General features: G+C 38.1%; 1 protein-coding gene across 1 annotated transcript; it reads left to right on the forward strand.

Annotated features, from left to right (window-relative positions):
• Positions 1 to 10,904: 10,904 nt before the first annotated feature.
• Positions 10,905 to 50,412, forward strand: LOC128221019 (testis-expressed protein 9-like). The gene is made up of 13 exons (XM_052929416.1): positions 10,905 to 11,059; positions 16,532 to 16,623; positions 21,004 to 21,067; positions 21,979 to 22,046; positions 26,059 to 26,125; positions 27,221 to 27,306; positions 31,606 to 31,681; positions 32,772 to 32,871; positions 42,107 to 42,189; positions 42,666 to 42,839; positions 42,998 to 43,132; positions 49,326 to 49,460; positions 49,937 to 50,412. The coding sequence occupies exons 1-13, from the start codon at positions 11,033 to 11,035 to the stop codon at positions 50,009 to 50,011; spliced, it is 1,182 nt and encodes a 393-aa protein (XP_052785376.1). The 5' UTR covers positions 10,905 to 11,032; the 3' UTR covers positions 50,012 to 50,412.
• Positions 50,413 to 60,948: the final 10,536 nt, after the last annotated feature.

A 60,948-nucleotide genomic window follows, 5' to 3' on the forward strand; every position in this document is an offset into this window, starting at 1 on the left:
TTTTACTAACACGCCTTACAATGTAGAAGGGCTGCGTGGGTTATCTGACGAGGTGGATGCAAATATTTTCAATATAGTATGTGACTGGAGCGATGTCGAAAACATACTTAATTGATAAGTGACACGTGCAAGAATAAATCAACAACTCAGTGGAGAACGATACAATTTATGCTAAATTTGGTTTAACATATTGCATCTGATGAGCATAACAATGCGTGCTAAATATACCTTGTGTGATTTACTAACTAAAATAATAGCTTAAGATATAAACATATGTGACATGTAGTTTTACCAAAGCACAGGTCAACACCCTGGGACGTTTTGTTGGATTCGCCTCTATATTCCATACAGTTTTAAATAAAAAGTCCTTTCGTTTATGAAATTGTCCTTATTATATACCGAACAACACTCCCGAACCACGGATATATAGGATCTCACATGAGTTGTCATATGATATAAGATTTTATTAAACGAGCTCAAGAAAATGTTACATAGCGAGCCTCGGGCGAGCTTTATAACATTTTCTTGAACGAGTTTAATAAAATATTATATTTTTTGACAACGAATGTGAGATTCGTTTTATCACATGACTTAAAACATAAAAATAAAACATATAAAATAAACCCTTTTTAACGCTATGAGTACGCACGCTTTTCACGCCTTTTTTCTATATGGAATGTATTGGCGGAAATGAGTCACGTCAAAGTTATATTACACGTGTTAAATATAAAGAAATTCGTAATGATTATATTACATGAAAAACAAGCGATGTCATGTGATAAAATCAGATCTAGCAAATTCAACGATAATGCTACCAAGACCCGTATCTATATTCACACAAAAGTAAAAACACTCTAGAGGCCACATTTTTATATGAATCTTTATAAAATTTGGTCAGAATGCTAGTTAATTCGAGTGAGTTTAAAACTGAGTCATATTAGGTCAAAATTAGAAGTATGTCCGTCCGTCTGTCCGTTTGTCCGTCCGTCCGTCTGTCTGTCTGTCTTCCGGTAATGTCAAACACCCCCGGGGACGTAGACATGGTTGCGCGTCAAAATCGCAAGAAGGTTTAAAGAGTAGTTTAAAAAGATTTAAAAGAATGTTTAAAAGGGTTAACTAGAAATACATTCTGCATGCCCACGGGCAGATGTCGAGCCCGCTTTGTAGGTTTAAATTTTCACAGAAAGATTCATAATGGACATTTGTGAAGATGAAAGAATGATAATGACCTTGACCTTTGATATTGTGACCCCAAAAACAATAGGGGTCATTTACTCAATATGGGTGATCATCCTATCAGGTTTGGCAGCTGAAGGTTGAACAATAATTAAGTTATTGAGCGGAAACCGTTTTCAGTTTTAAGGTCTATGTAACCTTGAACTTGTTATTTGACATTTGACCTCTAAGTGTGACCTTGACCTTTGCCACAGAGACATAATTTTTTCGCGCGACACACCGCCTTGCCATGGAGAACATTTATGCCAAATTATATTAAAATCCCTCCATCCATATAGAAGTTATGCTCCGGACACGGATTTTGCGCCGACTCCAAGTGTGACCTTGACCTTTGACGAGCGGATCTGGGTGGTGTGCGCGACACGTCTTCTAATTAAGGTTAAAATATATCTCAAGTTAATGTTAAATTCCTTCAAAAAATGAGCGAGATATTTCGTCACGCAATCTGATTGGCACATACGAAATAAACAAGTCTCCGTGACGTCATATGGGCTGGCCACCGCTCTTCCGAATAACGGACGCGATCGTCGTGTTAATAAGATGCAATCGATTTTCTTAGAAGATAATCCAATAAATCGACTATTATTCTTTTGATATAAGTAGAAATAATATAAATGATAATATAAATATAAGAAATGAACGCCTTCTCGCTATAGTTCAACGGGTATATGAATACAACAAGTAGCGTGCATAGTTAACGTAAACCCCTTCGGGGTTTACGAACTATGCACGAGACTTGTTGTATTCATATAATCGTGAACCGACGCGAGAAGGCGTTCATTTCTTAAATATAGCTGCACTGAACTGCTCAGGGGTAGGGAGGAGGGCAACAGTAAGTGGTAGGTTGTTCCAATGGTACACAGTCCTGGGGAAGAAAGAACATTTATGATAATAAGAGGTTGCTGTAATTAACCTGTAACTCAGATCTTTTGCATGAATTGCTTATCCTTTTTGTGCTAAATGATTTCTAAAACCACTTTTCGAATGGTCATGAAAAGAAAAAAGGGATAATATTTTTAAGTCATTCATCATTGCTAGTTCCATTAATCTGTGTGGGACGTTTAATCACTATACAACTTTGATGACTACGAAAATGATTCAAATCACTAACAAACACTTGTCACTTACAGTGCACTTACAGTGATTCTGCTTGTATAATTAATAATTATTTAATTTCAATCGCAGAGAGGTTTATATAGTTGACTCCTAATCCAGTTGCACAGATTCGATTCTTAGGCGAGGAAGCTATCGAAGTATGTTACATCAGATCAGGATTAGACGAGTTCTGGTAAGAAGTCCAACGATACTAGATTGAAATCCAGCCACCCTCGCCCCCTGAAAACTAGCTAGTTCTGTGATTATAAATATTTTTGATTGTTGATATTCAAACAGGCCGTAAATTACAACAAGTAGTTGCGTATTTTGTTGATGGAACGTTCCTATGCAGTCCATCGCCTATGTTTTAAATGATAAACTGAGCAGCGCACAGTTTGTATGCCTGTCACCCATACACGACCCTGGTAGGCGTCGAACTCACAACGGTGAGGGGCAAGTGATTCTCGGTCGGAGACTTTAACCATTTTTTCTTTCCACACAAATAGGCATCGGTAGTGGTAATCCCTGAAGCTTGGATCAATTCCATCTAACTGCGGTCAAAAAAAAACGTGCAGTATGGACGCATGCACGGACGGGTGCCATCTCTCCTCCGATGTCTATGGATGAAGATAATTATGTTGTGCAAGTGTACCTTAGATAGGTTAGGTCAAGGTTTGGATTGGGGGGGGGGGGGTCCTTATTCTATAGGGGGTCACATTTCTACGTGAGGGGTCATTTTTCTACGTGTGAGGAGTCATAATATAATGACCCCCCAGTCATAATATAATGACCCCCCGGTCAATATTTTATATAAAATAATGACCGGGGGTCATTATTTTATATAAAATAATGACCGGGGGGTCATTATTCTATGGGGGTCACTTTACAACGTTACACCGGCATTGACAGAGAACGAGATATACCCGTATATCGTAATAAATGGTGTACACACTGCAGAATGCAGAACCACAGTACTAGCGAGTGTGGACAAAGGAGGCATGCTGGAAATACACATTTTAGTTCTAGCTCTTACCAGAAATACTAGGAATCCGCCGACAAACACAATCAAAGTAATGAAACTGTTTTTCATATTATTCCACGTAATACGTTTATACTGATACCATTACAATTATTGTATATATATATATATATATATATATATATATATATATATATATATATATATATATATATATATATATATATATATATATAGTAAATTCTGTAATATTATAGACAAGTATAATGAAGGAATTTCAATCAGGAATCGCAATCAAAAATGTGCTAATCCAAATGCATGTAACTCTGACTATTTGTTACAACCTACGGGTCAGCCCCAAAATGTATATCCATTTACGTCATGTACTGTGAATACCAAAACTGATTTGATAAGAAATACAGGTTTTTATAATAATATTTCGACATCATAAAGGCTTACACATAGTCAGTTTAAATATTCAACACATTTTAAACAAGCGAGATGAGTTGAAATTTCATTTATTTCAGTCATTTAACATTGATATAATTGGTTTATGCGAAACGTTTTTGACACCCAGTGTACATGATAATGAATTAGTTATTCCTGGATATAGCTTCGTGCGCAAAGATCGCCTCGACAAAGGGGGCGGGGGTATAATTGTCTACATTTCAAATAAACTCTCATATGTTAGGCGATATGATTTAGAGTCCGACACTTTAGAATCCGTCTGGGTTCAAATCGCTTTACCCAGAAGTAAATCGTTTTTAGTAAACTTTGTATATAGACCTCCTGATTCTTCACAAAACTGGATAGATCTATTTGAAACTCATACACCAAATTAGGAAGCAATGAGATTGAAGTATATGCTCTAGGGGACTTTAACATCAATTATTTTCCAGACAAAACAAATGTTTCAATAATGTAAAATGGGAAAATTTTCTTTCTAAGTTTGGACTTCTATTATAGACCATATATATATACAACAAGAAAAGATCTCATCTCAGATATTGCTGTATATAATTATGCCATAAGCGACCACTTGCCTATCGCTTTCACGAGATCAGTAAAACAGAAACAAGTGAAAAACAGTCACGATTCAACATATCGATGTTATAAAAGCTTCGATGAAGATCTTTTTAAAGCAGATTTAGTTTACTCGAATCTGATCTTTATCGAATCAATAGCAGATCCAAACTTTGCTTTGGACATTTTATACGATACAACTCATAGTGCTCTTTCTAACCATACGACAATCAAACAAAAGAGAATTAAACATGCGAGTCAACCGTTTTGGTTCTCGGATCAAATAAAACAAACTATTTTTTGAGGGATTATTATTTTTTTAACAAAGATTTTGAGAATTACAAAAAAATACGAAACAAAATTTCATCTATAATACGCAAAAGCAAGAAATTCTTCAAAAACGATGCTATCAAAAATAATAAATCTTCAAAGTTTATTTGGCAAAACCTGAATGATATCACAAATAACAACAAAGCACACGAATTCCGTATTCCAAATAAACTTATAATTAATAAAAAAGATATTGAGGGTACCTTAAATTCTCACTTCACCAATATATCTAATATAATTAAGAGAAAACCATTTGCTAAGGAACATTTTTATAGTCTGCAGAAATATCTGGATGAAAAATTGCGACATCATCAATTTAATGTGGAAAATATAACAGCCCTTGATGTAATAGCTTCTATCGTCAATAACAGTATAGAAAGTGGTATATTTCATGACAAATTGAAAGAAGCTTCTGTTGTCCCGATTCACAAATCAGGAAATAAGTACGAACCGGGAAACTATCGTCCTATATCCATTCTCAATACTTTATCAAAGATATTTGAACGACATATTGCGTCTCAGTTGCAAATGTTTTTTTGAGAGAACGGATATCATACACAAAAATCAATCGGGTTTCCGTCCAAATCACTCATGTCAGACTGCATTAACCCATCTTATAGATACATGGTTGAAGGGTATAGACAGTGGTGATTATGTAAGGGCCATTTATCTCGATCTCCGAAAAGCATTTGACTTAGTTGACCATGAAATACTCTTACACAAACTTAAACTTTATCACTTCACAGAAAGGTCTATGAAATTATTTAGGGTCCTCTCTGACTAACAGGATGCAGTTTGTGATAGGGAACAACATTAATTCTTAGAAAATGAAAACTATGTCGGGTGTCCCTCAAGGATTAATACTCGGGCCCTTACTTTTTCTAATATACATCAATGATATGCCTTTAATTTCTTCCAATTCATGTATTGACTTATATGCAGATGAGTCCACGTTATACAAAATAGCTCCAAGTATACTGAGCATTCAATCAGACCTACAAAAAAGTCTTAATAGTGTGAACTGTTGGTGTAAGACAAATAAAAAAAAATTTATGTCAATCCATCCATCAAAAACCAAATGTATGATTCTATGTACTAATTATAAGGCAACACATGCAATGCAACTTGAACTATCAATAGATGGATTGTCAGTAGAAAACGTGAAATGTCAAAAGGTCCTCGGGGTGCATGTTGATCAGACATTGTCATGACATACACATGTTAATACTGTAGTGAATAAGCTTAATTCAAAATTGGCACTTCTAAGAAGAATAGCATATTATCTAACAGACGAGATGAAATTATTGTATTATAATGCATATATCATGTCAAACATGGAGTACTGTTGTAGTGTCTGGGGGCTTACACATTACTCAGGTACCACAAAAATCACTAATATTCAGAAAAGGGCGATTAAACTAATAATGAAGTCGGGAACTAAGCCATGGTGGAAACATATTCAAACAGTCAGGGTTGCTATCTTTTGATAACAGATGCTATTATCATCTTCCATTACTTGTTTTCAAAAGCATGAAATGTTTGACTCCTTCGTACTTCACAGAATTGTTAACAATTGCCAAAAATGAGCACTATAGCTTGCGTTCTTCAGAAAACAAGGATCTTTTTGTTATAAAATCTAGAACAAATTATATCAAAATACATTTGCCTATAAAGCAATGGCAATTTGGAATTATCTTCCTACATACATTAAATGATAATAATAATAATATAATAATAATAATAATAATAATAATAATAATAAGCTACCAGCCTTTAAACGTTCATTTAAAGGCTACTTATTGGCAGAATAATATTATCACTTATTGAAAAAAAATAATCTTGACACTTTTAATTATTGCAACAACTTGTAATGGAAATGTGTAAATGTTGAAAATATATTGATTGAATGTGGTTTTACTGAATATATCTACATTATTTACAGGATGAAATTATTGTAGTTTATAATCATCATATTAAACTGAGTTGTGTTTGTCGAAGAAATGTTGAATAATTGTATAATTATGTTGAATTACATGAGAAAAGTATGATAGTGATAGTGTGATTGTATTTGCTTAATATGTAAGTTAGTATATATGTTTTTTTGTAATACTTTTTGTGTGAAGGCCATGCTGGAAATAAGTAGTATGTCTGTAATGATTGTAGACTTAGTATGTAACTTTCGTTAAATAAAGTTGTTATTATAATTATTATTTCATCAAGATGCATGCTCACTGACAAGACTTGAAAAAGTTGCCTGTCTGCTTACATAATCAACCCCAGTAATCGAATCAGTCCGGTTTATTTATTACACTTGTGGGCGATTTATCTTGTTCACTTCAGGTTTTAATTTAAAGGCTTTTTTTGTTTCTGAGATGTGAATTACGATTAATACTGTTGATAATTTCACCAGTGTTTAACCGGGTTGAAGGCCGTGAAATCTAACAGAAACGTTTAAAGTTGTACGTTGAAAGTTGTACGTTTAAAGTTGTTCGTTGAGAGTTGTACGTTGAAAGTTGTACGTTGAAAGTTGTGCGTTATATGACGTTGTTTGTTGAACGTTGTTTGATGTTTGAACGTTGTATGAGCGTTGTTTGAGAGTGTCTACAGTTTGTTACTATATTTTTTATTCTTCTATTTTATGTAGTAAACATTAAACGATATTATTGCCATTTGATTCAATACATGTACAATTGACTCAAGTTTGCACAGATATTATACAGCATGAACACATTTGCTACGGGGCACTACACATTTAATTATGCTTCACAAATAATCTAAACAAAATGTACCTCCTTGGGAAAGAAAACTCGTAGAAATGTTTCCATTTTGCTGCTAAAATGTTTATTTATCAGCTTTGTCAACTGTTTGAAGATTATCTTTGAACTTGTCAAGATGAGGAGGTTCAAGGGCGTTTGATATTTTGAAACTGGCCACTTTGTAAACATCGTTCGGATATATTCAGTATTAATCGACGATTCATTCATGACTGAACAATAAGGGAATTTTTTTAAGTAGTTTTAGCTTAACTAAACGGTAAACGAGGCTCTTTTAGATTTTATTGTCTCACATATTCAAAATGGGCGGCCATTCACCCCACTTACCCTTCAGTTTTTATTGCATTTTTGGCCCCAACTATTTTCTGACTTGTGCGACGAATTGTACTCACGGGCGTATTGTGCGTAACGGCAGCTACGCCACTGACATAGCAGTTGTTTTTCACTCCCAGCGTCCCTGCCTTATTCCTGTATCGAACCTGGGGGTTCATGTTTGTGGCCGCACGTGCACAAACAAGCGCTTGATAAATACGAGTTTGGTTTCAAATGTAAAGCCTAATAATTACACAGTAAGCCATCCATATAAACCAAGGTTGTTGTGGGTGGAAAATGGCCAATACTGACGGCGATTTGTATATGTTTTATACGTACAACCTTTTTATATTTTTACGAATGATTTACCTGAACTCGACATTTATTAGGCTCTTTTATAGCTTCAATATTGCTTCCTTTTCCAGGTCTCATTCTATTCAGTTTTGCAATGCACCTAGTTCAAGGCTGTGTTGAATTATCGTTCGTATCAACAATCTTTCAAGCTGATATGGGGGTAACAGGGTTGAGTTTTTTTAGTAACTTCTAAAAAAAGCTGTTTATACTACAAAAAATAATTTAAAACGCATTATAATGTAATTATATATAAATTTATTGTTTGAATATATGAGTATATGCAGTTTGTATTTGTTTAATGTGACAATAAGCTGTTTACACTCAAGTAACAAAAAATAATTGTTCTGTTCTGTTTGAAAATTTTTGATAATTTTTGATAATTCAAGGTGATTCGATCGGTGCTAACTTTGAACACTTCTACGTACTTCTACGGCTCTTAAAGGCCTAGTTGAAGGAATGTTTGGCATGATAATCCCCTGCAGTGCATCTTCTGCTAATTGCACTGGTGTCACAGTAGCGGGGCCAATTTCCTGTGTATTTGTTTATTGGCTCAGGGCAATTTAGGCTCCATTTCTAATAAAACCTCCCAAACTGCACAGCAGGATAATCAGATCGGAGATCTGATAAGAGGGATCAGGGCAGGCTGATTAAGAATAAATACACAGATGTTGTATACTTTTCACAGATTTTTTTAAAAAAAAAATTTATTTTTTTTTTTTTGGGGGGGGGGGGGGTCACTTACAGAAGGCTTAAACTAGGCCTTTAATAACCCGTAACAACACAATACCAATTAAAATACGCATTGTTATGTTTCATAGATATTTTATTTATTAAAATTGTTTTTATTTTTGTCTGTCTGTGCGCCTGTTTGTGCGCCTGTACGTTCATCTGTATGTGAGTCTGTATGTATGTCTGTCTGTATATATGGCTGTCTGTATGTATGTCTGTCTGTGCGGCTGTCTGTGCGTCTGTATGAATGTCTGTATGTATTTATTTACGTCTGTCTGTTTGTGCGTGTGTATGTCTGTATGTCTGTGTGTCTGTATGTACGGCTGTAATTATTATTATTGTAACCTGACATAATAAAATATATTAATTAATAAATAAAATATCTATGAAACATAGCAATGCGTATATAAATTTGGTCCGGAAATTAGGCAAACTTCCGAACGATTTCCGTAACAGTTCGGAGATTTCAGTTGGTCCGGATTTGGTCCGGTCCGGCGGCTACCAGACAAATCGGCCCCTTACCAAATCGGCCCCTAGCTCAAACGGTTACCTTTTCGGCCCCTTACCAAATCGTCCCCATCCCGTAGACGTTTCGGCCCCTGATTACCGAGACGTTTCGGCCCTTATTTTTATTTTATTTTTTATATCTAAATACATTGTTTAAGTAAAAAACATGTAATTTCATTTTATTTTTTTTAATAGACAAAGCTATATACAAGCATACAAAGGTATAGATAAAAATAGATTTAAAGAAAATATCTGTACACTTGAAAATATACTTTTATTTTAATTCTAAATATAAGTAAAAAAACATGTAATTTCATTTTTTTTATTTTAAGAGACAAAGCTATATACATGCATACAAAGATATAGATAAAAACAGATTTAAAGAAAATATCTGTACACTTGAAAACATGTAAAGATTTATTCACGAGATATTTTTATAAGACGAAATAGAGTTGAAGAAGAAATGTTTAAACTTTTTTTAAAATAATCTTAAAATATTATACATAACTATGTTGCTAATACTATGTATAATGACATGTCCATTGTCTAACATCAGTCTTGACCAAACACCTATCGCCCGCCGTAGATGGCACCAACATTTTTCAGGAACTCCTCGCAGGTGACCTTATGCGAATCGCATGAGTCCCACTCATCCATGATCCTGGCGTTGATGTCCCTGTATGCTCTCGATATAAGTTATAAATTTTATGAAATCCAGTTATTTATATTCAAATCAGGTATATATAAGGATGAAAAAAATCTATTATTAATCTTATATTGAATACGTATGCAAAACCAAACTGGCTTAAACAGTGATTTTAGACAGACGGTCTTATGGCGAATTGTCACATTCCACAGAGGTATCAGGCGTTGAAATTGTGACACTTTGTGACAATTAAAGACAATTATTCATTCACACGTCTTTGAATGTCTTTTTCACACCCACAACACTAACAGTTTGCCTTGCAAAAAAGAACGCATGGTTCAAAGACAAATTTTCTTTGAAGTCTTTAATGATCAATTAATAATTAACAGTTACAACAAATAAATTTTCTTAGATTTTCTAACATTTTATATTAAAAATCAGGGTTAATAGTTATTTAGATTTTAATTATATTTTTATATCAGTCATATCAATGTTTTTCATGCATATCTGTCTATTTTTAAATTTAAAGATTTTATTTACAACTTATTTACAGATCTCATTGACATTTATAAGACGACCTACTATGTTTTTCTTTATACTCAAGATAAAAAATAAAATAAAATTAAGGGGCCGAAATGTCTCTATTGAAAATCACTAAGGGGCCGAAACGTCTCGAGTCATCAAGGGGACGAAATGGCAGAGCCGAAACGTCTTAGGGGCCGATTTGGTAGTAGGCCGATTTGGTAAGGGGCCGATTTGTCTTGCTCCCGGTCCGGCCAGTATTTTATATTCAACCGAATTCGAAAGGGCTGATAAAGTAATTGGGCCGAGTTGACCCGACACCGACCTACCAAGCGAATATCAACTAGTCACGTCTGACCTAGAAATTGTCAAAAAAAATTGTTTACATGTTTGCACATATAAACACATCTGGAAGTTTTGATTTTGTAAAAAAAAAAATGATTAAGTTTCATTGCACTAGTTTAATTAAATTTAACGACATCACTGTTTACTTGCCGTATTCAGTCACAACAACAGACACGGAAAATGAGTGACACAAAGCGTGTAAATTCTGTAAGTTTTGCTTGATTTAAGTAAATGTTTGCATATAAATCAGTTTCTGTACACTACTGGCTAAGGTCACAAATCCGAACTCTTTTGTAGTTGTTTTTTTTTCAATTATTTTGGAGAGATTTTGTTGATGTAAGTTAAAATTTCGTATGTAACATCTTTGGCTAATGTGACAATAGCGATGCCAAGTCAATTGTAGTAATCTCCCCTTATGAATCTCATGAATATTAATTTTTCACGGAAGGCGACCCAATACTGGTACCGATTTTATACACCCTTAAAAACACATATATCAACATTTGCGGAGAACCATGTGGCTATTTATAGTTAATTAGATGATGAAATATTCTGGAAACCAGTCAGAGTTCACTGAAAACGTGGTTTTTCTAAAAGAAAAACGAAAGTGAAAATTTGATTAAACGTTTTTTTCATGTTTTCAGGCAAGTACAAAGGATTATTTGGTTTGTTTTTAAGCATGGGATGAATCTCTCATAGATTTTTATCACTTTTGATACGAAAACAACTGGACTATGAACGTTCTTAGACCATTTATAGACTTCGCCAAAATGTAAACAAAATTCCAAAATGGCTGCCGCAAAGTGAAACGACAGTTTTCACTTAGTCAGATGCTTGATGATAAATGCATGAAACAGTTGCTGACAGCTTCAAACTGCAAGTACACCCTGTGTAATTAGGTGTTAACATTCAGAATGAATACATTTTATGTCTATTCATTAAATAATTGTAAAATAAACAATGTTTTTTCACAAAGTTTGTGTTTGTCCCCAGTTTCATACCGTTTCCTTCTCAAATATGTTTACAGTATGTAATAAAGAAGTGTTTATATAGAATAAAGCCCTAGAAAAATGCCAGATTTAGGTTACATTAGTAGTTTTCTAACTGAAACGTTGTTTTTGTGTAATAAGAAAAGATAAGATAAATTTTATTCCAATCATGGGTCATGTTATTTGAAATATAAATCACAGATTACATAATGTAGAAAATAAATTGATACAGTAAGGCAACACATTTAGTAAATGCAAATAAGGCTTCATTTTGATTTTTTTAAACACAAAAAACATAAGCTTATTTGGAAAATTAATAAGCATGTTTCCCATTTCCTTTTTATGCCTTAAAGTAATGTAAATGTACTATTTAAATCCAGAGTTGATGTTTATATGTGATTATAACTTACACATGGGAATCATGTTTATAATCAACCACAAATTAGTATTTATAAAACATTTAACAGGAGACAACAGCAAAAAGAAGGAATTCACTCATAAATTGACAATCATTATTATATATATTATAATATTAATATAATAATTGGTTTGATCAATATACCATTATTAAATAGCAGTGTAATAAATAAAAAACTGTAATTGCAATTAATGTACAACTCGTTTCAGTTTGTAACGAAACTGTTTATTTATTTTAGTTTGTTTATTTGCTGTGTTTTATTCAGTTTATATGTTTGCATGTAGTAAAAAAAGCCTTTTGGGCAGTTCTACATGCCTTACAATGAAAATAAAAACTTGGGTCAGGATTTCGTGACTTTTCAGTTAGTGCATTTTAATGGCGGTGAAGGGTGGGTGCATACAAATTGCTATATCTTCACTTTGAAATGAGATATTAGAATAATTCTTGCATTTTTATTCTCACAAAATATGTATATTCACAGAAATGTAAGGTTTTTGCATGTCAAATTATTTAAAAAAAGTCATGTTGCAATGCTAGTGACAACATCTGTCAAAGTTTAGTGGGTTGTCCGGTTAGTGCACTCGCTCCTCACCAAGGCGACCCAGGTTCGATTCACGGCCTGGGTGTATGTGAGCTTGGTTGGTAGTTTCCAAGCTGGACAAATGTGTTTTTTCCGGTCACTCCAGTTCCCTAGCTACAATATTAATTAGTTCAAATAATTGTACGTTGACGGATTTTTTTTAGATTTTTGATATGGCAAATCCTTCACGTACAAATTGTTTAGTATCAAAAGTGGGTTGTTGTTCCGATCAGGATTCCGGGTTAAAGCATATAGCGTCTATAAAATATCATAAAAACAAGAAATATTACCAGATAATGTTATTTTATATTAGTTTCGTACACAAAAAAATAAATATCCAACTTATAATTATGAGTTTGACGGCTTTTTTTCATTTCATTCTGTCAAAACATAACGATATATACATGAAGGGCACCTGCAAGGCTTTAGGGCACAGTTTTAAATCGCTCGGAACATTTCGGCCATGGCCGAGTTGTTACGATTGTATAACAAGGTCTATCTCGAAGCTTTGTCGGAGGAGGCCGAGCTATTACGATTGTATCGAGTTGTTCCCCTTCGCATAATTGTTGTCTGTGTCAGTCAACTTTCGTTTTATTGGAAAGGTAAACAACTTGTTTTAATGCACTAAATGCTTGTTTAGTGCAAAATAACATTTCACTTACATGGTAAAATATGAATATAACTCTTTATGATCAATTTCAACCATAAAATACTTCACTTAAAACAATTTCAATATTTTTAAAACACCCCCGTTTTTTGCACATTCCCATTTAGACGTTAGGGATTGGAAGAATCCCGTATAACACGTCTATTATTTTAGACTACAATATTAATGAGCAATCAGGGATACTTTTTTCTATTATTTTGACATTTCTTATGTACTGGTTGAAAAGCAGTTTCAGACAGTTTTTATTGAATTATTCATACGTGTTTAAATACCTACTGAAATTGTTCACATTTTAGATAACTACAGCTCAAGCTGCTAGCCTATTGTCGATATATTTTTCACATGTGTGACGTCACATATAGTGTATTTAATAGGGGCGCAAAGAGGGTACTTACACTGTTCTGATTAGCTTGTGATGAGAAGCAGTTTCCAAAAAATCGAATGCGGGGCATATTTAAGGTGCTTATTGTGTGTCTATATTATCCGTTTATTTAATATACTAAATAAAAGACTGCAATAAGAGAAATATTTTTTAATTTTTCAGCATTTTACGAAATATTTCAACCTTAAAATTTATGACAGTCAATTCATACTCGAAATCAGGCAAACACTGAATATTGAGGATATTTTGATTCATTTCTGATAGAAACTTGTGTTTGCATACATTTAAGTGAATGTGGGTGCGAAACAAGCGTGACACCAGTGTTCACAAATATGTACACAATGATCATCGTTTGTATAAGTCAATTTAAGAAAACCTTGTAGCTATTCATAGATATGCAAATTAGGTTCACAAGCATGCACAATACGCTGCGCGTGCTGATCCCCCACGTGCAAGTTTGTGTACAATGTGAAATATAAACATTAAACATTAAATAATAATAAAAGTTACTTACGTGTCTCGGTAAGAATTTCAACTTTTGATTGCCTAGTTACAATATAGTTGAATTGCAGTACCTTCTTTATGAAGATCTTAAGAAAGTACCCGAAAAAGCGATTTGTCGGAAACTGCTTTCAGTCGGAAACTGCTTCTCAGCCAGTATCCCTGTAACGCTACAACTCTCTACTATTTCACACTGGGCGAAATAATATTTAGTAATATTATGCATCAATGTTGAATAATAAAGACAAAATTGTTCAATGTATACCCACCCGACAGTGATCTTAACTGGAATGATTTTGTCATTAGAGTCATTATTTTCAAATAGATATATTCTGGGTCATGAATACCATTTTAAACATGTACACAACCTGTCAGATTTGTCCCAGATTTACAGATATTGGGATACTTGATCTTCAATCTACACATGTAAGTGTGTTATGATATCTGAACATGTTTTTTTGGCATAATGACATAAATAAATAGGTGTTAATAGGAGGCAATAATATTTTCATAGAAATTTGAATTTATATCCGAGATAATTTCAAAATTGTGCCCGTGAGGATTCTCTGCGCAAGGACCGTTAGCTACTTTTTGCTGGGATGGTGGACGTCACGAGTCTGCCATAGTGTAGCGTAACCGTATATTTGCACGATTACCGCCCTTTGTGATAAATTGGGCATTTGCATCAACAAAGTTAAATGTCTGGCGGTGTTTTTCAAAGGTTAGTTTTATATTTTGGACTTATTTATTCCGTACAAATACTTTATTAACGACAATAATAATATAAGGAATCATGTTAAACATTATTTATTAACCTGAAGTTGTTTTCATAAAGAATATTAGTAAAAATAAAGCTGTCTCCCTTCAAGTTTTCACAAAGTAGAATATATCCGTTTTACACATGTTAATAATGAACTCGTCTGCCCAGGGAGTATATGAGCGTGTCACTCAGCAGAAAGATTCATTCTGTGTTTAACCGCCATCGAGATAACATCAAGCAGTAAACCGGAAATCGTCTTTTGAAGGCAAAAAATTAGATTCTTAACCATCTGGCTGTTTAGTATTGAACACAGAGCATTGCGATCTGTGAGATAAAAAGGCACCAGGAACTTGACATCTATAGGGTTATCTAGCATTCCAGTACAAGATGCCAGATACATAGAGCATTGCGATCTAGTCTGGTGAACGGAGCTGGTGGCTAGAAACTCTAGTAAGCTTCATATCTCACATCTGCGTTGGCCACAGGACATTGTGATCTGTGCGCTGAAAAAGGTTCAGCGATCCATATAAGCTCTACAACACCGATTGAACATACAGCTGGCATGTTACAAAGTAACAAAATCGTCGAAAGTCTTGTTGACGGCCATTAAGGTGCACTATCTGGTTCCCCCCACAACACAAGACCACTCTCTCGCGAAACATCATGCCAACAAAAATGACCTAGTATAAGTTATCATAACTTTCTTCACAATTGTTGTAAAATATATAATGTTTAAACTAAAGTAGAGCATCATGATCTTATCAATTTTATGTCAAAATCTTTCATTTTATGGACAGTAATTCACCCTTAAATCTAAACTATTGAGGGTTCAAATGTTGAACACTTGAAAAAGGAAATGCATGGTCATAATTAGTATAGATACTATATTAAAAAAACACTTAACTGCCCCCTCTGTTGTCATTCTCCAATGTGCTACATTTTGATCTTTAAGCGTATTAAAACATTGAATGGCATTTTTAGAAAAATACTCAATGGGACAAAATGATGGAGGAATAATGTCCGCCTTGACAAATTGATGGGAGGATTTTGTCAACCTATACAAAAATGAGTGGGAGGGATTTTGTACGGGGGAGGGGGGATTTTGTCCTACACTCATACTCAACAGAACAGGATGAAAGTTTGCAAGTGTGACTTAAATAATTAATAATAATAATAATAATTAAATACTGATATCATACCCCTTTTTCAACTGAAAAACAGTAGACAAGAGTTAATGTGTGTTCAGTGGCATTCTTGCAGTTTACTTTGCCAGCTTGCTGAAATTTTTCTCACTCAGCATGGCAACATATTTTAGAACATACAGTGTATTATCTAAGTAAGAAGCAAAACTTTGCTGATTACAAGATGTTTGTGGTTTCCAGGGCCGATCAAGGGCAGGGCCAGTGAGTCAGAGGTCAGATAGGGGAGACAAACAGGATAACAGAAACCTGGCTAGTCGCGAGGAGGAGTACAAGTAATGATTAAAGGGAGTCACATGATCAGGGTTTTTATAAGGTTCTACCTGATCTTGTATTCCAGTTACAATTCCCTGTTCTCTTACCATACATTAAAACCACTTTTAGTTTGCCTGTTTTTCTAAGAAAAAGTTGTATTGATGTTGTTGTCATCATCTGTATTGTAGTTGAGGTAGCGTCATAGCTTTGGTGTTGTCGTCATCATCTGTGGTGTAGTTGAGGAAGCATCATAGCCTTGGTGTTGTTGTCATCATCTGTGGTGTAGTTGAGGAAGCATCATAGCCTTGGTGTTGTTGTCATCATTTGTGGTGCAGCTGAGGTAGCATCATAGCCTTGGTGTTGTTGTCATCATCTGTATTGTAGTTGAGGAAGCATCAAAGCCTTGGTGTTGTTGTCATCATCTGTATTGTAGTTGAGGTAGCGTCATAGCCTTGGTGTTGTTGTCATCATCTGTGGTGTAGTTGAGGAAGCATTATAGCCTTGGTGTTGTTGTCATCATCTGTGGTGTAGTTGAGAAAGCATCATAGCCTTACTGTTGTTGTCATCATCTGTATTGTAGTTGAGGTAGTGTCATAGCTTTGGTGTTGTTGTCATCATCTGTGGTGTAGTTGAGGAAGCATCATAGCCTTGGTGTTGTTGTCATCATCTGTGAGGTAGTTGAGGTAGTGTCATAGCCTTGTTGTTGTTATCATCTGTGGTGTAGTTGACGTAGCATCATAGCCTTGGTGTTGTTGTCATCATCTGTGGTGTAGTTGAGGTAGCATCATAGCCTTGGTGTTGTTGTCATCATCTGTGGTGTAGCTGAGATAGTGTCATAGCCTTGGTGTTGTTGTCATCATCTGTGGTGTAGTTGACGTAGCGTCATAGCCTTGGTGGTGTTGTCATCATCTGTGGTGTAGTTCAGGTAGCGTCATAGCCTTGGTGTTGTTGTCATCATATGTGGTGTAGTTGAGGTAGCCTCATAGCCTTGGTGTTGTTGTCATCATCTGTGGTGTAGCTGAGGTAGCGTCATAGCCTTGGTGTTGTTGTCATCATCTGTGGTGTAGTTGAGGTAGCGTCATAGCCTTGGTGTTGTTGTCATCATCTGTGGTGTAGTTGAGGTAGCGTTATAACCTTGGTGTTGTTGTCATCATCTGTGGTGTAGTTGGTGTTGTTGTCATCATCTGTGGTGTAGCTGGTGTAGCGTCATAGCCTTGGTGGTGTTGTCATCATCTGTGGTGTAGTTGGGGTAGCGTCATAGCCTTGGTGTTGTTGTCATCATCTGTGGTGTAGCTGGGGTAGCGTTATAGCCTTGGTGTTGTTGTCATCATCTGTAGTGTAGCTGGGGTTGCGCCATAGCTTTGGTGGTGTTGTCATCATCTGTGGTGTAGCTGGGGTAGCGTTATAGCCTTGGTGTTGTTGTTATCATCTGTAGTGTAGCTGAGGTTACGCCATAGCTTTTGTGGTTTTGTCATCATCTGTGGTGTAGTTGAGGTAGCGTCATAGCTTTGGTGGTGTTGTCAACATCTGTGGTGTAGTTGAGGTAGCGTCATAGCTTTGGTTGTGTTGTCATCATCTGTGGTGTAGTTGAGGTAGCGTCATAGCCTTGGTGTTGTTGTCATCATCTGTGGTGTAGTTCAGTTAGCATCATAGCCTTGGTGGTGTTGTCATTATCTGTGGTGTAGTTGAGGTAGTATAAGCCTTAGTGTTGTTGTCATCATCTGTGGTGTAGTTGAGGTAGCATCATAGCCTTGGTGTTGTTGTTATCATCTGTGGTGTAGTTGGTGTTGTTGTCATCATCTGTGGTGTAGTTGAGGTAGCGTCATAGCCTTGGTGTTGTTGTCATCATCTGCGGTGCTATTGAGGTAGTGTCGTAGCCTTGGTGGTGTTGTCATCATCTGTGGTGTAGTTGAGGTAGCATCATAGCCTTGGTGGTGTTGTCATCATCTGTGGTGTAGTTGAGGTAGCATCATAGCCTTGGTGTTGTTGTCATCATCTGTTGAGTAGTTGGGGTAGCATCATAGCCTTGGTGTTGTTGTCATCATCTGTTGAGTAGTTGGGGTAACATCATAGCCTTGGTGTTGTTGTCATCATCTGTGGTGCAGTTGATGTAGCGTCATAGCCTTGGTGTTGTTGTCATCATCTGTGGTGAAGTTGAGATAGCGTCATAGCCTTGGTGTCGTTGTCATCATCTGTGGTGTAGTTGAGATAGCGTCATAGCCTTTGTGTCGTTGTCATCATCTGTGGTGAAGTTGAGATAGCGTCATAGCCTTGGTGTTCTTGTCATCATCTGTGGTGTAGTTGAGGTAGCGTCATAGCCTTGGTGTTGTTGTCATCATCTGTGGTGAAGTTGAGATAGCGTCATAGCCTTGGTGTTGTTGTCATCATCTGTGTTGAAATTGAGGTAGCGTCATAGCCTTGGTGTTGTTGTCATCATCTGTGGTGTAGTTGAGGTAGCGTCATAGCCTTGGTGTTGTTGTCACCATCTGTGGTGAAATTGAGGTAGCGTCATAGCCTTGGTGTTGGTGTTGTTGTCACCATCTGTGGTGTAGTTGAGGTAGCTGATAGCTTTGGTGGTGTTTTCATCATCTGTGGTGTAGTTGAGGTAGCGTCATAGCCTTGGTGGTGTTGTCATCATCTGTGGTGTAGTTGACGTAGCGTCATAGCCTTAGTGGTGTTGTCATCATCTGTGGTGTAGTTGAGGTAGCGTCATAGCCTTGGTGTTTTTGTCATCATCTGTGGTGCAGTTGAGGTAGCGTCATAGCCTTGGTGTTGTTGTCATCATCTGTGGTGTAGTTGAGGTAGCGTCATAGCCGTGGTGTTGTTGTCATCTGTGTTGAAGTTGAGGTAGTGTCATAGCCTTTGTGGTGTTCTCATCATCTGTGGTGTAGTTGAGGTAGCGTCATAGCCTTGGTGTTGTTGTCACCATCTGTGGTGCAGTTGAGGTAGCGTCATAGCCGTGGTGTTGTTGTCATCTGTGTTGAAGTTGAGGTTACGCCATAGCTTTTGTGGTTTTGTCATCATCTGTGGTGTAGTTGAGGTAGCGTCATAGCTTTGGTGGTGTTGTCAACATCTGTGGTGTAGTTGAGGTAGCGTCATAGCTTTGGTTGTGTTCTCATCATCTGTGGTGTAGTTGAGGTAGCGTCATAGCCTTTGTGGTGTTGTCATCATCTGTGGTGTAGATGAGGTAGCGTCATAGCCTTGGTGTTGTTGTCATCATCTGTGGTGTAGTTGAGGTAGTGTCATAGCCTTGGTGTTGTTGTCATCATCTGTGGTGTAGTTGGGGTAGTGTCATAGCCTTGGTGTTGTTGTCATCATCTGTGATGTAGTTGACGTAGCATCATAGCCTTGGTGTAGTTGTAAGAATAATTAAATCTTGGCTCTAGTTTACAGAAGATTTTTAAATGAATCTTGTTACACATACGCTAATTGTTTGAGTACTATAGATACATTATGCACATATCATTATGCAAGACCCATATCTCTTGCATTAATAATTATGCCCTTTGTTTGACTGGAGGAATACTTGTATAAAATATATTCCCATTCACTGGTTATTAGATTGTTTAACAATTGTTAGACAATTTTTTAAAAGCAGTGTTTTTATTCCCCTTTTGTTAACTTTTATATTTTTTTACTTTTTTTTAGCTTGACTATTCGAAGAATAAGGAGAGCTATCCTAGTCGGCATAACCAATTATGTTATTAAGTTTTCGTACCACCTCAAATATTGCACTCAACCTGTACACAGGAGGAGGTAACTCTATCAAGCATTTTGACAAAATTATGCCCCTTTTTCGACTTAAAATTTACGTTAAAGTTTGCGTACCACCTCAAATATTTTCAAAATCCATAGACATCTGGCTTTGAAACTTTGCACGCTTCTTCACCATCATGTCCCCAACCAATACACAGGAGGAGGTCACTGTATCAAGCATTTTGACAGAATTATGCCCCTTTTTCGACTTAGAATTCAGTTAAATTTTGCATACCACCTTAAATATTTTCCAATTCAATTTATGTAAATATCTCAGCACATCATGTATTGCATTGAAATCTAATCTAACAATGATCCATGCATGTTTCGACAAAACTTTTCAATCCATACACTGAAAAGCGGCGGAATAGTCGAGCGCGCTGTCTCTGTGACAGCTCTTGTTTTATTGTTTTTATCATAATTGTATTCATTTCTAAGACAAAGCAGCGTAAAGCCAAGCCTATTGTCTTACCACAGATCTATGTTGTTATAATTATATCTTTAGAATGACCACAACGTAATCTGTATATACATGTACATTAAATCTTAATAATGTACCGTTTTAGTATTTTGAGAATATTGGTGTCTTAAAAGATAGAAAATGCCTTATTTCAGTTCTTATGTAGAGTGTAAACTGTTTACAGGAAGTTGAATGCGGAGCTGGAAGCAAAGACAGCCAACCTGGTGAAGGAGGCAGAGGATGTCCTGGTGAGTGATGGTTCACTAGCTGTAATGGTGTGTGTGGGGAGGTGATGTCCTGGTGAATGATGGTTCACTAGCTGTAATGGTGTTTGTGGGGAGGTGATGTCCTGGTGAGTGATGGTTCACTAGCTGTAATGGTGTGTGTGGGGAGGTGATGTCCTGGTGAGTGATGTTCACTAGCTGTAATGGTGTGTGTGGGGAGGTGATGTCCTGGTGAGTGATGTTCACTAGCTGTAATGGTGTGTGTGGGGAGGTGATGTCCTGGTGAGTGATGTTCACTAGCTGTAATGGTGTGTGTGGGGAGGTGATGTCCTGGTGAATGATGGTTCACTAACTGTAATGGTGTGTGTGGGGAGGTGATGTCCTGGTGAGTGATGGTTCACTAGCTGTAATGGTGTGTGTGGGGAGGTGATGTCCTGGTGAGTGATGTTCACTAGCTGTAATGGTGTGTGTGGGGAGGTGATGTCCTGGTGAGTGATGGTTCACTAGCTGTATTGTTGTGTGGGGGATGCCCTGGTTTGGGGTGGTGGAGGCAGAGAGATGTGATGTCATCATGAGTCAGAGTTTTTAGCTGCATTGGTCTGAGGGAGTAGGGATGTGCCTTCTTGAATGATGGATGGTTCACTACCTGTATTGATGTGAGGACATAGGTAGATGATGTCTTTGTGTATGGTGGTGAGCTGTAAGGATGGAAAAAGCCCATTGCCTGATATAGTATAACCAGGCTTTCATTTATTGTTATGTAAAAGACACACAAAAAACACATTTAACACAGAGTATTCACTTCTAAAATGGTAATATTTGCCCTTTAACTCTTTCTGTGTACAGGCCACAAAAATGTATAAAAGATATTGGACATATTAGCAAATGTGAACACTGCTGTTGTCCCAAATATGGTGATATTGTTTATCTTGTAGAAAGGCCAGGAGTCCGTCCTCAATGAACCAAGACTTCTGGAGAAAATCAACACTGATGAATTCCTTAAGTAAGAACTTATAACTCTATACACCGGTCATTTGTAACCACGGCCCCCCTAGGTCTTGGGAATAGCTGGGACTTTGACTTTCGGTCAAGCCAATCCCGGGTAAAATCCTCGTCCTGCGGGGATGAACTGATGGTAAAATCCCCGCAAAAGGCCCCTGCACCCCAGGGACCCTAGGTTAGGCCCATTCCCAGCTATATTTTGCGCGAAGATAAACCCACCGCATTCACCTGGCACTGTGGGGACACCAGAAAGGTAAAAACACGGCCCATTTCCCCGGCTATCCCCAGTATACCCCCTGACCAGGGGGGGGGGGGGGGGGGAGTGGTTACAATTGACTGGTGCATTTATATACATTATTTCAAATATGCAAAGGGATTTGTTTGAGTTCTAAATACCCCACTATTTTCCTCTGCTATATTGACTGTTGGCTAATTGTATCTTTTGTGAGGATAAAACAAAGGATTCACAATTATGTTTCTGTAATAAAAATCACACGCATTACATTATTGTATCATCAATTTCTCTCTTTTTGTAGCGTTTGACACTCTGTATAATTGTGTTCATACATTAGAAATTGTTTGGCTGAGATTGTTCTACAGTTCATATTGATATTTAAGGGTGCTATAAAGGGTGGCTCAGATTGTACTACAGTTCAGTCCGCCCGTTTAGCTCAATTGGTAGAGCGTTGGACTGAGAATCGGACAACCCAGGTTCTATTCCCGGGCGGACCAGGTCACTTCTGTTGTGATTGGTTATGAAATCCTTTCTACGACCATTCACACTGTACGACTGCCCCTGGCATGTACGAAAGTTGTCAGTTCCTTGCAGAGGTGAAGGCACCTAGTACTGGTTAACCGCCTGATAGTCTGCCCAGGATAGGTGTGCAGTGGTTGAATTGTCACTCTGGGACCCTTCAATGTGCTCACGCCATCACCCGTAGTATAAACTACTAATACCACCACTATAGTTCATGTTGTCATTTAAGGTGCTATAAAGGGTGACTCTGATTGTACTACAGTTCATATTGACCTTTCAGGGTGCTATAAAGGGTGGCTCTGATCGTACTACAGTTCATATTGGCCTTTCAGGGTGCTATAAAGGGTGGCTCTGATCGTACTACAGTTCATATTGGCCTTTCAGGGTGCTATAAAGGGTGGCTCTGATCATACTACAGTTCATATTGGCCTTTCAGGGTGCTATAAAGGGTGGCTCTTATCGTACTACAGTTCATATTGGCCTTTCAGGGTGCTATAAAGGGTGGCTCTTATCGTACTACATTTCATATTGGCCTTTCAGGGTGCTATAAAGGGTGGCTCTGATCGTACTACAGTTCATATTGGCCTTTCAGGATTCTATAAAGGGTGGCTCTGATCGTACTACAGTTCATATTGGCCTTTCAGGGTGCTATAAAGGGTGGCTCTGATCGTACTACAGTTCATATTGGCCTTTCAGGGTGCTATAAAGGGTGGCTCAGATTGTACAACAGTTCATATTGGCCTTTCAGGGTGCCATAAAGGGTGGCTCAGATTGTACTACAGTTCATATTGGCCTTTCAGGGTGCTATAAAGGGTGGCTCAGATTGTAATTCAGTTTATGTTGATGTTTTAGGTGCTATAAAGGGTGGCTCAGATTGTACTACAGTTCATATTGGCCTTTCAGGGTGCTATAAAGGGTGGCTCTGATCGTACTACAGTTTATGTTGATGTTTTAGGTGCTATAAAGGGTGACTCTGATTGTACTACGGTTCATATTGATGTTTTAGGTGCTATAAAGGGTGGCTCTGATCGTACTACGGTTCATATTGATGTTTTAGGTGCTATAAAGGGTGGCTCTGATCGTACTACGGTTCATATTGATGTTTTAGGTGCTATAAAGGGTGGCTCTGATTGTACTACAGTTCATATTGATGTTTTAGGTGCTATAAAGGGTGGCTCTGATCGTACTACGGTTCATATTGATGTTTTAGGTGCTATAAAGGGTGGTTCTGATCGTACTACAGTTCATATTGATGTTTTAGGTGCTATAAAGGGTGGCTCTGATCGTTCTACGGTTCATATTGATGTTTTAGGTGCTATAAAGGGTGGCTCTGATTGTACTTACGGTTCATATTGATGTTTTAGGTGCTATAAAGGGTGGCTCTGATCGTACTACAGTTTATGTTGATGTTTTAGGTGCTATAAAGGGTGACTCTGATTGTACAACAGTTCATATTGACCTTTCAGGGTGCTATAAAGGGTGGCTCAGATTGTACTACAGTTCATGTTGTCATTTCAGTGTGCTATAAAGGGTGGCTCAGATTGTACTACAGTTCATGTTGTCATTTCAGTGTGCTATAAAGGGTGGCTCTGATCGTACTACAGTTCATATTGACCTTTCAGTGTGCTATAAAGGGTGACTCTGATTGTACTTCAGTTCATATTGATGTTTTAGGTGCTATAAAGGGTGGCTCTGATTGTACTACAGTTCATATTGATGTTTTAGGTGCTATAAAGGGTGGCTCTGATTGTACTACAAGTTATGTTGATGTTTTAGGTGCTATAAAGGGTGACTCTGATTGTACTACAGTTCATATTGATGTTTTAGGTGCTATAAAGGGTGGCTCTGATTGTACTACGGTTCATATTGATGTTTAAGGTGCTATAAAGGGTGGCTCTGATTGTACTACGGTTCATATTGATGTTTTAGGTGCTATAAAGGGTGACTCTGATTGTACTACAGTTTATGTTGATGTTTTAGGTGCTATAAAGGGTGGCTCTGATTGTACTACGGTTCATATTGATGTTTTAGGTGCTATAAAGGGTGACTCTGATTGTACTACAGTTTATGTTGATGTTTTAGGTGCTATAAAGGTTGGCTCTGATTGTACCACAGTTCATATTGATGTTTTAGGTGCTATAGAGGGTGGCTTTGATTGTACTACGGTTCAAATTGATGTTTTAGGTGCTATAAAGGGTGGCTCTGATTGTACTACAGTTTATGTTGATGTTTTAGGTGCTATAAAGGGTGACTCTGATTGTACTACCGTTCATATTGGTGTTTTAGGTGCTATAAAGGGTGGCTCTGATTGTACTACAGTTTATGTTGATGTTTTAGGTGCTATAAAGGGTGACTCTGATTGTACTACAGTTTATGTTGACATTTCGGGGTGCTATAAAGGGTGACTCTGATTGTACTACAGTTTATGTTGACATTTCGGGGTGCTATAAAGGGTGGCTCAGATTGTTCTACAGTTAATGTTGATGTTTTAGGTGCATAAAGGGTGGCTCTGATTGTACTACAGTTCATATTGATGTTTTAGGTGCTATAAAGGGTGACTCTGATTGTACTACAGTTCATATTGATGTTTTAGGTGCTATAAAGGGTGGCTCTGATTGTACTACAGTTCATATTGATGTTTAAGGTGCATAAAGGGTGACTCTGATTGTACTACAGTTTATGTTGATGTTTTAGGTGCTATAAAGGGTGACTCTGATTGTACTACAGTTCATATTGATGTTTTAGGTGCATAAAGGGTGACTCTGATTGTACTACAGTTTATGTTGATGTTTTAGGTGCTATAAAGGGTGACTCTGATTGTACTACAGTTCATATTGATGTTTGAGGTGCTATAAAGGGTGACTCTGATTGTACTGCGGTTCATATTGATGTTTTAAGTGCTATAAAGAGTGGCTCTGATCGTACTACAGTTTATGTTGATGTTTTAGGTGCTATAAAGGGTGGCTCTGATCGTACTACAGTTCATATTGATGTTTTAGGTGCTATAAAGGGTGACTCTGATTGTACTACAGTTCATGTTGACATTTCGGGGTGCTATAAAGGGTGACTCTGATTGTACTACAGTTTATGTTGACATTTCGGGGTGCTTTAAAGGGTGGCTCAGATTGTTCTACAGTTTATGATGATGTTTTAGGTGCTATTAAGGGTGGCTCTGATTGTATCACAGTTCATATTGATGTTTAATGTGCTATAAAGGGTGGCTCTGATTGTATCACAATTCATGTTGACATTTCAGGGTGTTTGATGATGACTATGCAGCAGCCAATGAAAACTGGACAGACAGAACAAGTCCTGAAAACAAGGTACAAAACAACATTCCATCATAAAAACCAAACTATAACTATGTGAACAAATGGAGGAAAATGTTTGCTTCAATGTAAGATTATTATATATTTAACCGAGTAAGCAGTAAATGTTATTTTTCATGAGTGGCATAGGCATGAGTGAAATACTCACTTATGGTGATCATGATGTTAAACAGTTTGCTATCTTACACTGAAACAAACAAATATTCTTTTTATTCTAATCCTTAAATTTGTATTAAAACACATTTAATACCATTATATTAGAAAAACGGGTCAAATTGTACGCGCATGTATTGTTACTTCAGAAATGATGTCGTGATCTTGTGTCCTAGCCCTGAACATAGGGGCTGAACATAGGGACTGAACATAGGGACTGAACATAGGGACTGAATGTTGACTTGAATGATAGAACATAGGGACTGAATGTTGACTTGAATGATAGAACATAGGGACTGAATGTTGACTTGAATGATAGAACATAGGGACTGAATGTTGACTTGAATGATAGAACATAATTAAATTTCAAAACAATGAAAATATCAAAATGATATGTGCACTGTTTGAAAGAGTGAAATAACATTTTTATTTTACTGATAAATCTCTATAACCACAGGGAAGCATATATTATAAATTGAGGATATTTGTTGATTTCAGTGTAAGATCATATTATGTTTCAGGAGTGTCAAAAACAACAACATATTTTCAGTGAAAATATAGTTTTTCTATGGTCAGGAGTGAAATTTAATACGATCTTACACTGAGATCAGTTATGAGATGATAACTTAGGACAGGTACAATGGATTTAAATACTCGACCATTCTTCTGTCCAGGCAGCACTTGGTGTAATTCGTTACACCTCTGAGAGCTCTAGTTATGAAACATTTGTTGGCTCACAACAGAAAATACCCTTCTTAACAACTTCACACTTTAACCATTTCATGAATACTTCTGCAACTGCATAACCGGGGTAAGTGTTGCAGGCCTCCCCTATATTGGAGTGTTTGAACTGTTTGGTACTTCGACTGTGAACATTTTGGAGGGGATATAAATCCTTGAATGTGCTTGTTATTACAGTCATGTTCTTGCCTGCAGGTGTTGTCCAGTCGGCCTCAGTCAGGAGCCCAGTCTGTCAATCAGTCAAGGCCTCAATCCAGAACCAAGAAATCATCCTCAACCAAGTAAGCTATGTATAATACTTATGTGAACTTTTCAAGACTTGTTACCCTTTATTATTTTGGCATCATTTAGGTCACACCAAATTAATAATTAGTTCCTCTGATTTTTGCCAAAAAAAATTGGAGCGAGCGAGGGAAAAAAACAACAAAAACCGAAGCGAGCGAAGAGCGAAAAATATATTTTTCCTAAATTCAATATAAATAAGAAAGATTGTTCAAAATAATTGCCCTTAAACCCATTTTGAACTGAACCTCTAATGGACATTGGGAAAATGTCGGAAAACATACTATTTATTCATCGGTGTTTAGTACATACATTATATGTATAAATCTAATTTCTGATATAATTAAAACATACTTTAATATGACGATCATTCATAATAATAAATAACCCTGCTTTTAGTAAAAAGTTTGAAATGACTTATATAAATCTACCTGAATCAGTTTAACATCATATGCAGCTGTATTTAGACATAAATTAGGATTGATTTTGTAAAAAATGATCACTTACACAGGCATCATCAAATACCAGACTCCATATAACACAGACTAAATTTTGTTTTTATTATCACAGGAAATGCAACATGTGCTTATTAAAACAAAAAGAACAAGGGTATTTTTCAGAGTACTTTTTGTACTTTTTTTTGGTTATTTAGATGTTTTTATGCACCAGCCAATTGTATATGCCCCCCCCCCACCCAAGCCCGGAATAGCGGGGACTTTGACTTCCGGTCTCTCAAAACCCGGGTAAAATACCCGACCTGCAGGGACACACACTGCTGGTAAAATCCCTGCCAAATGGCCTCGCAACCCCGAATACCTATGTGAGGCCCATTCCCGACTATTTTCAATATGAAGACAAAACCACATTCACCAGGCACTGCGGGGCCACCTGAAAGGTAAAAACACAGCCCATTGCCTCTGCTGTCCCCGGTATACCCCTGGAACAAGGGTGAGGGGTGGGCGGGGCAGTGGTTACAATTGACAAGTGCATTACAATCCCGGATTATGCTTCAAATAAAAACAAAATATAAGGTGATAAACATAGGCTTACTTATGTTGAGGTATATCCAGACCAGTGTTTATATCGCTATTTGTGAAAAGATATTTGTTCAAAACTGTTGTTTTGTCAGAATTTGATCAAAAATGAGCTTGATACATCAATTTGGACCAAACAATGACTCATGTTCCAGTTAAGATGACCTGTCATCTTCAGCATTGTCGTAACGAGGTAAAATTTTGGTCCCTTGTGTTATGACTTGAATAAAATAGTACTAAGTTGATCATTCCGATTTTCATTCAAAACAAGTCACTAATTACGCAATATAATCGCTACCAGTCTCAGATACACATGCTTTATTGCATAATGATTGCTTTAAATAATGATCCTTTAGTGCATGAGACGATCAACAATGACTTCAAGCATGCTCAAAACATATTTATTGTCAAAAATAAGATTTAATTCTAAATTTCGAGCCACATTGTTTATACCGGAAGCCGCCATTTTGATTGAATTTATTGAAACTAATGCTAAACCGATCGAGATACAGTATAAAAACACTACGCATCGGTAACATCCCTTTAAAAAAACACAAAAACTAGTGTAGAAAAATTATACTTGATTATTTTTAGCCTTTAAATAAATTATTACCTGAAAGAAATTTGTTTGGTGATCAAAATGGAGGTGCGGGCGCACAAAAAAAAATATATATTTTTTTTACATTTTCAAAAAAATAGGAGCGGTAAATCCGAGGAACGAAATATCAATTAGGTGTGGCCTTAAAAGTGTTTGATGAGAAAAATAAATATGTCAAAACCATGCTTTTTTTTTATTGCAAACAAATTTGTTTGGCCTTGAAAGATTGCAAATAGCTCATTTCAGTTCAAATTCACTTTGAATAAAGAAGAAAAACACAAACTGCAGCAATTGTATTAGGACCTCTTTTGAAAGCAAAGGGCATTTAAGAAAGCAAAGGGTGGTTGGACCATAGACCAGGTCCTTGTCTGCTCAATAACTTCACCTAGGACCACAAAACTGGTAGGTTGTTTTTGACAAGTAGATGGCCCAAATTGTATTTAAGGTCAAAGGTTAAGGTCACAGTCAATACTGTTAGGAAAGCTTTTTCTGCACTATAACTCTAAACGATATGATTGAGGACCATGAAACTTCATAGGTGGGTTGCCCTTGACTAGTAGATGACCCCTATTATTTTTTAGGTCAGTAGGAAACTTTTGTTCTGTACAATAACTAGAGATTGTCTTCAGCCTAAGACTAGAGCATTCTTGCAATTCCTGGTGTGTCTTCAGTTTAAGTCTAAACTCAAGTTTGATTGCATTACCTGGTATGTCATCAGCTTTAGTCAATAGTAATCTTCCATTACCTGTTCGGTGTTCAGCAATAGACTAGAACATTCTTGCATTACCTGGAAGGTGTTCACCTATAGACTAGAACATTCTTGCATTACCTGGAAGGTGTTCACCTATTGACTAGAACATTCTTGCATTACCTGGAAGGTGTTCACCTATAGACTAGAACATTCTTGCATTACCTGGTAGGTGTTCACCTATAGACTAGAACATTCTTGCATTACCTGGTATGTCATCAGCTTTACTCAAGAGTAATCTTCCATTACCTGGTAGGTGTTCAGCTATAGACTAGAACATTCTTGCATTACCTGGTATGTCATCAGCTTTACTCAAGAGTAATCTTCCATTACCTGGAAGGTGTTCACCTATAGACTAGAACATTCTTGCATTACCTGGTATGTCATCAGCTTTACTCAAGAGTAATCTTCCATTACCTGGAAGGTGTTCACCTATAGACTAGAACATTCTTGCATTACCTGGTAGGTGTTCACCTATAGACTAGAACATTCTTGCATTACCTGGTATGTCATCAGCTTTACTCAAGAGTAATCTTCCATTACCTGGAAGGTGTTCAGCTATAGACTAGAGCATTCTTGCATTACCTGGAAGGTGTTCACCTATAGACTAGATCATTCTTGCATTACCTGGTATGTCATCAGCTTTACTCAAGAGTAATCTTCCATTACCTGGAAGGTGTTCAGCTATAGACTAGAGCATTCTTGCATTACCTGGAAGGTGTTCAGCTATAGACTAGATCATTCTTGCATTACCTGGTATGTCATCAGCTTTAGTTAAGAGCATTCTTGCATTACCTGGTAGGTGTTCAGCTTTAGACTAGACCATTCTTGCATTACCTGGTATGTTTTCAGCTTTAGACTAGATCATTCTTGCATTACCTGGTAGGCATTCAGCTTTAGACTAGACCATTCTTGCATTACCTGGTATGTTTTCAGCTTTAGACTAGATCATTCTTGCATTACCTGGTAGGCATTCAGCTATAGACTAGATCATTCTTGCATTACCTGGTATGTTTTCAGCCTTAGACTAGATCATTCTTGCATTACCTGGTAGGTATCCAGCTATAGACTAGATCATTCTTGCATTACCTGGAATGTGTTCAGCTATAGACTAGATCATTCTTGCATTACCTGGTATGTTTTCAGCTATAGACTAGATCATTCTTGCATTACCTGGTAGATCATTCTTGCATTACCTGGTATGTTTTCAGCTATAGACTAGATCATTCTTGCATTACCTGATATGTCATCAGCTTCAGTTAAGAGTATTCTTGCATTACCTGGTAGGTGTTCAGCTATAGACTAGATCATTTTTGCATTACCTGGTATGTCTTCAGCTTTAGTTAAGAGCATTCTTGCGTTACCTGGTAGGCATTCAGATATAGACCAGATCATTCTTGCATTACCTGGTATGTCATCAGCTTTAGACAAGAGAATTCTTGCATTACCTGGTAGGTGTTCAGATATAGACTAGACCATTCTTGCATTACCTGATATGTCATCAGCTTCAGTTAAGAGTATTCTTGCATTACCTGGTAGGTGTTCAGCTATAGACTAGATCATTTTTGCATTACCTGGTATGTCTTCAGCTTTAGACAAGAGAATTCTTGCATTACCTGGTAGGTGTTCAGATATAGACTACATCATTCTTGCATTACCTGGTATGTCTTCAGTTTTAGTCTAGAGCATTTTTCCAGTACCTGTTATGTTTTCAGCTCTAGACAAGAGCAATTTTGCATGACCTGGTATGTCTTCAGCTTTAGTCTAGAGAATTCTTGCATTGTGTCCTCAGCTTAAGAGCATTATTTCAACCTTTTATAAAGATTCTATCCATTTACCTTGGAAACAGAATTACACAGGATTCATTTCAACTACTTTGTTGTGGTGTGTTGACAGTTTTTAACATATATTGTGTCAGGTCCCGTGTAAAGTCTGGGAAGACAAAAGTAGAAGATGTGGCCACAGTGGACGATGCCTTCATCACCGAGTACAAGGTCAGTCTACCACACACCCTTACAGTGGTAACAATTTTGAGTGATTTAATGGCTAAGCAGAGATAAAACAATGATCAAGTATTGTCGAAATTTTATATTTTGATAATTGATTTAATTTTCAAAATTGATTATCACTCGTTGTAAAATAATATCATGTAAGAACTTTAATTTAAATTTCCTCAATAAAATTGTGAATTTTGTCAAAATCAAGTAACCTGTTTCTCCAGATGGATTCGACTACCAATTAGTTTTATATAGAATGTGTCTCTGCTTACATATTTTAATCTAATGATAAATGGCTTCCAGTTATAAGCTCAGTTGAAACTGTCCACAGCTGTAGTTTCTTCTTGTGGATATAGTTCCATTCCATCAAGAATCCTAGGTTCAGTTGCGTACATTTTTTAAAAAAATAACAAAGAAGTTTTACTATTGAAAATTTCTCTAAGGTACAAAATTGCTCCCAGGATTCTTCCTGCTACTGATACAATGTTACTATGAGATAATAATGAGCAAATCAACAATGCTATTTAGGGCCTGGCGAATCAATTAGCGCCCAATAATACCAAATCGCCTCCCTTGATATGATAATTTTTTTATCAAAAGGTGAATTAAAATTGAAGGATTGAAATGGCAATAGTGTCTTGTGCTCAATTTAAACCAGAACTGTTCTTTTGTTCCAAATTACCTGCATCGACAAACCAGTATGTTTTATAAAAATATTTAACAGAATGGGAAACTGAAATTAGTTGATGGCATAATACTTGTACCCAACTTTTTAAACATACTATTAAACATACATGTTCTTTATAATATTTCAAATCTAATCCCCTTGATTAAACTTCACTCATTACTAAACTCAATATAAGAACTTTGTATTGTGACACTAAGTGACAATTAAATTATCTCAAAGAAATTGTTTATGGTGTAATAATGTAATTATCTATGAACATGACCAGTACTGGCATAGTTATGCCAATTGACTTATTATGTGCCTTCAACCCCCCAACAAATTTGGTAGCATTTGGGGCCCTTATCACATCCTGTGGTGGCTCTGGATTTAAATCAGTTGGAAATAAATCTCTGTTTTCAGGACTTTTCTCTACAAAATGTGGTGGAGAATCTCGAGGGAATGGACTTGGGGGATCCACAGGATGATGTGCTTCCACAGGCTGCACATGACATAGGGGCAGGTATACAGTGTAACAATATTACTCATATACAGGTCATATGGACATGCTTCCACAGGCTGCACATGACATAGGGGCAGGTATACAGTTCAACAATATTACTCATATACAGGTCATATGGACATGCTTCCACAGGCTGCACATGGCATAGGGGCAGGTATACAGTGTAACAATATTACTAATATACAGGTCATATGGACATGCTTCCACAGGCTGCACATGACATAGGGACAGATATACAGTGTAACAATATTACTCATATACAGGTCATATGGACATGCTTCCACAGGCTGCACATGACATAGGGACAGGTATACAGTGTAACAATATTACTCATATACAGGTCATATGGACATGCTTCCACAGGCTGCACATGACATAGGGGCAGGTATACAGTGTAACAATATTACTCATATACAGGTCATATGGACATGCTTCCACAGGCTGCACATGACATAGGGGCAGGTATACAGTGTAACAATATAACCCATATACAGGTCATATGGACATGCTTCCACAGGCTGCACATGACATAGGGACAGGTATACAGTGTAACAATATTACTCATATACAGGTCATATGGACATGCTTCCACAGGCTGCACATGACATAGAGACAGGTATACAGTGTAACAATATTACCCATATACAGGTCATATGGACATGCTTCCACAGGCTGCACATGACATAGGGACAGGTATACAGTGTAACAATATTACCCATATACAGGTCATATGGACATGCTTCCACAGGCTGCACATGACATAGGGGCAGGTATACAGTGTAACAATATTACCCATATACAGGTCATATGGACATGCTTCCACAGGCTGCACATGACATAGGGGCAGGTATACAGTGTAACAATATTACCCATATACAGGTCATATGGACATGCTTCCACAGGCTGCACATGACATAGGGGCAGGTATACAGTGTAACAATATTACCCATATACAGGTCATATGGACATGCTTCCACAGGCTGCACATGACATAGGGGCAGGTATACAGTGTAACAATATTACTCATATACAGGTCATATGGACATGTTTCCACAGGCTGCACATGACACAGGGGCAGATATACAGTGTAAAAATATTACCCATATACAGGCCATATGGACATGTTTCCACAGGCTGCACATGACATAGGGGCAGGTATACAGTGGAACAATATTACTCATATACAGGTCATATGGACATGCTTCCACGGGCTGCACATGACATAGGGACAGGTATACAGTGTAAAAATATTACCCATATACAGGTCATATGGACATGCTTCCACAGGCTGCACATGACATAGGGGCAGATATACAGTGTAAAAATATTACCCATATACAGGCCATATGGACATGTTTCCACAGGCTGCACATGACATAGGGGCAGATATACAGTGTAAAAATATTACCCATATACAGGCCATATGGACATGTTTCCACAGGCTGCACATGACATAGGGGCAGGTATACAGTGGAACAATATTACTCATATACAGGTCATATGGACATGTTTCCACAGGCTGCACATGACATAGGGGCAGATATACAGTGTAAAAATATTACCCATATACAGGCCATATGGACATGTTTCCACAGGCTGCACATGACATAGGGGCAGGTATACAGTGGAACAATATTACTCATATACAGGTCATATGGACATGCTTCCACGGGCTGCACATGACATAGGGGCAGGTATACAGTGTAACAATATTACTCATATACAGGTCATATGGACATGCTTCCACAGGCTGCACATGACATAGGGGCAGGTATACAGTGTAAAAATATTACCCATATACAGGCCATATGGACATGTTTCCACAGGCTGCACATGACATAGGGGCAGGTATACAGTGTAACAATATTACCCATATACAGGTCATATGGACATGCTTCCACAGGCTGCACATGACATAGGGGCAGGTATACAGTGTAACAATATTACTCATATACAGATCATATGGACATCCTTCCACAGGCTGCACATGACATAGGGACAGGTATACAGTGTAACAATATTACCCATATACAGGTCATATGGACATGCTTCCACAGGCTGCACATGACATAGGGGCAGGTATACAGTGTAACAATATAACTCATATACAGGTCATATGGACATGCTTCCACAGGCTGCACATGACATAGGGGCAGGTATACAGTGTAACAATATTACCCATATACAGGTCATATGGACATGCTTTCACAGGCTGCACATGACATAGGGACAGGTATACAGTGTAACAATATTACCCATATACAGGTCATATGGACATGCTTCCACAGGCTGCACATGACATAGGGGCAGGTATACAGTGGACATGCTTCCACAGGCTGCACATGACATAGGGGCAGGTATACAGTGTAACAATATAACTCATATGCAGGTCATATGGACATGCTTCCACAGGCTGCACATGACATAGGGGCAGGTATACAGTGTAACAATATTACTCATATACAGGTCATATGGACATGCTTCCACAGGCTGCACATGACATAGGGGCAGGTATACAGTGTAACAATATTACCCATATACAGGTCATATGGACATGCTTCCACAGGCTGCACATGACATAGGGGCAGGTATACAGTGTAACAATATAACTCATATGCAGGTCATATGGACATGCTTCCACAGGCTGCACATGACATAGGGGCAGGTATACAGTGTAACAATATTACTCATATACAGGTCATATGGACATCCTTCCACAGGCTGCACATGACATAGGGGCAGGTATACAGTGTAACAATATTACCCATATACAGGTCATATGGACAACTTTCCACAGGCTGCAAACGACATAGGGGCAGGTATACAGTGTAAAAATATAACTAATAATATAACTCATATATAGGCCATATGGACAGCCTTCTATAGGCCACACATGAAAGAGGACAGGTATATGTCATATGGACATCTATCCACAAGTCACACACAATATTTGGGGCAGTTAAACATTGTACAATATAGTTACTGTATAGGTCATTTGTACCTCCTTCCACAAGCCAAACATGACATAGGGGGACCAGGTATACAGTGTAACAATATAGTACGTATAGGTCATTTGTACCTCCTTCCACAAGCCAAACATGACATAGGGGGACCAGGTATACAGTGTAACAATATAACTTGTATAGGTCATTTGTACCTCCTTCCACAAGCCAAACATGACATAGGGGGACCAGGTATACAGTGTAACAATATAATTCGTATAGGTCATTTGTACCTCCTTCCACAAGCCAAACATGACATAGGGGGACCAGGTATACAGTGTAACAATATAACTTGTATAGGTCATTTGTACCTCCTTCCACAAGCCAAACATGACATAGGGGGGCCAGGTATACAGTGTAACAATATAACTTGTATAGGTCATTTGTACCTCCTTCCACAAGCCAAACATGACATAGAGGGGCCAGGTATACAGTGTAACAATATAATTCGTATAGGTCATTTGTACCTCCTTCCACAAGCCAAACATGACATAGAGGGGCCAGGTATACAGTGTAACAATATAACTTGTATAGGTCATTTGTACCTCCTTCCACAAGCCAAACATGACATAGGGGGGCCAGGTATACAGTGTAACAATATAATTTGTATAGGTCATTTGTTCCTCCTTCCACAAGCCAAACATGACATAGGGGGGCCAGGTATACAGTGTAACAATATAATTCGTATAGGTCATTTGTACCTCCTTCCACAAGCCAAACATGACATAGGGGGGCCAGGTATACAGTGTAACAATATAACTTGTATAGGTCATTTGTTCCTCCTTCCACAAGCCAAACATGACATAGGGGGGCCAGGTATACAGTGTAACAATATAATTCGTATAGGTCATTTGTACCTCCTTCCACAAGCCAAACATGACATAGGGGGGCCAGGTATACAGTGTAACAATATAACTTGTATAGGTCATTTGTACCTCCTTCCACAAGCCAAACATGACATAGATGGGCAAGGTATACAGTGAAACAATATAACTTGTATAGGTCATTTGTTCCTCCTTCCACAAGCCAAACATGACATAGGGGGGCCAGGTATACAGTGTAACAATATAATTCGTATAGGTCATTTGTACCTCCTTCCACAAGCCAAACATGACATAGGGGGGCCAGGTATACAGTGTAACAATATAACTTGTATAGGTCATTTGTTCCTCCTTCCACAAGCCAAACATGACATAGGGGGGCCAGATATACAGTGTAACAATATAATTTGTATAGGTCATTTGTTCCTCCTTCCACAAGCCAAACATGACATAGGGGGGCCAGGTATACAGTGTAACAATATAATTCGTATAGGTCATTTGTACCTCCTTCCACAAGCCAAACATGACATAGGGGGGCCAGGTATACAGTGTAACAATATAACTTGTATAGGTCATTTGTACCTCCTTCCACAAGCCAAACATGACATAGATGGGCAAGGTATACAGTGAAACAATATAACTTGTATAGGTCATTTGTTCCTCCTTCCACAAGCCAAACATGACATAGGGGGGCCAGGTATACAGTGTAACAATATAATTCGTATAGGTCATTTGTACCTCCTTCCACAAGCCAAACATGACATAGGGGGGCCAGGTATACAGTGTAACAATATAACTTGTATAGGTCATTTGTTCCTCCTTCCACAAGCCAAACATGACATAGGGGGGCCAGATATACAGTGTAACAATATAACCCATATAGGCTACACAAGCCACACACAATGTAGAAACAGGTATATAGTGAAAAATTATAACTCATATAAGCTATATGGACATGCTGCCATAAGCTGCACCTGACATGGGGGCAGGTATACAGTGTAACAATATACATGTATATCATATAGGCCGTATTGGCATGCTTTCACAAGCCACACACAATGTAGGAACATATATAAAGTTTATGAATATAACTCATATATGCGATGTGGACATGCTTCAAAAAACTGAATGAGACATAGAGGCAGGTACAGTTTTAATAATATATTTTATTTATAGGCCATATGTGTGTATAACAGTGGAGCCATGTGTATATTACAGATTAGCCATGTGTATGAGGGCCATTCATTATTTTTTATAAATTGTGCATAAAACATTTATTACAGGTTATTATTATATTTATGCACATCAGAGAAATCATAAGAATCTGTTCTCTTTTGGTGCTAACTGTCAATCAGATACGTTGTTGTGCATGTGTTAGATTTTAAAATAGGTGAGGAAGAGTAAGGCGGCATAACCCTATGACGTCAAATGGCGGTGTTTTCTATTGTGCAAAAACACCATTATTCACCTTTGAAATTTATAGAGTTATTTTGTTCAAGAGTGAATATGTTTTGACTTTAAAGTTTAAAATGCCATATATAGCAAAATAAACATCAGAAAGTTACATCAACCATGTGGTTTCCTTTTTAAAAAGACAGCATGTTTGTATATTAAGCACACCTCACTGAGATAATGTCGTTATCTCATGTTTTGCAATTTGAAATTTAGGTTGTCATTTGTTGATGTAAAAAAAGCAGCAAATTGCTATGACAACTTCTTATTGTAACATTAAATGAATATATAACTGTCCACGCTGCACCTATATGTAATTTTAGAGCACTTTTAAACAGAAAACTTTACAGAAAGGAGAATTTTATGAATAATTGTAAAGATTGTACAGTTTTACCATGTGTAGATTGCAGTCAAGCCATGTGCAGATTACAATCAAGTCATGTGTGTATCATAGTTTAGCCATGTGTAGATTACAGTCAAGTCATGTGTAGATTACAGTCAAGTCATGTGAAGATTACAGTCGAATCATGTGTAGATTACAGTCAAGTCATGTGTAGATTACAGTCAAGTCATGTGTAGATTACAGTCAAGCCATGTGCAGATTACAGTCAAGTCATGTGTAGATTACAGTCAAGTCATGTGTAGATTACAGTCAAGTCATGTGTAGATTACAGTCAAGTCATGTGTAGATTACAATCAAGTCATGTGAAGATTACAGTCAAGTCATGTGCAGATTACAGTCGAATCATGTGTAGATTACAGTCAAGTCATGTGAAGATTACAGTCAAGTCATGTGCAGATTACAGTCGAATCATGTGTAGATTACAGTCAAGTCATGTGTAGATTACAGTCAAGTCATGTGTAGATTACAGTCAAGCCATGTGAAGATTACAGTCAAGTCATGTGTAGATTACAATCAAGCCATGTGAAGATTACAGTCAAGTCATGTGCAGATTACAGTCAAGCCATGTGAAGATTACAGTCAAGTCATGTGCAGATTACAGTCAAGCCATGTGTAGATTACAGTCAAGCCATGTGAAGATTACAGTCAAGTCATGTGCAGATTACAATCAAGCCATGTGTAGATTACAGTCAAGCCATGTGAAGATTACAATCAAGTCATGTGCAGATTACAGTCAAGCCATGTGAAGATTACAGTAAGTCATGTGCAGATTACAGTCAAGCCATGTGTAGATTACAGTCAAGCCATGTGAAGATTACAGTCAAGTCATGTAAAGATTACAATCAAGCCATGTGTAGATTACAGTCAAGCCATGTGAAGATTACAGTCAAGCCATGTGAAGATTACAATCAAGTCATGTGCAGATTACAATCAAGCCATGTGTAGATTACAGTCAAGCCATGTGAAGATTACAATCAAGTCATGTGCAGATTACAGTCAAGTCATGTGTAGATTACAGTCAAGCCATGTGTAGATTACAGTCAAGCCATGTGAAGATTACAGTCAAGTCATGTGCAGATTACAGTCAAGCCATGTGTAGATTACAGTTAAGCCATGTGTAGATTACAATCAAGTCATGTGCAGAATACAGTCAAGCCATGTGTAGATTACAGTCAAGCCATGTGAAGATTACAGTCAAGTCATGTAAAGATTACAATCAAGCCATGTGTAGATTACAGTCAAGCCATGTGAAGATTACAATCAAGTCATGTGTAGATAACAATCAAGCCATGTGAAGATTACAGTCAAGTCATGTGCAGATTACAGTCAAGCCATGTGAAGATTACAGTCAAGTCATGTGCATATTACAGTCAAGCCATGTGAAGATTACAGTCAAGCCATGTGAAGATTACAATCAAGCCATGTGTAGATTACAATCAAGCCATGTGAAGATTACAATCAAGTCATGTGTAGATTACAATCAAGCCATGTGAAGATTACAGTCAAGTCATGTGCAGATTACAGTCAAGTCATGTGTAGATTACAGTCTAGCCATGTGTGTATCACATTTTAGCCATGTGTAGATTACAGTCAAGCCATGTGTGTAGATTACAATCAAGCCATGTGTGTAGATTACAGTCAAGCCATGTGTGTAGATTACAGTCAAGCCATGTGTGTATCACATTTTAGCCATGTGTAGATTACAGTCAAGCCATGTGTAGATTACAATCAAGCCATGTGAAGATTACAGTCAAGTCATGTGCAGATTACAATCAAGTCATGTGAAGATTACAGTCAAGTCATGTGTAGATTACAGTCAAGTCATGTGTAGATTACAGTCTAGCCATGTGTGTATCACATTTTAGCCATGTGTAGATTACAGTCAAGCCATGTGTGTAGATTAAAGTCAAACGATATGTAGATTACAGTCAAGTCATGTGTAGATTACAGTCTACCATGTGTACTTTACAGTCAAGCCATGTGTAGATTACAGTCAAGCCATGTGTAGATTACAGTTTAGCCATGTATAGATTTCAGTCAAGTCATGTGTAGATTACAGTCAAGCCAGGTGTAGATTACAGTCAAGTCATGTGAAGATTACAGTCAAGCCTTGTGTAGATTACAGTCAAGTCATGCGAAGATTACAGTCAAGTCATGTGTAGATTTCAGTCAAGTCATGTGTAGATTACTGTCAAGTCATGTGAAGATTACAGTCAAGCCATGTGTAGATTACAGTTAAGCCATGTGTAGATTACAGTTAAGTCATGTAAAGATTACAGTCAAGTCATGTAAAGATTACAGTCAAGTCATGTGAAGATTACAGTCAAGTCATGTGAAGATTACAGTCAAGTCATGTGAAGATTACAGTCAAGTCATGTGTAGATTACAGTCAAGTCATGTGAAGATTACAGTCAAGCCTTGTGTAGATTACAGTCAAGTCATGCGAAGATTACAGTCAAGCCATGTGTAGATTTCAGTCAAGACTAGTGTAGATTACTGTCAAATCATGTGAAGATTACAGTCAAGCCATGTGTAGATTACGGTTAAGCCATGTGTAGATTACAGTTAAGTCATGTAAAGATTACAGTCAAGTCATGTGCAGATTACAGTCAAGCCATGTGTAGATAACAGTTAAGCCATGTGTAGATTACAGTTAAGTCATGTAAAGATTACAGTCAAGTCATGTGCAGATTACAGTCAAGCCATGTGCAGATTACAGTTAAGTCATGTAAAGATTACAGTCAAGTCATGTGCAGATTACAGTCAAGCCATGTGTAGATAACAGTCAAGCCATGTGTTGATTACAGTTAAGTCATGTAAAGATTACAGTCAAGTCATGTGAAGATTACAGTTAAGCCATGTGTAGATAACAGTTAAGCCATGTGTAGATTACAGTCAAGCCATGTGTAGATTACAGTCAAGCCATGTGTACATTACAGTCAAGCCATGTGTAGATTACAGTCATGTCATGTGAAGATTACAGTCAAGCCATGTGTAGATTCCAGTCAAGCAATGTGTCGATTACAGTTAAGCCATGTGTAGAAAACAGTTAAGCCATGTGTAGATTACAGTCAAGCCATGTGTAGATTACAGTCAAGCCATGTGTACATTACAGTCAAGCCATGTGTAGATTACAGTCATGTCATGTGAAGATTACAGTCAAGCCATCTGTAGATTACAGTCAAGTCATCTGTAGATTACAGTCAAGCAATGTGTCGATTACAGTTAAGCCATGTGTAGATAACAGTTAAGCCATGTGTAGATTACAGTCAAGCCATGTGTAGATTACAGTCAAGCCATGTGTACATTACAGTCAAGCCATGTGTAGATTACAGTCATGTCATGTGAAGATTACAGTCAAGTCATCTGTAGATTACAGTCAAGTCATCTGTAGATTACAGTCTAGCCATGTGTGTATTACAGTTTAGCCATGTGTGTATTACAGTTTAGCCATATGTAGAGTACAGTTTAGCCATATGTTAATTACAATAAAGCCATGTGTAGATTACAGTCTAGCCATGTGTCGATTACAGTCAAGCCATGTGTGTATGTTACAGAGGCCCAGATCCGATTCCTGAAGGCAAAGCTGCGAGTAATGCAGGAGGAGATGGATCGTCTTGCACAAGACATCAACAAGAAGGTACAAAAGTGATTTTCCTCAATATACCATTTTCTACTAGGAATTAGACTTATGTCAGTATCAGCATGTGTACCATTGGAGCTTAAAAGTACACCTCAGGCCTTTATCTACGGACAAACCTATTGTATGTTCCATCATAAATGCTGATTATGGTCTTCCTTGATTTTTCTAATAATGATAAAGGTAAAACATACCAAGGGTCTCTCTCAAATACGAACATTTAAGAGTATCCCAGTTTTGTTGAGTTTACTCACTATCTCCCTCCTTGTTGGCACATGATGAGTGAGGGAGTAGTTCTATCACTCTTGTTTATTCAATAGGTCTCGTCACACACAATTCTTTCAGCAAAGCACATTGATTGATAAAAAGCATTTGAATTTATATGCTTATTGGTGACTTTCAGTGTTTGTAGAAGATCTTTTGAAGAATTATGCTGTGAATATATCTAATAACTAGTTACACTGCTCCCTTGACAGGAGGAGGAGACTAGTGGGTACAGTGTGCGTGTGAAGGAGTTGGAGGAGGAAAGGGGACGTCTCACACGAACTGGGGCCGCTCAGACAGCACAGATTGACAAGTATAAAACGATAGCTGATGACAGTAGGGCCAAGGCAGACAGCCTCGAAACACAGCTCATTGCTACCAAGAAAGTAATGTTACAACTTCACTCCATAATACTTATCTCATTACCATAATGTACTAGTATGTTACTCTTCTAACAAATGTTTCATGCCAACAACATTTAGTTATGACTGCGGACATCAGAATTTAATACCCACTAGATATCATCCCCTTAATTCTCCCCCAGGAGCTGGATGGAATGAAGCGCACCCAGAAGCAGGCAGCGACCACCCAGGGGGCTACAGAGGTGCGGCTGAATCGTGCCCTGGAGGAGATAGAGAGACTCAAGGAGCAGCTGTCACGGGCCAAGACTTCATCTAGAGTAGGCACTCTCTTACACACTCTCGTTTGATTGGATTTTTTTACTTTGTAAATGATTTAGATGGATTCAACGTTGATTTACTTGTATAATTTGTGGAAGTACTGAATGACATTGGTGCGAGCAGGCTATGTATTTTTCTGTTGTTCTATTGACTAACGTCTAGGCCATCAGGCATTGTATATTACTGTGGTAGTTACTAGTACTTACTGATGCTGAGGCCAGCAGGCATTGTATATTTCTGTGGTAGTTACTAGTACTTACTGATGCTGAGGCCAGCAGGCATTGTATATTTCTGTGGTAGTTACTAATACTTACTGATGCTGAGGCCAGCAGGCATTGTATATTTCTGTGGTAGTTACTAATACTTACTGATGCTGAGGCCAGCAGGCATTGTATATTTTTGTGGTAGTTACTAGTACTAACTGATGCTGAGGCCAGCAGGCATTGTATATTTCTGTGGTAGTTACTAGTACTTACTGATGCTGAGGCCAGCAGGCATTGTATATTTCTGTGGTAGTTACTAATACTTACTGATGCTGAGGCCAGCAGGCATTGTATATTTTTGTGGTAGTTACTAGTACTAACTGATGCTGAGGCCAGCAGGCATTGTATATTTCTGTGGTAGTTACTAGTACTAACTGATGCTGAGGCCAGCAGGCATTGTATATTTTTGTGGTAGTTACTAGTACTTACTGATGCTGAGGCCAGCAGGCATTGTATATTTCTGTGGTAGTTACTAATACTTACTGATGCTGAGGCCAGCAGGCATTGTATATTTTTGTGGTAGTTACTAGTACTAACTGATGCTGAGGCCAGCAGGCATTGTATATTTCTGTGGTAGTTACTAGTACTTACTGATGCTGAGGCCAGCAGGCATTGTATATTTTTGTGGTAGTTACTAGTACTTACTGATGCTGAGGCCAGCAGGCATTGTATATTTTTGTGGTAGTTACTAGTACTTACTGATGCTGAGGCCAGCAGGCATTGTATATTTCTGTGGTAGTTACTAGTACTTACTGATGCTGAGGCCAGCAGGCATTGTATATTTCTGTGGTAGTTACTAGTACTAACTGATGCTGAGGCCAGCAGGCATTGTATATTTCTGTGGTAGTTACTAATACTTACTGATGCTGAGGCCAGCAGGCATTGTATATTTCTGTGGTAGTTACTAGTACTTACTGATGCTGAGGCCAGCAGGCATTGTATATTTTTGTGGTAGTTACTAATACTTACTGATGCTGAGGCCAGCAGGCATTGTATATTTCTGTGGTAATACTGACTGACGTTGATGCCAGCAAGCATTGTATATTTCTGTGGTAATACTGACTGACGTTGAGGCCAGCAAGCATTGTATATTTCTGTGGTAATACTGACTAACGTTGAGGCCAGCAAGCATTGTTTATTTCTGTGGTAATACTGACTGACATTGAGGCCAGCAAGCATTGTATATTTCTGTGGTAATACTGACTTACGTTGAGGCCAGCAGCATTGTATATTTCTGTGGTAGTTACTAGTACTTACTGATGCTGAGGCCAGCAGGCATTGTATATTTTTGTGGTAGTTACTAGTACTTACTGATGCTGAGCCCAGCAGGCATTGTATATTTCTGTGGTAGTTACTAGTACTTACTGATGCTTAGGCCAGCAGGCATTGTATATTTCTGTGGTAGTTACTAGTACTAACTGATGCTGAGGCCAGCAGGCATTGTATATTTCTGTGGTAGTTACTAGTACTTACTGATGCTGAGGCCAGCAGGCATTGTATATTTCTGTGGTAGTTACTAATACTTACTGATGCTGAGGCCAGCAGGCATTGTATATTTCTGTGGTAGTTACTAATACTTACTGATGCTGAGGCCAGCAGGCATTGTATATTTCTGTGGTAGTTACTAGTACTAACTGATGCTGAGGCCAGCAGGCATTGTATATTTTTGTGGTAGTTACTAGTACTTACTGATGCTGAGGCCAGCAGGCATTGTATATTTCTGTGGTAGTTACTAGTACTTACTGATGCTGAGGCCAGCAGGCATTGTATATTTCTGTGGTAGTTACTAGTACTTACTGATGCTGAGGCCAGCAGGCATTGTATATTTTTGTGGTAGTTACTAGTACTTACTGATGCTGAGGCCAGCAGGCATTGTATATTTTTGTGGTAGTTACTAGTACTTACTGATGCTGAGGCCAGCAGGCATTGTATATTTCTGTGGTAGTTACTAGTACTTACTGATGCTGAGGCCAGCAGGCATTGTATATTTCTGTGGTAGTTACTAGTACTAACTGATGCTGAGGCCAGCAGGCATTGTATATTTTTGTGGTAGTTACTAGTACTTACTGATGCTGAGGCCAGCAGGCATTGTATATTTTTGTGGTAGTTACTAGTACTTACTGATGCTGAGGCCAGCAGGCATTGTATATTTTTGTGGTAGTTACTAATACTTACTGATGCTGAGGCCAGCAGGCATTGTATATTTCTGTGGTAGTTACTAGTACTAACTGATGCTGAGGCCAGCAGGCATTGTATATTTCTGTGGTAGTTACTAGTACTAACTGATGCTGAGGCCAGCAGGCATTGTATATTTTTGTGGTAGTTACTAATACTAACTGATGCTGAGGCCAGCAGGCATTGTATATTTCTGTGGTAGTTACTAGTACTTACTGATGCTGAGGCCAGCAGGCATTGTATATTTCTGTGGTAGTTACTAATACTAACTGATGCTGAGGCCAGCAGGCATTGTATATTTTTGTGGTAGTTACTAGTACTTACTGATGCTGAGGCCAGCAGGCATTGTATATTTTTGTGGTAGTTACTAATACTTACTGATGCTGAGGCCAGCAGGCATTGTATATTTTTGTGGTAGTTACTAGTACTAACTGATGCTGAGGCCAGCAGGCATTGTATATTTCTGTGGTAGTTACTAGTACTAACTGATGCTGAGGCCAGCAGGCATTGTATATTTCTGTGGTAGTTACTAGTACTAACTGATGCTGAGGCCAGCAGGCATTGTATATTTTTGTGGTAGTTACTAGTACTTACTGATGCTGAGGCCAGCAGGCATTGTATATTTTTGTGGTAGTTACTAGTACTTACTGATGCTGAGGCCAGCAGGCATTGTATATTTCTGTGGTAGTTACTAGTACTAACTGATGCTGAGGCCAGCAGGCATTGTATATTTCTGTGGTAGTTACTAGTACTTACTGATGCTGAGGCCAGCAGGCATTGTATATTTCTGTGGTAGTTACTAATACTTACTGATGCTGAGGCCAGCAGGCATTGTATATTTCTGTGGTAATACTGACTTACTTTAAGGCAAGCAAGCATTGTATATGTCTGTGGTAATACTGACTGACGTTGAGGCCAGCAAGCATTGTATATTTCTGTGGTAATACTGACTTACGTTGAGGCCAGCAGCATTGTATATTTCTGTGGTAATACTGACTGACGTTGAGGCCAGCAAGCATTGTATATTTCTGTGGTAATACTGACTGAGGTTGAGGTCAGCAGCATTGTATATTTCTGTGGTAATGCTGACTGAGGTTGAGGCCAGCAGCATTGTATATTTCTGTGGTAATACTGACTGAGGTTGAGGCCAGCAGCATTGTATATTTCTGTGGTAATACTGACTGAGGTTGAGGCCAACAAGCATTGTATATTTCTGTGGTAATACTGACTTACGTTGAGGCCAGCAGCATTGTATATTTCTGTGGTAATACTGACTGAGGTTGAGGCCAGCAGCATTGTATATTTCTGTGGTAATGCTGACTGAGGTTGAGGCCAGCAGCATTGTATATTTCTGTGGTAATACTGACTTACGTTGAGGCCAGCAGCATTGTATATTTCTGTGGTAATACTGACTTAAGTTGAGGCCAGCAGCATTGTATATTTCTGTGGTAATACTGACTGACATTGAGGCCAGCAGCATTGTATATTTCTGTGGTAATACTGACTGACGTTGAGGCCAGCAAGCATTGTATATTTCTGTGGTAATACTGACTTACTTTGAGACCAGCAAGCATTGTATATTTCTGTGGTAATACTGACTGACGTTGAGGCCAGCAAGCATTGTATATTTCTGTGGTAATGCTGACTGAGGTTGAGGCCAGCAGCATTGTATATTTCTGTGGTAATACTGACTGAGGTTGAGGCCAGCAGCATTGTATATTTCTGTGGTAATACTGACTGAGGTTGAGGCCAACAAGCATTGTATATTTCTGTGGTAATACTGACTGAGGTTGAGGCCAACAAGCATTGTATATTTCTGTGGTAATACTGACTGAGGTTGAGGCCAGCAGCATTGTATATTTCTGTGGTAATGCTGACTGAGGTTGAGGCCAGCAGCATTGTATATTTCTGTGGTAATACTGACTTACGTTGAGGCCAGCAGCATTGTATATTTCTGTGGTAATACTGACTTAAGTTGAGGCCAGCAGCATTGTATATTTCTGTGGTAATACTGACTGACATTGAGGCCAGCAGCATTGTATATTTCTGTGGTAATACTGACTGACGTTGAGGCCAGCAAGCATTGTATATTTCTGTGGTAATACTGACTTACTTTGAGACCAGCAAGCATTGTATATTTCTGTGGTAATACTGACTGACGTTGAGGCCAGCAAGCATTGTATATTTCTGTGGTAATACTGACTTACGTTGAGGCCAGCAGCATTGTATATGTCTGTGGTAATACTGACTGAAGTTGAGGCCAGCAAGCATTGTATATTTCTGTGGTAATACTGACTGAGGTTGAGGCCAGCAGCATTGTATTTTTCTGTGGTAATACTGACTTACGTTGAGGCCAGCAAGCATTGTATATTTCTGTGGTAATACTGACTGAGGTTGAGGCCAGCAGCATTGTATATATCTGTGGTAATGCTGACTGAGGTTGAGGCCAGCAGCATTGTACATTTCTGTGGTAATACTGACTTACGTTGAGGCCAGCAGCATTGTATATTTCTGTGGTAATACTGACTTACGTTGAGGCCAGCAGCATTGTATATTTCTGTGGTAATACTGACTGACGTTGATGCCAGCAGCATTTTATATTTCTGTGGTAATACTGACTGACGTTGAGGCCAGCAGCATTGTATATTTCTGTGGTAATACTGACTGACATTGATGCCAGCAAGCATTGTATATTTCTGTAGTAATACTGACTGACGTTGAGGCCAGCAAGCATTGTATATTTCTGTGGTAATACTGACTTACGTTGAGGCCAGCAAGCATTTTATATTTCTGTGGTAATACTGACTGAGGTTGAGGCCAGCAGCATTGTATATTTCTCTGGTAATACTGACTGACGTTGAGGCCAGCAGCATTTTATATTTCTGTGGTAATACTGACTGACGTTGAGGCCAGCAAGCATTGTATATTTCTGTGGTAATACTGACTGAGGTTGCGGCCAGCAGCATTGTATATTTCTGTGGTAATACTGACTTACGTTGAGGCCAGCAGCATTTTATATTTCTGTGGTATTACTGACTGACGTTGAGGCCAGCAAGCATTGTATATTTCTGTGGTAATACTGACTGACTTTGAGGCCAGCAGCATTGTATATTTCTGTGGTAATACTGACTGACGTTGAGGCCAGCAAGCATTGTATATTTCTGTGGTAATACTGACTGAGGTTGCGGCCAGCAGCATTGTATATTTCTGTGGTAATACTGACTGTGGTTGAGGCCAGCAGCATTGTATATTTCTGTGGTAATACTGACTGACGTTGAGGCCAGCAGCATTGCAGGGTATGGAGGACGAAAGGGGACGTCTCACGCGGACTGCGGCTGCCCAGACAGTACAGATTGACAAGTACAAGACGATAGCAGTTGACAGCAGGGCCAAAGCAAACCGCCTTGAAACACAGCTCATTGCTACCAAGTTTCTGTGGTAGTACTGACTGACATTGAGGCCAGCAGGCATTGTATATTTCTGTGGAAGTTCTGACTGACGTGAATGCCAGAGGGCATTGTTTATTTCTGTGGAAGTACTTTTTAATACTGAGATTGAGGCCAGTAGGGGGTGTATTTTTCTGTGGTAGTACTGACTGACATTGATGCAAGCAGGTGATGCTTTTGGTAGTGCTGACTGACATTAATGCAAGTATGCAGTGTATATTTGTAATGGGGAAATAGTATTTCACATGGACTACAAAATAGCATTTCAAATCAAATCTCAAATCAATTAAACATGCTAAATTTGCCAGGAATCATCCGACTCGGAGAAGCGACGGGTTGACCAGCTGGTGGCAGATAACAAGCGGCTAGAGAAACAGAAGAATGAGCTCATGGCTGGCTTCAAGAAACAACTTAAACTCATAGACATTCTCAAACGACAGAAGGTATTCATTCCACACATTAGATGACATCAATAAGCCTTTGATTTTTAATATATTGAAGGATATATGTTGCCATATAATAATTGCAGGTGAAAGTTAATGGACAGTATAAAATATTTCTTGTTCTAAGGAACAAAGCTGGGCCCCGTTTAATAATGGATGGAAGTTCAAGCTAAAAGGTTCTAAGTCAGTAGGAACTACGCCAGTGGCGACAAGTTACTGTTTTCTTCTCTTCAACTGTGTATTCAACCTCAAATCTGGCTTAAGTTTTTAAAGGTGTTTTATTGCAACATAATTACACATTACGACTTAGATCCCGAAATCTCAAGGACATGATTTTTTCATCGAAATTGTTTGCCATAGAAAATACATGTAAGAGCATATCAGAGGATTCACATCCCTTTAACAGAAAGTTGCACTTGTTGAGTACATTGTTAATAAGAAGTTAACAATTCCTAACTATTTCTGTTGTATGTTAGATGCACATTGAGGCTGCCAAGATGCTGTCATTTTCTGAAGAAGAGTTTGTCAAGGCACTGGAGTGGGGGAGTTGAGCTGAGTGGGGTCATGCAGTGAGCTCTGCAGAGTTGATTTGTGTGTGACAGGTTGAGGAGCATGTAACAGACTTGCTGTATGTCCAGCAACATACAGGTGCTCTGTGTGTGCCTTATGTTGCAACTGGTAATGCAAGGATCTATTCCTGTGTCATTACTAAACTGTGTCATGCATCGATCTGACAGATTATCTTGAATAAAAAGAAGATTTATGGTGTAGGATAAACATAAGTGCGGCATTGCATTTGTCAACTTTACTGGATTTATTTTGTATTTAATCATGGCAGTCATTCCATGTATCATATATTGTCTCAATTAAACTCTTCAACAACTAAAACGTGTTAGCAGTGAATATATTTATTTAATGACATCATATACAGAAAATTACATAATATTTAATATTTGGTGTTGTTTATTTATAGAGGTTGTTATATTTACAAGAATAAAAATAGAATGGACTGGAAGCTTTCCAGTGTTTGAAAGTCTAATAACAAATTATGAAGATGAAGTTTTAGTTCCACAGACATAAAAAACAAGGTTTCACACACATAACAAGGTCTCACACACATAACAAACAGGGTTTTACAGACATGACAAACAAGGTTTCACACACATAAACAAGGTTTCACAAACATAAAAAAACAGGGTTTCACACACATAACATGGTTTCACAGACACAACAAACAAGGTTTCACAGTCATAACAAACAGGGTTTCACAGACATAAACAAGGTTCCACAAACATAACAAACAAGGATCAACAGACATGAACAAGGTTTCACAGTCATAACAAACAAGGTTTCACAGTCATAACAATCAAGGTTTCACAGTCATAGCAAACAAAGTTTCACAGACATAATAAACAAGGTTTCACATACATAATATGCCAAATTTGCAGACAAAACATACAGGGTTCCACAGACTTGGCATACAAGGATCTGTAGACATAGCATACAGGGATCTGCAAACATAACATACAGGGATCTGCAGACAAAGCATACAGGGATCTGCAGACATAGCATACAGGGATCTGCAGACTATACATACAGGGATCTGCAGACATAGCATACAGGGACCTGCAGACAATACATGCAGAGATCTGCAAACATAGCATACAGGGATCTGCAGACATAGCAAATAGGGGTCTGCAGACATAGCATATAGGGACCTGCGGACATAGCATACAAGGATCTGCAAACATAGCATACAGGGATCTCCAGGCATAGCATACAGGGTTCAACAGACTCAGCATACAGGGATCTGCAGACATAACATACAGGGATCTGCAAACATAGCATACAGGGATCTCCAGGCATAGCATACAGGGTTCAACAGACATAGCATACAGGGATCTGCAGACATAACATACAGGGATCTGCAAACATAACATACAGGGAACTACAGACGATACATACAGGGATCTGCAGACATAGCATACAGGGATCTGCAGACTTAGCATTCAAGGATCTACAGATATTACATACAATGATCTGCAGACATAAAATACAGGGATCTGCAGACAATAAATACAGAGATCTACAGACATAGTATTCAGGGATCTGAAGACAATACATACAGGGACCTGCAGACATAGCATACAGGGATCTGCAGACATTATATACAGGGATCTTACTAAATTCCACAGACACAATATACACAGTTCTGCTGACATAAAACACAAGATCCACCCTTCTTCATATCAACGCTTCATAAATGCCATTTCTTGTCTGATATCCTGAAGACCTCCTTCATAGCAACGCCTTATGAATGCCATTTCTTGTCTGATATCCTGAAGACCTCCTTCATAGCAACGCCTTATGAATGCCATTTCTTGTCTAATATCCTGAAGACCTCCTTCATAGCAACGCCTTATGAATGCCATTTCTTGTCTGATATCCTGAAGACCTCCTTCATAGCAACGCCTTATGAATGCCATTTCTTGTCTAATATCCTGAAGACCTCCTTCATAGCAACGCCTTATGAATGCCATTTCTTGTCTAATATCCTGAAGACCTCTTTCATAGCAACGCCTTATGAATGCCATTTCTTGTCTAATATCCTGAAGACCTCCTTCATAGCAACGCCTTATGAATGCCATTTCTTGTCTAATATCCTGAAGACCTCCTTCATAGCAACGCCTTATGAATGCCATTTCTTGTCTGATTTCCTGAAGACCTCCTTCATAGCAACACCTCATGAATGCCTTATGAATGCCATTTCTGGTCTGATATCCTGAAGACCTTCTTCATAGCAACGCATCATGAATGCCATTTCTTGTCTAATATCCTGAAGACCTCCTTCATAGCAACGCCTAATGAATGCCATTTCTTGTCTAATATCCTGAAGACCTCCTTCATAGCAACGCCTTATGAATGCCATTTCTTGTCTGATTTCCTGAAGACCTCCTTCATAGCAACACCTCATGAATGCCTTATGAATGCCATTTCTTGTCTAATATCCTGAAGACCTCCTTCATAGCAACGCCTTATGAATGCCATTTCTGGTCTGATATCCTGAAGACCTTCTTCATAGCAACGCATCATGAATGCCATTTCTTGTCTAATATCCTGAAGACCTCCTTCATAGCAACGCCTTATGAATGCCATTTCTTGTCTAATATCCTGAAGACCTCCTTCATAGCAACGCCTTATGAATGCCATTTCTTGTCTGATTTCCTGAAGACCTCCTTCATAGCAACACCTCATGAATGCCTTATGAATGCCATTTCTGGTCTGATATCCTGAAGACCTTCTTCATAGCAACGCATCATGAATGCCATTTCTTGTCTAATATCCTGAAGACCTCCTTCATAGCAACGCCTTATGAATGCCATTTCTTGTCTGATTTCCTGAAGACCTCCTTCATAGCAACACCTTATGAATGCCATTTCTTGTCTGATTTCCTGAAGACCTCCTTCATAGCAACGCCTCATGAATGCCATTTCTTGTCTGATTTCCTGAAGACCTCCTTCATAGCAACGCCTCATGAATGCCTTATGAATGCCATTTCTGGTCTGATATCCTGAAGACCTTCTTCATAGCAACGCATCATGAATGCCATTTCTTGTCTAATATCCTGAAGACCTCCTTCATAGCAACGCCTTATGAATGCCATTTCTTGTCCGATATCCTGAAGACCTCTTTCATAGCAACGCCTCATGAATGCCTTATGAATGCCATTTCTTGTCTGATATCCTGAAGACCTTCTTCATAGCAACGCATCATGAATGCCATTTCTTGTCTAATATCCTGAAGACCTCCTTCATAGCAACGCCTTATGAATGCCATTTCTTGTCTGATATCCTGAAGACCTCCTTCATAGCAACGCATCATGAATGCCATTTCTTGTCTAATATCCTGAAGACCTCCTTTATAGCAACGCATCATGAATGCCATTTCTTGTCTAATATCCTGGAGATCCTTCTTCATACCAACGTTTCATGAATGCCATGTTCATACCAATCAAATGTTTACACTGGAATACCGTATGTCCATATTCAGACTGGTACCCATTTGCTCGAAACTTCTTAAGCTCATCATGCTTAAGTAGCTTATTTCAAATAGCCAAAATAATACTTTTATTAAATTTTGATTAATGAGAAATGGTTTATTGCGATAACAATAAAGATATTTCCTATCAAAAGTATAAAAACTCAAGAAGTAAATATTTTGCGAATTATTGAAAAGCAAAAAAGAGTGAGCTTAGCTTATTCCTGTTAAAAGGGACTGAAGAAGTTTCCAGAAACTGGTTTACCATAATTTCCATATTTAGAACAGCATCCAACATTCAGAATGGTTGCCACAGTTTTCGATGTTCAGACTGAAATCCACAACTTTCCAAGCATGAATTCCCATGTTGAGATTGCATCCAAAATATCCCATGATCAGGCTGGTATTCATTAATCCCATGTTCAGACTGTTATCCATGGCTTCCACGTTCAGACTGGTACACTAAACCTCTTGTAGACTGGTTTCCCACCAGCCCTTATCAGTTCTCCGTCCAGTTCAACAGTTCAGACTGAACAGACAAGTGATAAGGAATAGTCAGGAAATTGAACAGTTTCCACATGGATTCATCTACATTTTCTATTTGTTTCTTCCACAAAGTAAGTTCTTCAACTCCATTCAAATCTTTTAAATGATTTCATGTTCATTAAGCTTTCAGCTCTATTTTCTATCTGTTAAATATAACATTTGCCCTCTGTCCTAACTGTTGCAGTAACATGCCTCTAGGCTCTATATGATTGACAGGTCTTGCTTCAATGGTATTTATAACATTTGCCCTCTGCCACATCCAAATATAACTGCATTCATAAATGGGTAAATAGCATCATGATAAAAAATTGAGATATATTGACAGCCCAATATAAAGATGGTGATTGTCCCTAGGATGAATACACATCTACTGCTGTCTTCTACTTTATCCTTTATCCCCCTTACAATGGTGGGGTGGGGGGGGGGGGGCATTTATGATCTTTAACTGGTCACTTTTCTGTCAAGATCCAAAGAAGAGAACAGACATTAGCATTAAAGTAGTTTCTGCTTTTTCTTATCTTTGCATTTCCAACTTTCAATCAAGCATGGATTTTACTTACAATATTTAAGAGCACAAACAACCTTGTTTATTTCATTTAAATGACTCCAATGAAACAGTTTAAGCCACTGGTGTATCTGTACAAATATATACAATGCCAACAGATTACATAAATCAAGATGTGCATAATTATGCAATAATACATTGTTCACTATATACATGTACATGTACAAGATCTTTACCAGTCAACTAGAAATGTAATGATCACTATTTATTTCTTTCATCAGCAAACTATTGGCTCTTTATTGTATTGTATCCGCCAAGATGAAAAAGGAATGAATAACATTTTTTTTTGCAGACAGACTTTATATACACATGCAGGGTTACCACAAGTTATACCCCTCAGTCCAATATTTATAATAATATCCCAGTAATAACTTGTTGCCATCTGCAGTCCAATAACATAAGTATCTATCATGTGTGTCCAGTACGGATAGAAAAATCTGACCCAAGGGCACGTGCGTAAGCCGATAACGAGGCATGCAGGAATCACTGACACTAGATCATACTCAGCATGCTGGAATCACTGACACACACAGGATAATTCCCAGCTTGCCGGAATCACTGACACTGGATCATACTCGGCATACCAGAATCACTGACACAGGATCATACTCAGCATGCCGGAATCACTGACACAGGATCATTCTCGGCATGCCAGAATCACTGACACAGGATCATACTCAGCATGCCGGAATCACTGACACAGGATCATACTCAGCATGCCAAAATCACTGACACAGGATCATACTCAGCATGCCGGAATCACTGACACAGGATCATACTCAGCATGCCAAGATCACTGACACAGGATCATTCTCGGCATGCCAGAATCACTGACACAGGATCATACTCAGCATGCCGGAATCACTGACACAGGATCATACTCAGCATGCCGGAATCACTGACACAGGATCATACTCAGCATGCCGGAATCACTGACACAGGATCATTCTCGGCATGCCAGAATCACTGACACAGGATCATACTCAGCATGCCGGAATCACTGACACAGGATCATTCTCGGCATGCCAGAATCACTGACACTGGATCATACTCGGCATGCCAGAATCACTGACACAGGATCATACTCGGCATGCCGGAATCACTGACACAGGATCATTCTCGGCATGCCAAATTCACTGATACTGGATCATACTCAGCATGCCGGAATCACTGACACTGGATCATACTCAGCATGCCGGAATCACTGACACTGGATCATTCTCTGCATGCCGGAATCACTGACACAAGATCATTCTCGGCATGCCAAATTCACTGACACTGGATCATACTCCGGAATCACTGACACTGGATCATTCTCGGCATGCCAGAATCACTGACACTGCATCATACTCAGCATGCCGGAATCACGGACACTGGATCATACTCAGCATGCCGGAATCACTGACACTGGATCATTCTCGGCATGCCAGAATCACTGACACAGGATCATTCTCAGCATGCCAGAATCACTGACACTAGATCATACTCAGCATGCCAGAATCACTGACACAGAATCATTCTCGGCATGCCAGAATCACTGACACAGGATCATACTCAGCATGCCGGAATCACTGACACTGGATCATTCTCGGCATGCCAGAATCACTGACACTGGAATCACTGACACAGGATCATTCTCTGCATGCCAGAATCACTGACACAGGATCATTCTCAGCATGCCAAAATCACTGACACAGGATCATACTCAGCATGCCAGAAACACTGACACTGGATCATACCCAGCATGCCTGAATCACTGACACTGGATCATTCTCAGCATGCCAGAATCACTGACACTGGATCATTCTGAGCATGCCGGAATCACTGACACTGCATGATATTCGGCATGCCAGGATCACTGACACTGGATCATACTCAGCATGCCGGAATCACTGACACAGGATCATTCTCAGCATGCCGAAGTCACTGACACTTGATCATACTCGGTGACATTTACCCCTGATATTACCCTACATGTGATCTACATTTACCCCTGATATTACCTTTTGACATATGATCTACATTTACCCCTGATATTACCCTACATGTGATCTACATTTACCCCTGATATTACCCTACGTGTGATCTACATTTACCCCCGATATTACCCTACATGTGATCAACATTTACCCAATATTACCTTACATGTGATCTACATTTACCCCTGATATTACCCTACATTTGATCTACATTTACCCGGTATAAGCTTTTGACATGTGATCTACATTTACCCAATATTACCCTAAGTGTGTGATCTACATTTACCCAATATTACCCTACATGTGATCTACATTTACCCCTGATATTACCCTATGTGTAATTTACATTTACCCGTTATTACCCTACATGTGATCTACATTTACCCCTGATATTACCCTATGTGTGATCTACATTTACCCCTGATATTACCCTACGTGTTATCTACATTTACCCCTGATATTACCCTACATGTGATCTACATTTACCAGATATTACCTTTCGACATTTGATCTACATTTACCCAATATTACCCTACATGGGATCTACATTTACCCCTGATATTACCCTACATGTGATCTACATTTACCAGATATTACCTTTTGACATTTGATCTACATTTACCTAATATTACCCTACATGGGATCTACATTTACCCCTGATATTACCCTACATGTGATCTACATTTACCAGATATTACCTTTTGACATTTGATCTACATTTACCCAATATTACCCTACATGGGATCTACATTTACCCCTGATATTACCCTACATGTGATCTACATTTACCCCTGATATTACCCTACATGTGATCTACATTTACCCCTGATATTACCCTACATGGGATCTACATTTACCCCTGATATTACCCTACATGTGATCTACATTTACCAGATATTACCTTTTGACATTTGATCTACATTTACCCAATATTACCCTACATGGGATCTACATTTACCCCTGATATTACCCTACATGTGATCTACATTTACCCCTGATATTACCCTACATGTTATCTACATTTACCCAATATTACCCTACATCAGGGTTCAAATTTAGACTCGCATACTCGCAAAATGCGAGCGACATTTGGAAATTGCGAGTGACTTTTATTCAAGCTCGCAAAATTCTGCAAGTGGCTTTTTCTAGACCACAAAATGTTAAAAGGAAAGTAGAATAAACATGAACTTAATTCCGCTATGTAGTCTAGTGTAAACAGCCTATAAGTGGCATGTTTACACTACCAATATAAAGAAGACAGTATGGAGTCACGCTCTAGTAGGTTTTCAAAAATAGAACAAATACGGAAAAGGCCGAGTTTTATCTCGAATCTTTCCGGGATTCTCTGAGGCGTGCATAGTACAAAGTAAATACGAATGACGTAATCACCTAGCTCAATCATTGGCTAAATTTAGTGCTTTTGCGCACTATATTTAAACCCCATCATCCTTTGAATACATTTCCGCCCAACTGTCAAAATGAATAGACTTCGTTGATCGATATATTTCATGGTCCAAAGTATCCACGCTACATTTACTGTTGCTTTTTTATTTTAAATTTATTATTTTATTGTTTTTAATACTTATAGACTTAATGAAATCTGTAGCGTGCTTGTCGAATGGGTATTAAATTACCCGATGGCGAGGGTAAATATACAAAGCGAGCAATGTCAAATTATTGGACAGCTTTAATTGTTATCAAAAAGCTGCCAGCATTAGACGAGTCTTTCCATACCCCCAAATAGAATAAGCCATCAACAAGTTCTAGAAGTCGAGTCACTCAAGATTGATACTTTTTAATATTCATAATATGTCGTATGTGTTAATTTCTACTTTAATTAGACAATATTATAAGGGAATAAAGCAAATAATAAAATTGCAAGTTGATTTGTCATTTTGCAAGTTGCCTCAAAATGCACTCGCATTATTTTGCGAGTGCTCCTCAAAGTTAAATTCGAACCCTGTACATGTGATCTACATTTACCCCTGATATTATCCTACATGTGATCTACATTTACCCCTGATATTACCCCATGTGTGTGATCTACATTTACCCCTGATATTACCTTACATGTGATCTACATTTACCCAATATTACCTTACATGTGATCTACATTTACCCAATATTACCTTACATGTGATCTACATTTACCCCTGATATTACCCTACATGTGATCTACATTTACCCCTGATATCTACCTATATGTGATATACATTTATACCCACTCTTACAATATGACATTCTATATTCTTCTTGCCAAACATTATTACAAGGTAAAAGACACTCATTTTAGCAATTCTTTTGCGAATATATTTTAGTGCATAAGTTAATTATCTTAAAAGTATTTTTTTACGGATTTCCCTCAACAATGCAAATACAGCATCCTGTATTGAAAAACCGCATTACCCTGATGGCATCTTCTAAATTGGTATCAGCAAGTGTTGAAACCAACAAGGCCAACAGATCCCTTCAGAGAGACTGGTCTTTGACTTTATAAGCCACAATAATCCTCGTATAGGGAACTTTTTTAACATTTGGATATTCATTTTGTTCCCTAAACGCCACAAGTCAACTGAGCAGTACCAATGTAAAATATATTCTTCAACTATTACTCCACAATACTTAACACTTCACTGTTAACTTAAAACACAAAAGTTACACTTTTAATTATTTTAGCCAATACCTTTTACTTATTTCACTTACATGTTTTATGAAACACAAATAATTTGTTTAATTTAGATCGACTTCTATCAATAAAGCATCACCATTTTGAAACCATCTAGCAGGTGCCCGTTATCTTTCTGCTCAATATACTTAGCGCTGGGATCTGTCATTCTTAGCTAGGAAAACAACAAGTGGGTTATGGACACATAGTCGCCAAATAAAAAATTGTCAAAGACTCTGAAGCGGCTGTTTATATGGACTAGGTCTTTATATACAGTAAATTCTCAATCCACACAAAGCCAAGGCTTTGCTAATTTGCAATTATTTTCAACCAAGTACATCAACTTCTTATGAACGTACTTCCGTCTATGACGGAATGTTACTGTATATTATGAATGCACATCTGCCAGCGACCGTTACACCCACTTTAACTGGCACACAACATTTTTTATTCTTATTTCAATTTTGATTAAATTGATCAATACTTTGATAGCAGAATTATTTCAGTATCATCTGGAACTTATAACATTGGAACTTAAATAACGTATCCTATGCCCGGGTTTCATACTGTAAAACTCAATAAACAAGTTCCAAAATATTTCAGCCACTTTCTTTTTATATTCAACAAATTGCATTAAATAAAAAATCTACTGTACATGTATTTTACTAAAGACGTCATTTACGGAATGAAAATTCCACTAAATGTCGTATAAAACTAATTGCACTAACTGTTCCATAAAAACTAAAAACAGTTCATTTTAATAAATAAGTAATCGAATGAGGTACCTGGTAGTGGTACTTTATTTTTTACCTGAACGCGACATCCTCGTGTTTCCGCCATACTGAAGTTACATGTACATGTACACAAAATAACACAAATACAAATTATAATCGATGATTGAAGTAAACCTCCGCATTCCAGTCACGCATCAACTGTGAAATACACTTGCATAGCGAGAAATTCGTCTTTACCTGTCGCAATGTCGAACTGAAACCTCTGAAATGTTATCAATTATCTAAAATCTTGTCAATTTGCGATCACCTGCTGATAACAGCCATGCTTTCCTCGATACGCCCTGGTGAATCGAGCAAGTAACTCATGATTTTTGCGGGATTTTTTTTGGCGAATCAGGTCAGATAGCATAAACTTTCTTATTCCGTACACGTTAAATGTACTCCTTACTAATAAAACGGAAGCAGATTTCGAACAAGTAAATTAGCAAGCAACGGATACATCATCTAAATATGATATCATATCAACACATATCCTTGTACACGCATACTCCGTCCTTGCCCACCCTATGTAATAGTATTGCAAACTTACTCCTAGCTTCGTGCCCAATCCATGCTCTATTATTGCAAATATTTTCTTGCCCCCAAGCTCAAGCATTGCACACATACTCCTGGCCCAAGCCACTGATGTGTTCTAATATTGCACACATGCGCCAGGCCCCATGTTCTAGTAGTGTACACATGCTTGCTCCTTGCCCCAAGCTCTAGTATTCTGGTATTGCATACAGGCGTCTGGTCCCCATGTACCAGTATTGCACACATGCTAATGGCTAACATTCTGTTTGAGATATGCACGATGCTGCAATTTTCCACTGGGTATTAACTGTCAACCGTTTAAAAACAGCTCCGTTGACAAACTATACGGAGAATTTCGAATTTTACAAGCGCCGCACATGATTTTTTT

This window comes from Mya arenaria, chromosome 16, assembly GCF_026914265.1.
Source record: "Mya arenaria isolate MELC-2E11 chromosome 16, ASM2691426v1".
In the NCBI taxonomy this organism is placed as follows: domain Eukaryota; kingdom Metazoa; phylum Mollusca; class Bivalvia; order Myida; family Myidae; genus Mya; species Mya arenaria.

Coding starts and splice junctions, on each gene's coding strand:
- LOC128221019 (XM_052929416.1), top strand. CDS start 11,033: ATGAGTGACACAAAGCGTGTAAATTCT. Junction 22,047..26,058: donor AACACTGATGAATTCCTTAA/GTAAGAACTTAT, acceptor TTGACATTTCAG/GGTGTTTGATGATGACTATG. Junction 32,872..42,106: donor TGCACATGACATAGGGGCAG/GTATACAGTGTA, acceptor TGTATGTTACAG/AGGCCCAGATCCGATTCCTG.